Genomic DNA, 71,548 nt, shown 5'->3' on the forward strand with positions numbered 1-71,548 from the left:
TATGTGGCAAGCGATTGAATTCTAACTTCAAAAAGTAAATGAAACCAAGTGGTTGGGGCAGGTGTAGTACCAGTGAAGTCCTGGTACCATCATAAAGTTATGAAAAAACATGGCATTAAGTTTGGTCAGTTTGTACGAGCTGAAAATGGTATGGGAGTTTGAATAAGAACAGAAAATTTTGAAGAAAATAGTAGATGACCTAGGCTTTGCATGGCTGGATAATGACACGATGACATCGAACGGTTGACAGTAAAGTCAAACCTAACGGAAAGTCAATTGACTGTGAAATCTAACGGAAAGTCAAACGATTTCAATTCGATGACAAATGGTACATTCATTTATAACTTTATAAATCCATCAAATTCATTTATATATATGAGCTGATACAAATGAAAAATGTTTGTTTATTTGTTTTGCCTGGAAAGGCCGGACCTTCGAGGAATACTGATAGTGCACCGACCCGCCCTAGATGGGTGCTCGGACCTCAACCTGGATGCCAGTGGGGATCCGACATTTGTTTATTCGTGAGGCGGGCGGCGTAGGAGTCCGGGATGTTGTCCGATCCGATCTCGACCTAAACGCCTAGAAGAAAGCACACTTTCGAGATTTGAATATATTAAAATGTAACATAGGACGGAATGTTTGTGTATTACTATAATAGTTGAGAGCCGCAGTACAATAAAATTCTTGCATTGCACGAACGAGGAAGTGGTGGTTTTTTTTTTTTTTTTGAGTAAAAGACCCAGGGAATCTTGAAACTATCATTGTTGTAAAGTTTTTGGCCCCTAAATCTAAATTTTGTATCCAATTGACCCCTGAACAATTAAAAGTATATAGTTTAAGGATTTATGGTCATTTTAAACATAAGTCAAGCTGGAACCAAAGGGTATTTTTGTCCAACCATAATCGAAGCATACGTAATCATCTCTTGCTCTTGCCAGTTTCATCTTCTTCTATCTTAAATTTTAGGTTTTCTCTTGGGAACCGCAAGATAAGAGAAGCGAGAAAAGAGGAAATGATATTATTTTTCTACTTAGTTTTTCTTCTAGACTAAAACCCAACTTGGTAGTTGGGAACACAGGAAGAAAACGAAAAGAGAAGCTGTGTAGGATAAGCATCAGACTAGCACTACAGAGTTCAAAAACGTAGGATAAACCAACAATATAGTGCTGCAACTCTCATAATAGTACTCCTACTCCATCAATCTACCCATGGTTCACGTGTCATTTCGGTGCCAACCTCACTCTACACAAAAGATGCATTACTTTCGTTGTAATGTGGTATTGCAAAAACTAGATCTCTTTCTATTCTCATTTTGATATTTTTTTGCTTAGTTGGATTAGGCGGGATGAAGAAGATGATAGAGGCTGAGCAGTTTAGAACTAGTTGTTGCCAGCAGAAGAGGAGGAAAAGAGTGGTTAGTTTAGGAGTGAGAGTGGTCGTTTTGTCCATCATTTACTTGTGCGGGACTGATACTAGTAATTGTGTGTGTTTTATCTAACTATCTTGCGTTGCTAGATTGATTGATGTTTCCTCTTCTCCAGGTTTTTTATTCTGGTCCCAATGCTTCCATTATGATTGACCAAAAATACCCTTTAGTTTTGACTCAATTTATGTTTAAAATGATCAGAAGTTTTTAATCTTTACACTTTTAATTGTTTAGGGGCCAATCGAAGATAAAATTTAGATTAGGGACCAAAACTTGACAATAACGATAGTTTAGGAGCTCCTTAAGGTTTTTTTTTTAAACTTTTTTTTCCCTCGGTCCCATCAGAAAAGACCTGATTCTAAGGTCGTAACCGTATCATGAAAATGAGGAAAATGCAAAGTTCCTCGCTGGTTCCTCCCGTGTCCCCATCTTCAGTTTTTGTCCGATTGGATCCACAGCTTTAAAGCCTTGCCTTCAATCAAAAGTCCAAACAGTCAAACAGTCCTTTTCTAGCCATTGCTTCTTTCTTCCCGTTGATTTTGCCCTTCCAACTTGCTTATATAGTAGTACTTGAACTGCTACAATCCTCGGTACTGCGCACCCAAAAATCACCAAACATTTCCCCTCCAAAGTCTCCAATCGGGACCATTTTTCCTACGCCAAGCTATCTAAACGTCATTCTCTATCTACCCAATAAAACCCAACTGGAAAAAAAATTGGTTGAAAGAACCCATCCCAAGAAAAACTCCAAAAAATTCTCTCCTTTCTTGAATTTACATCTCTTTTAAAGTAAAAACCCAAGAGTTCTGATCAATAATGGCAGAGAACCCATTGGCCAATTCCAATACTTCAATCCAGATCCCATTGATGGCAGAGAACCCATTACTATCATCATCAGATGATCTAAAGGATACAGTTCTAGACAAGCACTTAGCCAAGCTGGAAACTTTCCTCAGAGTTTTTGGGTTCTGCCAAGACTCTCCTTTTGGTTCAATTTTGTCATGGCTGGCTTTTGCTATATTTGCTATTTTGCTTCCCCTTTGGTCTATTTACTATGCTTATTGCTCAAACTGTGAGCATTATCAGATCAGAACTTTTGAGCTTGAAATTTTCACCTCTCAAGCTGTGGTGGCTGCCATTTCTCTGCTCTGTATTTCCCATAATCTGAGAAAACATGGTGTCAGAAACCTCCTCTTTGTTGATCGATGCCATGGAAACACGGCCCAATTTAGACAGCAGTGCATCCAAAAAATCAAAGTATGCTTCTTTCGTACTCTTTTTTCTTTTTCTTTTCCATTATTTCTTCATTTCTAATCTAAGATTGTTGGGTTCCTTAAGAATTTATTCTTTAGTTTATATCGTAGCTTGGTGGGTAGAAAGGCATAAGTGTTGATAGGGAAGTGGACGAGGAAGACGGAACTTTAACTACTGAGCTACATGCCTTTTTCTTTTGTGTTTGTACTTTAACTTTACCTTTTCTTTTTAATGGAAACATCATAGATCTCGTTTCCTAAATTTTTCCTGATTAGTACTTTCTTTTTTAGGAAAAAAATTTTGGGTTATATTTATGGGGGGTTTTGGCTTTTGTTGTAGAGTTGGTCTTAGCTGAGTAATTAGGTTCCAAATTTATGAACAGGTCTTATTTGAGGAGGTTTTAGATATAGCAGCACTAAATTGTTTTTATTTTAATTCTCATTATTTGTGTAATTCTTGTTGTGATACTTTCTTTGACAGTTTTTTCGAACAAAAAGGAATTAACAAAATTCCGATATTCCTGATATATAGGTTAATCTTTTATTTCTTTCCTTTGGGTGTATTACTTAATTGTTTTCTAATTGTTCTAGTAGTGGGTTGGGGGAGGAGGAGGTGTGGAAGAAGCACAGAGAGGGATGGGGACTTGAAATCCATCCCTTTTTTAGAGATTGCAATTAAGGCCCTTAATTACTGGACTATAGTGGATCATTGTGTTGTTGAACATATAGACCTGAGGCAATTATGCTAATGTCCTTTATTTGCTTCCTTTGACTTTTTTATAAGTTATTTCTCTATCAATCTGTCCAATGTCAGTTTTGAGTTGCAAAATGGTCCTACGGGGTACGCATAAAGTACCTTTTTTCTCCATTTAGTATGATAAATTTATCCGTTCTCTGTGCGGGGTGTGCGGTGGCCTGGTGGGCTTGTGGGGTAGAACAATGTGATGTAGCCTACCAAGCTATTTGTACACCAGCAGTCCCAAGAGTTCTCATGGCCATAGAAACCTACAAATTCCAAAGGAAATTATAATAGTGGCATACTTACCGCTTTTGCAATTTTACAGTGTAATCCAGTTCAGTTACAAATATATGGACAACAGCTCTTGATAAGCAAGCAGAAATGAAGAAAACATAGGTTGATTAAAACTTAGTAATACTTTAGGATACATGTGTCTAACTAGCCAAAACTGTTTAAACATCGCTAAAATTCCACCTTCAAGTGACTTAAATTATGTGGGTGAAAAGAACTCTCATTGTAAGTTTGTGGTGTCCCACAAACACGTCTTTGAGTTTTTCTGTTATGAAAGTGACTGCTGAGAAACTTATGAGATTGCTTTGTCCTAGGTTGAGTAAATGCATTCTTGAAATTATCAGTCAATGCGAAAAAAAAAAAAGAAGGCTTTGTTATATCCATGGTCAAACACGGCTATTTTTGAAGATTTCTTGTCCCACTAAACTTAGTTATTAAATGTTAAGTTTGGAAACAATATATGGATCTGGTGATTTGTCTTAATGATGGTAAATTACCCTTCTTGATACTGCATCGAGTTTACCTTCATCTGAAGTTCGCATGAAGATAGTTCTTTTGGCTAGTATCAAAAACACACTTATAAGCAGTACATGTAATAGGGGTTGTCACTGTAGTTGAAATTGATGCACCAACTAATGCAGGAATATATTTATCTTTTTTCCTTTAAAACTCGAGAGCAGAGGTCTGTCTGCAGCTTTGCTAAAGATTGTGGCCTACTTGGTTTAGCCCTTCATCTTCTATGAAGATTCAGTAATGGACCATGTCCTTGTTGTGAAGCAGGCTGTTACTAATTCTCTCGTTGGAAAAGAATTTAGAATTTTGACCGGTGGTGTTAAAATCTATGCAGTTGATGGTTAAGAAAAGCAGTTATCTGATTTAACTTGGTAAAACTGTCAAATGAAACTGTACTCCAGTTGGTATAGATGGTAATTTTTTTTCAGGGTTTAATGTTGCTTGTATTTCCAGAACAGTGTAATTAATGGACATCGTTCATCGCAGGGGTCTGTGTTTAGGAAATAGAAGCATTTTATTCATTGCAGACATCTATTTTAGAAATTAAAGAGAGTCAAATGGGTTAACGTACATGACTTTGCTTCAGCACCTGCCATCATGTTCATAGCTGATGTTCATTTTCTGCTTAAGGTATAGTGTCAGAGTAAGAGAATGAAATAAAAGAAATAAAAAATGATATTTACTACCTACATAGCAAAAGGAAGTGGATGGGAAGATCTTTCCCCCCTCCAAACTTGATAACTTATGCATACAAAGCTTTACTTCTGATCTACAAATTTTATTGTAAACAGGAGAAACTATGAACTTGTGAAAGTAAAACATTGATATCTTGTGCGTACTAGGCCAATTCTACATAAATTTATGTGTATGAAGAAGTATTCTCTTGCTTCCAGGATACTAGTTTGCTAACCTGCTTTTGTGGACTTTTCTTATTAGATCTCGTTGTTCACTGCAATTTTTTGGTTGACCTTCTGAATTGAACTGCAAACTTTTGAACTAACTTTTACTTTTGGTGGTGATTGCCCAGGCCTTTTACCGTTCAGTGTTCACATGGGTCATCATTTGCTTTGTCTTAAAGACTGCTCGTGAGGTCACTCGTGCCGTATATCTGCGTGATAAACTTTGGTGGTGGCCTGTTGTGATTCTGGTTGCTTCACTTGTTTCTTGGACTTACTCAACTATACTCTTTCTGCTGGGGACGTCACTGTTCAATTTGGTAGGGAATTTCCAAGTGATACACTTCGAGAATTATGGAAAACTTTTAGAAAGGGATCTGGATCTTTCAGTTTACATTGAAGAGCACGTGCGTCTTAAATACAACTTATCTAAAATAAGTCACAGGTTTCGTGTTTTTCTTCTTATGGAATTCTTGGTTGTCACAGCCAGTCAATTTGTAGCTCTATTGCAGACAACGGGAAACAAAGGAATAATCAACTTCATCAATGGTGGTGATTTTGCAGTAAGCCATTGTAGCTAGATTATCTTATGCTATGGACATAGTTTCAGTTTTTAGGTTTGTGTGCACATTTGAGGATTATATATATGGAAACTCGTTTACTTGAGGAATAGTGAGGAATAGTCTTTGTCAACTTGATAATAATTGAGTGCTCAAAGGCATTTTTTTTCAACTTTTATTACGTGGATGATTTCTACATATTCTAAAATAAATGGAAAGGTTAACGACATATCACTAGATGATGTCCTTTTGCTACATATGAAATCCCAAAACTCTTGAGGTGACATCTCAAAGCAATGGTTGTTTGATTTTCCTGATGACCAACTTTTTTTTTGTGCATTCCGTTATATTGATCTTTTTCTTGAATTAGGAAATGGTTTGGACTCATAATTGTTGCTCTTTTATGACTGTAGGTATTATCCATTGTTCAGCTTGTTGGAATAGTGCTTTGTCTAACTGCAGCTGCAAAGATGTCACATAGAGCTCAAGCTCTTGGAGCAGTTGCTAGTAGATGGCATATGCTGGTTACATTTAGTTCTAATGATGCTTGTGCATCTGGCACTTCAACCAATGGTGGAAACTTGGAAGTTCCCAATCCCATGGGCGCATTGTCTGTTAACTATTCAGAAAGTGATTTGGAGTCCAGTGATTTTGTGTCTTTGCCTCCTCGACTACCACTTACTCAGATGACATCATATCACAAAAGACAAGCCTTTGGTATGTAAATATGTCAATGATGCTTAATTTTTCTAATTTTTTGGTGAAGGATTTTATTCTGCATGGTTCCCTAGCAGACTATTAATACTCTAGAACGGCTTGAGTTGGATATTGCTTTCTGAATATATAGCCTCGTTGATAGGCTTACTCATGTTAATAAGTAAAAGAACTGGAAGCTCTTGTGTATCATTTATCATGTTAACTTGTCACTAACGCTGTCAAACTGGTATATGCATTCTGGAACCGTGTTCTCTGTTGGCTGCATTCCTTCACATCATCTAAGTTTGGTTTAGTCATCTTTCATTACTATTATTATAATGCTTGAACTTCTTTATCTTGGCTGTTATGTTGGGAATGCATTCATTCACAAACTCATTCTTAATGTGGCATAATGAGCTGCCAAACACAGCTGGTGTCGAATTGAAAGTCAATTATCATTCCTTGACATTTTTTTTTATTTGTTATGAATGTCGATGTTATGTTTTGAATAAGATTTTTGAGTTTCTAGTCTATTTTCCTTGTGATTTTGAGGTTTAATAAACCTGGTCTTCCACAGGAATTTCTACACAGTAATGTTCCTCTTTCATGCAGATCCAGTGGGACATCCGTTTCAGTTTTGCCTCCTTACAATCTGTAGGAACCCTAAAAATGTTTTGCATTTCTAGTTTTTTCGTCGCAAAGCATCTTAATCACTTTGCGAAAATGGGCTAGTATGAGTATTGTAGAATGTCTATTGAACCACACTAACAAATGCCAGTTGCATGTCCTGGAGACCCCTTAGCTGAGAACAATTGAGGATTATGAATATACGGTTTATGTTTTTTTGTTACTACATTTTGCATATATAGTTTACGCAGTCCGGGATACTACATTTTGTTTCTTAGCATCGGCGAAAATGCAGTTTAAGATTCCACTGTGATGTGCTAGGTATGTAAGGGACTCGTTTTAGGATTGCTTTTGAAATCCATATCTGGCTCTTATTATGGAGCCTAATAAGTTGGTCCAATTTTGTCCTTGGCTTCTTAAATCCCTGTTACCTTAGGATCTCCAATAAGGTTTTAAAAGACCCTTCCTTTGCTTCCGAATTGTATTTCCCACTGATTCCTTTCAACTATATGCTTTTTTGCAGTATCATATGTGCAGTCTAGTACTGGTGGGTTTACCATTTTTGGTTGGATAATCGATCGGCATCTCTGCAACACAATTTTCTTCATCGAGCTCTCGCTCGCCTTCTTTGTACTGGGTAAGACCATCACCATTACCACCAGATGATGCAAATGCCTCGAAAATTCATCGATGAGAACTCGGCCCCCAAATTTTTTTTCATAGTTGGGGCATCTGATCAAGATCACATTAACAGGGGTGAAACTTTTCTCTAAGAAGGAGACTTATCTTTATTGTACCTGAGAATTTGGTCCTGCTTTAGCTTTGGATCATTATATTGATGAAGAACTTTGGTGTAATCAGACACGGCGATTGTTTTGGTTGAAACTCGCTAAATTGTGTATTACTAACTTTTTGTCTGATATGCCAATTTTCAGTCATGTATCAAACTCTTCTGTTCCCTGATTCAAAGAATGGCATTTATGCTTTGACAAGCCCCTTTTGTTCATTTCTTGTTAATATTTCTAGGTTCAAATATATTGGGTACAATTCAACATTTATTCCGGCAAGAGCAAGTTCAGTCATCGACATTTCTGTCGTCACATCTTTTGACTGCCGTTAGACCTTTAATGCAAGTATTTGAAAAAAAAAAGGGTAAAAAACAAAAAAGTCTCCTGTGATAAACATAATATACAGAAAAGCCTTTTATAGTTTTAAAATGTACAACACGACACCTCATACTTTGAACTAAATTGTAAAGTTGATAGAATTCATTAAACTTAACGGAAATGGAAGAAATTATCAAAATGCCTTGATATAATTAAGCAAAGACAACTCAAAAAAATCATTTATTTTATTCTCTAGATAGAGGGAATTGAGATATAAAAAGTAGGTATAAAAAATTTTTTTTAGGTTCCAATAAGTTATTTCGGTTAAGTTTAACGGATTTCATTACCTTTATAATTTAGTTCAAAATATGAGATGTCATGTCGTACATTTTGAAATCACGGGGGGTTTTTCTGTGTATTAGGTTTTCCACAGAGGACTTTTTTGTTTTGTACCAAAAAAAAAAAGGATCTTTAATGCAAGTTTTGCTTTCACATTAATCTCCGAATAAGTTCAGTTAATTTTTTTTAAGTGGAACGTGTTGAATTCAAAGTCTCGTACTTGTTATTTCTCGTATCTGATCATTCTATTCAATCCTTTTATTAGGTCCAGTTAAATTGACATCGTAGATATATTAATTAAATGTGCCTTAGCTCTAAAATTTTGGTTGATGTAGTTCTCCAATTTGTCTGCTTATCGTGTGTAAATTTGACGATTAGTGCGTCATACATGCTTAAATATTAACTTATGGATATCAACTTGTTCAGTTTTTGGTTTAGCATATATTAATAGGACGAGTTTTACCTAAACCCTTGAGTATCATTCTTGTTATTTTTTTCAATAAAAAAACCATAATCTCATTGTAATAAACCTACTTTAATGACAGAAAATACACCAAACGTGTAACAGACAAATATTCTTGTTATTTGTAATTCACTCATTTAAGAAAATAATGTTTGTGGTATGTTGAATATGTGTACTATGTATACCTGGCAGTTGGGCGGATTAATATTGGGTTTTCATTTAAATGGGTTACACCCAACCTGCCTAACTTTAGATTGGGTTAATTTTGGATTGGGTCATATTGGGTCATTTCAAATCCATGACCCAATATATTAATTAATAGATTTTGATACATAAACTCTCTCAAATATATTTTCACATACAAAAAAAAATTCACACACACAAACACATTTTTGCATAGATAAACATATTTTCACACACTAAAACACTCACAGATATAAACGCACACTCACTTTTTAAGTTCTTTTGAAATAATTTACTTTTACACATATAAACACACTAAAATACACATGTATGATATGGGAGGAGATGGGGGTTTTGGCGTGGGTTAGTGGTGTCAGAAATGGATTTAGCGTAGTGTGTATTTTGCAGTAAAATGAAGAAGGAATCGTGTTATGAAAGCAAGGGTAGTTGCCTTGATCAATTAAGATCTCTTTAATGTCCAACTTTGCTCTAGTCTATCAAAACTGAGAATGGGAATGGCGTACCAGTACAACAAGAAGTGGGAAAGACACACATATGATATGTGTCTGCAAATTTTCTCCGATTGTTATTTTTTCCAAAAAAATTTTTTTATGCTTTATTGAATGCATTTTTTTAATTATTTTGTTATTATATATATTAAATTGTTATAGTATTTTTTTTTTATAAAATTTTCAAAAAATAACAATTCAAATGGGCTTATATTTGATTGCATGACAAAAGAAGAAGTGGCGAAAAATATTATGGAAGTAAAAGGAGTGAAATGCTCTGAATATAGGAAAGGGATAATTTCAGAAACCTCCCCTGAGGTTTCTGACATTTACACTCACCTCCCCTGTGGTTTGAACAATTACACTAACCTCCCCTGAGGTTACTAATCCTTTACAAATTCAGTCCAAATGATTAAAATATTATTTTAGAGAGTGAAATTAGAATTTTGTACCTGATTTGCCCTTTGTGCTACATGTCCAATGAATGACAAAGTATTACAAATTAATTAATAATTAATAAATTTTAAGGAGCGTAGTTTATAGGCAAATCCGTATTACTTATTTAAAGTACCAGCTCTTTACGGGTATTTTACTTTCAAACATTTACTTTATTACAAATATTTATTCTCAAATACAGATTTGTATTTACTCTCAAATATTTAATTTTTGTTAAATAAAAAACCTACCAGTTTTTCTTCCGTAGAAATATTAATATAACACTTTTTCAATTTTAGTTATAAATATTTATGTATTTAGCATAAATAAAATGATTCAGGATAAAATACTCATAAAGAGCTAATACTTTACTCATGTAATGGATGAAAATCATAAAAAATTAATACTTTATGGGCCATTTCTTTTTTAAAAAAATATTTAATTTATATTAAATAGATAACCTACTGATTTTCTTTTTACGAGAATATTACTGTAACACTTTTTAATTTTTAATCACAAACGTTAATATATTTATCATAAATTAAATATTTGAAAATAAAATATCTGTAAAGGGCGGGTACTTTAAATAGGTTATGTGTATTTGTCTATAAACTACACTCCTTACTTAAATCAATAAACTATACTCCTTAACTTAAATCAATAAACCAATAAAGTTAAGGAGTGTAGTTTATTGATTTAAGTAAGGAGTGTAGTTTATAGGCAAATACACATAACCTATTTAAAGTACCCGTCCTTTACAGATATTATAGCTAAGTAATATTATAGCTAGTTTATAGGGAGGTTTCTGAAATTATCCCTTTAAGAAAATAATAAAACGTCGACGCATGCAAGTAAGTATTATAACTAAGTAGCTCTTATAATTTTGTTAAGTATCCATACATGGAGGCCCTGCTTTGGCTCATGTCTTATGCTGTTTCATGAACAATGAAATATTTCTGTATCCCATATCCCATCCCTTGTAATTTGTTTATTTTTTTTTAACTTAAACTGGGTAATGGGTGCACAGCACAAATACCAAAATCGCCCAAAATATATGTGAATTTTTATTATCCAATCCAAAATTGACCCAATATCCAACTTACCCAACCCAACCTCTCAAATTAGTGGGTGAGTTGTTGGATTTTGGGTATAATTGCGAGGTTTAGTACTATGTTATTGAAGATATGTTGTTTGTCCTTCATAAAAAAAAAAAAATTTATGTTGTTTGACGCATAATGCAAGTGATTAGTGACTAAGATCCACAATTAATAACTTTTACACAAATTAACAAACGGGTCAAGGATAATGGGGAAAGCCACTGTAATGGCACGCATAAAATACTCCCTGAGAATAAAGGGAGAGCTATTGCAGATAAGTATTTGGCATTTGCAGATAAGTATTGCAGACTATTTGGCATTTGCAGATAAGTATTGCAGACATGGATGACATCAAAGCTCCAAATTTGCTGCCCATGATTGACCCCAGTAATCCGCCAAAGCACGGCTTCCAAAGTAGGCAGTAGGCACAAGCATCAAAACTCATATCCCATATCCTTGAATTTATCAAGAACACTGCCTGCTGAATCATCCTTTATGGCTTTATCATCAGCTGACGCGCACAATTCCATGAATTCTCCTGTATTTGGCCATAAAGATGACACCCCTTGTAGCTATCCTTTGCTTCCCCGAAACCCAATTCGTCAACCACCATTATTTAAAGGTGACGTGCCGTTTCTTGAATTCTGCTACAGTAGTTCACTCTTTAAAACTAATTGTACACGAGGGGTTTGAGGAAAGGTCTGTGAGAGAAAAATGCTGGGATTTGGGACTTTCAGCCACTCTATTTCCGCCGGAAGAAAGACTGGAATGGGCTATGATGTACCAGAGGGTGTGGATATTCGGGGTAGATATGATCCTGAGTTTGCCAGAATTCTTACCAGGGATGCTTTGCAATTTGTTGCTGATTTGCAAAGGGAGTTTAGGAACCATATTAAGTATGCCATGGAGTGCAGGAAAGAGGCAAAGATGAGGTATAACAACGGGGCAATGCCAGGATTTGATCCAGCTACCAAGTCTGTGAGGGATGCTGAGTGGGTTTGTGCACCAGTGCCCCCAGCTGTTGCTGATAGGAGGGTTGAGATAACAGGGCCAGTTGAGAGGAAAATGATCATCAATGCACTCAACTCTGGGGCCAAGGTTTTCATGGTAAGTTTAGAAATTTCGAACTTGGGATTTTCATATCTCTGACATTGCTTAATGATGGACACTGAAATTATTTGTTCAAAATTTGGAAACTCAGCTTTTGGCCGTAGTACTTATCTTTTCACGTTAATATGGTCTCTGTATTCTAGAAGAATGAAAGTGTGCAAATTAGAATTGATTGGACTATAGTTGTAAAATCAGACTTACGCATTTATCAATCTCAGTTATCAATCCATCCTTGATTAATTCAACTATCTTCAAATCCTCAGGCTGATTTTGAGGATGCATTGTCACCAAGTTGGGAGAATCTTATGAGGGGACAAGTGAACTTGAAAGATGCTGTTAATGGAACTATAAGCTTTCATGACCAAGCTAGAAATAGAGTTTACAAGCTCAATGAGCATACTGCTAAGCTTTTTGTCCGCCCAAGAGGTTGGCATTTACCCGAGGATCATATATTAATTGATGGTGAACCTGCCACTGGTTGCCTAGTTGACTTCGGCCTCTATTTTTTCCACAATTATGCTGCATTTAGGCAGAACCAAGGTGAAGGATGTGGTCCTTTCCTTTATCTCCCAAAGATGGAGCATTCAAGGTACTTGTGTCTTCTTTCTCTATGCTTTCTTCAGCATTTGAGTATTGATGTTAGAAGTAGGACTTAAAAAATTGAGATTTTACGTCTTCTTGGACAGTTCCATGGTCATGCTTATTTCACTGCTCTACCAATAGCTTCAATATTACTGGCAATGCAATGCTCCAGATATTTTGAGCTTTAAGATTAATATTTGCTTCACCATATTTTGTTGTCCACCATAATAATCATATTCTGTCCTTTTTTTTTGAGGTTCTCCAATTGTTGACATTAATAGCTTGCGTTGTTATGGCTGTGAAAGCTTCATACCCCATGCCAAATTAGTGGTTTAATGTTTTTTTGTTGCAAGTGTCATGATCTTGAATCAACTTGTCAACTTTTAAAGGATGCATTTGTAAAGCATGCATCTAATATCAGCGAGTATGTCCAACTCTTACAAGTAGTTAATTTGCCAACAGAGAAGCTAGGATATGGAACAATGTATTTGAGAAGGCAGAGAAAATGGCTGGTATTCAAAGAGGAAGCATTAGAGCTACTGTTCTAATTGAGACACTTCCTGCTGTCTTTCAAATGGATGAAATCCTGTATGAACTGAGAGATCACTCTGTTGGCTTGAACTGTGGAAGATGGGATTATATATTCAGTTATGTCAAGACCTTCCAGGCTCATCCCGATAGACTGCTGCCAGATAGGGTCCTAGTAGGAATGGCTCAGCACTTCATGGAAAGTTACTGTGATCTACTGATCAGGACCTGTCACAGGCGCAGTGTGCATGCCATGGGAGGAATGGTAAGTGACAGCATTCTTGGAATAGGTGCAATAAGCAAATTTGAATTAAAAGAAAAAAAACTATGGAACGTATTCTAAATTAAGACTATTGAGTTCTGAAACGTGGAATAGAAGTTAGAATTTGTAATATGTAGCAGAAGCCTGCCTTTCTTTTCTGTCTTAATAATTGAAACAGTTACATTATACTACCTCATAAAATTCATATATTTTGAACAGGCAGCTCAAATTCCAATTAGAGATGACCCAGCGGCAAATGAAGCAGCATTGGAGCTAGTAAGGAAGGACAAACTGAGAGAGGTGAAGGCAGGGCATGATGGTACTTGGGCCGCACACCCAGGGCTGATCCCCACATGTATGGAAGTTTTTACCAACTACATGGGCAATGCTCCAAACCAAATTGAAACTATGAAGCGAGGAGATGCTGCTGTCATAACTGAGGAAGACCTCTTACAGATACCAAGAGGAGTTCGAACCATGGAAGGCCTTCGTCTCAATACCCGAGTTGGCATCCAGTATTTGGCTGCATGGCTAACTGGAACTGGCTCAGTCCCTCTTTACAATCTTATGGAGGATGCTGCAACCGCTGAGATAAGCAGAGTCCAGAACTGGCAATGGTTGAAGTATGGAGTTGAATTGGATGGTGACGGCATAGGTGTGAAGGTGACCGTGGACCTCTTTGGGAGGGTTGTCGAGGAAGAAATGGCTAGGATCGAGAGAGAAGTTGGAAAAGATAAATTCAAGACAGGCAAGTACAAAGAGGCTTGCAGGATATTCACACAGCAATGCACAGCTCCAGCATTGGATGACTTTCTGACTCTAAATGCCTACAGCCACATTGTCATGCATCATCCTGATGGATCTTCCAGGCTCTAAATGGTTCCTTCCTTCGTTCCCCTAATACCTGGAATATCATGTATTGTCTAAAAATTTCCTTGTTTCTTATGTTTCGATTGGAAAGTGTTCTGCTGCTACTTTTGAGTTCATATTATCTGCAATATAATAAATTTGAGTCTGTTTGGGTGTGGATTTAATCTCCAAACACTATTTAGCTTGCATTATAAGCACATTTTTCAATTAGCTTTTAACATTCTCGGCCATCTTTTTGTCTCAAATACATCATATCACAAAAAATGCTTAAGTGTTATTCAAGTTATTTTTCTAAAAGTATCTCCTGTCCAAACATACCCCGACAACTGGGGTTGAATGATATGTCCATGTGGACAACTGAATTAGTTTCTTTTGTAGCTAGAACTTCTGTGAATGGTCATTATCGAAGCCTAACTAATATTGTAGAAGCTAATTAACGCATTCGAGGATATCATAGTTTAATGCTCTCGACATGGCTGGAACCAGAAATATCACGTTTCATGCAGAACACCTGGCAGGCAAAGGAAATCTGAAATCACCAATTAATCATTTTCTGCAATTGATACAACCTAACTTGATAGGTGTTGACAGGCAATAACATACACTTTTTCTTCCCAAACAGGTTCATTATTAATAATCAAATAGTCTGTATTTGTAGTACTTGAGACTTGTACATAGCTGGGATTCAAGATGGGTAAACGCCAATTTAGTCACTTTGCCATATGATGAAAGTTCTGCAATTGGAATTCTGAAGCTTCATGAAAGGAAGAAAGAATTTTTATATAGATAAATGCTTCAGTTTTGAGTAACAAGCGTTTCGTCTTGAATGGGCACCGGAAAGCAAGCACGAGTGAAGTCAGAGATCATTGAGAAGTTTTTGTGGTGGTTAATGATTGCATAACTCCAAATGATAGCATGTCTAGTTGATAGTATGTATTCATATGCATCCATATGTAAGACAAAGTGGCAGCATCAAACTGAAATTTTGATGTCGATGGTTTCCTTTAAAACTGCAATGCTGGAGCAAGAGCTATTGACGATGGAGTGGAATGTTGCTGGAATTTAATTGTTGCTATGAACAGGCTGCAAACGAATCTCGCAAGCGCTCCCGAGTGAGTCGGTTGGGTCAAAACTCGACTTGATCTCAGTTAACATTAAACTCGAATCGAGTTTGAGTTGATCAAGTCGAGCTTAAACTTGAGCCGTTTGTTTGTATATATATATATGTGTGTGTGTATATTATTTATCAAGAAAATATTACTATTTTATTTATTTTTTAAAAAATAAAATAATTTATTTTATATTTTTCAAACTTGAACTCGAGTTTGATTTGGCTCAAATTTGAAGTCGAACTCGAGTTTAGTAAAATTGTGACTCGATTAGATTAGGTCATATTTTGATCCAATTCGACTAATTTACAGCTTTAACTATATAAACATTCAAACGTGATTTTCTCTAAAAACATTCAAACTTCTGATCTGGCAACTTAAGTTTGATGCCGTTGAAAAAAAAAATATTTAAAACTTTCTTTGTTTGGTTTGATAATCTTTGCAGCTGAACAAGAGATTTTCCTGAATTTTAAATTTTTACTTCCTCCAACTAACTATGAATTTCCCAGTAAATTGAGGAGGGCCATTTGGTGCCCAGCCCCCTCCTCAGTCACATCATGGCTCCGCCCATTCAATCATTCAGGCATCTAACGGGGCCAGTAAAATGGTAGTTGGTCTTGTAGAAAGGTGGGACCGACCTTTGCCATTGCAGGCGCAATCACAGAGGCAATAAACACTAGCCCATGGTTGATGTCTTCCAAGTGTGCGCTAGTGATTGTACATTTGTGAACATTTTTTCTTTTGGAGTGACAGTTTGAGTAAAGCATTATTGGACCACATCAATTGTTGCTCAATCAAAGTTTTCAGGTAACAATTGTAGAGGTTCCCAATCCTCATTTTAGCATGACAGCAAATTTATGGTACTTTTTTTTTTTTCTCTTTGGGATAATTTCAGAAACTTTCCTAGAAGGTTTTTGACAATTGCTGCCACCTCTCTTGAGGTTTGAAAAGTTACGAAACCTCTCCTGAAAGGTATGTCTCAATAACAATTGATGATGTAAGAATAAAAAAGTAATTCAATAAATATTCAATATTAACCCTCTTTGATATGTAAAACAAATTAAATACTAAAAAGTCACCTATCACCATTGTTTGTTGGATGAAAATTTCAAGTTAGATTTTTACAAGAAAAATTAAGTCATGTTTTGAAAGTTTTCTTTTCTGGTACTTCGGACATTTTTTTGGTTAATTAATTTTTAAAAATACTTGTTTTAACAAATGCCTCCCCAATCGGTTGGTCGACTTTTAAATCGATAAATCCAGTCAAAAAATTTGAAAATGAAGTATAATGCACTAGATTATATGACGTTAGAGTTTTAGAATAAAGAAGTATCACCAAAAAAAGAATTTTCATTTTTCTCTTTTAAACTCATTTTCACTTAAAATTTGTATAGTTTATGAAAGCTATCTCAGTTCTTTCATAGCACCAAGGGAGGTAACTATAATTTTTCAAACCTTGGGGAAAGTGGCCATGATTATCAGAAACTTCAAGGGAGGTTTTTGACATCATCCCTTGTTTTTTGTTTTTTTTTTTTTTGTTGGGGGTCCTAAAAAGATTAAGAGGAGGGAACCCTACTGAACTGAATCCTCATTTTAATGTAAACTATTTTTTTTGGGGTCCCAAAAGGTGAAATAGGAGGAGAAGGTTACACCATTTCAAGGTCAGAGCAGACTACTAACTAACACATTTTTTTAATAATTTATGGTAATTCTTTCAATCACCTATCAATGAAATTAAGAATAAGCCGAATCAATCCGGTTAGCAATGCAGGCGAATAGAAACAATGATGTTGTGAACAAGAAAATTCACATCCCACGTTATTTACTGAGTCATTAATTGGATATCGAAATTTACAAGTTTGAATCCAATTTCTAATATACCCCGAGACAATAAAAAGACAATTAGGGAGTTTTATTCTTTTTATCTCCGCATCGAGTATTTATTTTTTTTATGAAAAATAAATAGGAGTTATGCCCTCCCCTCCCGTGTGATAGATTGGATTGGGGGAAAAAAAAAAGTGAACCTATATGTTTGTGATGCGACGAAGTAAGAGATTGGAAAAGATGGTAGTTTCATAGGGACTACCATAGAGCATGGCAAGGGTAAAAGTCAAGTACAAGCTGACACATTGCATGATTCTAGCCCATTCCTTCCAACTTCTTTTGTAGCACGAAACGGCTAAGGTCTAACTTTTCCCATCCTCACTTGAGTCAATTCAACTAGAAAATTTTACCAAGTCAATTCGTTACCCCTTTTTTCCCTCCATCTGGGCACAGTCCATTTCATTCCACCTATGTTATATTATATGGTCCTTGTCACAGAAAGAATTTTGCAATCCTAACGACGGCTTAAATCTTCCTAATACACATTTCGTAAGTGTGACGAAAATGTTAATGACACTTCATCTCTTTTATAATTTTTTATAAAAGAATTTGAAGAAGTGCATAGTGGAAGGTCAATTTTTTTATCGTCAGCCTTTTAACAGTAACTTATAATTTACTATTCTTTAGAATTTACTAGTTGTTCCATTTTGATTGGTCCATCGGCTTCCATCTTTTGCATGTTGATAGCTTGTATTCTTTTATTATATGGTTTCAATTCCTATTTGTATCGATAAAAGAGAGAAAAAGATTTGCAGTTGCTACATGGGCTCATCAATTTTAAATTACCATAGACAAAATATGAACCACAGAGTTCAAGAGTTGACTCACATAAAAGCGTTGCACTTAATAAAAACAGACTACTACTGGGTTTGTTTGGATAAGAGGTTATTTAAAATATTTATTTGAAATAATTACTGTAATATTTTTTATGATGTGATGTATGTAAAATAAAAAATTATTTATATAATATAAGCAAAACAAAATTTAAAAAACTTTTTTTTTTAAATCTTGTAATCCAAACACGCCCAGATACGGTTAAGGAGGCAGAGAAAATTAGGAATATACCGGACCAGTATCAATAATGATCCCCAAAAGAAAACAATTTCATTGACCGACAATTAGCAGTTTCATTTTTCTTTTTCGAGTATAACATTTTATCTTTTCGAGTTAAACATTTTTACAAATGATCCTTAATAGAGGAATAGGGGATGGAAGATGAACCCAACTAAAGAATCCGAAAAAAAATATATTTTAAGAAATTCTGGACTCAAAATAAATTAAATCACTTTTAAAAATATTTTAAGAAATTCCGGACACGAAATATAGATACAAGAGGTTTCGAATCTCTTACCTACACGCTCTAGCTCAGTTGGCTAATTAGCAGTTTCTTGGTTCGATTGTGAAACCTCTTCTTTCTTTTCATTTCTTTTTCTCTTTGTTTGTTTAGCTTGAACCGGAAAAAAAAAAAAAGAAATTTAGTACATCGATGCATCATTTGAACAGCAAAAAGAGACACAATATAGTAATACAGACCAGATCTACCTATATTCCAGGGAAAAGACATCATGATGTGATAGTATTAATACTAGTTAAATAGGCAGATTAAGCAAAAAAAAAAAAATCTAAAATTGATCATCATCAAGAATCAGCTAAGTATCAATAATGAATCAAGTTTAGCTAGTGAGATCAAGATGAAAATCACTACTAGATCAATAGCAATAGTGTGTCAAAACTAGTGAGTAGCCATTCTTCTTGTTTATTATGTTCTTCTTGATGGAAAGTTTTACACACACCAAATCACACCATAAAAAACACACACAAAACAGGAAGAGTGTTCAAAATCAGTTCGTGGTAGCAGATCCCATTAAACACAAGAGAGTCAAGCCAAGAAGATCTTCTTGGACTTCTTTGTCGGGGACCAAACAGTTGATACAACCAGCTTTGATGTTGTTCCACAAAAAACCAAAAATAGTTCACTAAAACAAAACAAGGAACAAAAAACTATTAACAATTTCAACTGTTCGTATCGATCCTCGCATGTCCTCGTCTCTCTTTTTCTGCATTAAAAACTCAAAATATTACTGCATCTTAATTAGTTTTTTTTTTTCGGGCCTGATTTTCAGCGACCGAGTGAAAGAGCAGCCTTAGTATCCAATCTCCATGCAAAGCCATGGCCACCACCCAGTCTCCACACATCACACGGAAGAGTCAGGGAACTATTCCCCTTTCCGCACGTGACCACCCTCACCCTGCACGTGAACGCCGGCCAGTTCTTTGGTGGCAGCTCAAATCCTTCCTTCATTACCAGCCAGACCAGCACCTCCGACGACGACGACTCCGCCTCCTCCTGGCCCACAACCATCGCCCGGTACGCCCTGTTAACCCAAACTACCCTACTCATGCCCTCCGTTACAAACCCCGGACACGTGTCCCGATCTAGATTCATCAGCTTCTCCTGGTCCGTACACCCCAGTCCTCCACCGTACACATCATCCAACCCAACCCCAGCCCATGTTTCAGTTACGCATTCCACCCTCACCCACGTCCCCACCACCCTGACCGGCTGGCCCACCATCCCACCCGCCTTCCCATCCCGCTGGGACGACCCTCCACCCTCAAAATTCAACCACATAGGGACTTTTGCTTTCTCAACGCCGCGAGAAGAAGCCCCTCTTGCCGGACGCTCCTGGGACGAAGAGGAAGACCGTTGTTTCGTCTCAGGAGTCTCCGGCAACAAAGGTAGAGTGACAACTCCAACCCCAACACCGTCTCCACCGGATACCGATCCAGTGGAGACGGTGCTTCTACCGCCATTCATCGACTCGTTTTCTTCGGGAGAGGGGGATTTTCTCTTCCTTGCGCACTTACACTTCTTTGTCACCCCACCATTACTAAAACTAGCAATCTTCTTCTTACCACTATTTCTTACGTACCTTCTTTTTGCTCGGCCGGTTTTCACGTAAGCTCCACTGTTCTCCGCCGTAGAGCTCCCCGAACACGAGCTGTTTGTAGCCGGCTTCGGCGCGATCGGCCGATATCTCAGCATTATACGGTCCATCTTCGACATATCGTACGTATTTCCAGCATATCTAGCTATGCAACACCCTCCTCTTCCATCCATTTACTCACAAAAATTCTTTTTTTTTTGGGTGGTAAAAAAAAAAAACGAAAGTTGAAAGTTGAAACCCTTCACAAGGGTGAGAGCTGATAAAGGAAGGAGAAGGAGGATTGGATATATAAAGGCAAAGAGCAGGAGAGTCCGACGCGTGTGAGAACTGCTCCAACACGTGTGAGGGGAATGGTACGAACAGAAGAAGAGGTGATTGGTTGGAAGAGGAGACGTGGCGCTGGTACAAATGGGCCCCACGTGAAGAGGATGCATAAAGGGGTCCCACGTGAAGGTTGCCGTGATTGGGCCCCACGGGAGGACCAATCAGAAACAAGGGAGTGTCCTTAAGTACTAGGGGGCTAAAGGAGGGGGCCACGTAATGGGGTGTCTCATCGGTGCCTAGAGGATCGTGTAAGAAGGGATTGTGGAAGTTCCAGAAAAGGGACACGTGGGCGAATCGCAGTTTGGTAGGAAGGCTAAAAGTCGAAAGCCTTGGGGTTTCTTTGATTTGATTGCTCCACGTGGACGGTGGACGAGGACAAGATTTATGGACTCTAAATGGGTATCTTAACTGGATTTTATTCAACTTCTCCAGGACCATTAATTCCACTAATGTCCACTTTGCTCTTTTTCTTTTCTCTCTCTCTCTCTTTTTGTTTTTAAGTACCACATTTTACGGTTCCATTGAAAATCAAGAGTAGATTTATCCTATAATTGTTAGATGCCATAACATTAGGAATGTTTACTGTAGCAGTTAGATATTTCATTGTTTAGAATAATAGTATAACATTTTTTGTAACGAAATGTGCGAAAAAAATGATTTGAAAATATAAAAAATAACAAAATATATGTGTAATTAACTTATTGTAACTATTAAAGTAAACCTTTTATATAATTTTTAGATTTGTTTAACGAGTGCCCTTTTCGAATGTTAAATTTTTAGAAATATAAGATTAATTAAAAAAAAGCGTATAAATGCAAGAAAAAATAACAATTATTAGTATGTATATATACCTGGTAGATTGAGTAAAACATATGTGTGTTAGCGAGTATTCATTGAGCACCTATTAAAAAACTCCGTAATTTTTCAATAACATGGAGAAGAGTTTCCCTTTTTGGATTAATTGCAGTTTACACCCCTCAACAATTCAACTATTGGACTTTACACGTTAAACTTTCAATTTCAGCAATCTATTATCTTCAACTTTTAATCTATAGCACTATTAACAAATCAAGCTAAATCTCATCAAGAAAAGAATGATTGTACTAGTTTACCCTCAATTTCCCACTAAACATCCAAAAATACCCGTTTCATTTTCATATTAACAGAGTCAAATAAATCTTTAGGAGAGCCTTCAAATATACAACCAAAACAAAAACAAAACATAACCCATGTCAAATTTCACCATCAACAACAAGTGCACTACCACCATAACTTCTTCTCACACCACCATAACATTTTCACCAATTTACCACCATACCACCTTATCATATCAAACAATTAAATACCAAAAAATATACTAGACAAGAAAAAAGACCTTATTATCAGACCAAGCAAATTTAACACCCAAGAAAATCATTAGACAAGAAAACAAAAAATAGATAAAAAAAATTCCATATCCAAATCTTGTCACCGCAAACAGCCACACCACCACTACCATCACCTCTGAACTTTACCACCATCAAACCTCTTAAAACTTGTCCGACGAATTAATCCCAAAAAATCAATAGACTAAAAGAATCAATAGCAAAATATCCCACATAGGTGGACCTTTACACACCATTACCATAACCTTTTGACCTCTTGAATCTACTAGTATGGCCATCTTTCCCTCCAGAAAAAATAAAACCTTTTTTTTTTATCAACGCCATTTTCTTTAAATTCCAATCCTTAAACAACATATCTTGATTCTAACTCCTCCAAGATCCACTTTTTTGCTCCAAAATAAAAATAAAAAAATTCACACCACCCTCACTCTGCTCCTCGTCTCTAGGATGGGAGGTGCAAAACCCTTCCCTAGGACAAAAAGTCAGAAGCATGAAGGGAATGGAGGGGGGAAAGGTGGTGGTATTATTCCTTCTTCTATGGGATTAAAGGCAACTGGACAAAAAGTGGGGAGTTGAATTTTTTTTTTTTTTGTCTCAACGATAACATTTTTATAATCTACTCTAACCAATTCTAGGAGGAGAGGGAACCTAATCGACAGGAAACACCATCGGGGGAGTTGGGTTTTGCTACCATTGTTTTATGAGATAATTCTACAATAGGGTTTTGTGGGACTATGGTGGCTAATTCGCAAGGCAGGATTTTTTTTTTTTTTTTGAAATCCTTTACTAATTAGCTAATTATTGGTGCCAAATTTGTGTGTCTATTTTATGGATAAAAAGTTATTTTTGGTACAAAAGATGACGATGGCCCTTTAATTGCCAAAGTTTAGTTGATTGTAGTAGATTGCCAAAAATCACAAGTTCAAAGTTGTTGGTTTTAGCTGCAAAGTGCAACTGCTGAATAGTTCAGGGGTGCAAACTGCAATTAACCCTTTTTTGTGTCATGTTTTATTTATTTTTTATTTTTTCAGTGCGTGCTCAATAATGCCTCTCGGAGTCATATTAAAAAGGCACTACTATATTCTTTTCTTTATCCCATCCCCCAAGTTCGGTGAAACGACAAATTGGCTTTTCAAATTTTAGCTTCACATATGAGAAGCAAAATCATTAATGCAAACACAACTTTTAGACACTTGAAAAGTCCCATATTTGACGTAATACTTCTATGACAGGGCAGGGGTAAAGCCTTTGTGAAAGTTACTCAGCATTTACAACGTATTATTAGGCAGGGTCAGCTTTGAAAATATGCTCCTCATATACATTAAGTAGCTTGTTTTAATGCTTATACTTGCACAAAAAAAAAAAAAAAATAGCTCCCTTGATAGTAATTTATCTTTCTTCTCGTGGCAAGTCATAATTAATGAGGAAACTGACGTTCACGGAAATGGAATCGACAGACAGAAAACTGCCAACCGTAGGAATGGAAGGACAACGAACGAGATAGGAACAAATTTGTGAAGCATCAAAACCGTAGGAGTTCTTTTCCTCCTTTTACATATACGTGTCGCGCATTCAAATATCGTGCATTCAATCATGATAATATATACATTGTTAGTGTACATAAAATGTACTACTATTGTTTTTTGACGATGTTTAAACAAAGAGGAAAATTTATTGATTAGGCCGTCATCGCAACATTGAATTTGGTGGGAAAAAAATGTGAGAAGATTGGCTGTGATGAAATTCATGATTCCCAAAAAAAAAATGATTTGTATCATTTTGCTGTTTGATAGCCTAGATAATCCATATTACAATGGTGTGGCTAAATCCACCCACACCCTTGTAACAAAATTGACCAAAGAGTTCATAGCATCATTTATGGGGCTGGGTAGAAACTTTTTCAGTAAAAAAAAAAAAATTAGCCTTTTTTTTTAATGAAAATAGAAGGTGTTGGATTTAAAATTTACATCATTATGAATTGTTTTAAAATTTCTCACATTGGTCATTCACTTAGATGGCATTTATTTTTCCCTCTTATTTATTAGAGAGAATTTTTTTAGGAAAATGTTAATGACATTCTCATATTTCTAATAGTTTTTTCACCTTTGATCTTTTTATCACTTGAATTGAGCAAGAATACCCCTATCTTTTATTGAATTTACAATCACCCCTTTTTATATAATTGGAAGATAAACAGTAGTAAAGGCATTTTTATTCTTGTACATGAATTTAAAAAAAATGAAGAAGATTGTCATTTAAAAAAAAAAAAAGAGATGTCATCAACGTTTCTCTAAATACAATATATATATATATATATATATATATATATTTCTTCTTTTAATCTTTTTTTCTTGTATCTCACCTCCAAGCCAAACACACTCACAAAAGATTCAAGGAATAGCTAGAATGTCTTTTAGTTTTCTTTAATTTTTGGAGCATGCTTGCAATCTTGCATCATGTAAATCTTTAGGGGCACAAAATTGCCCTTTTGTTCGTTTCTTTTAGGACAGTGACATTTACCTAAGAAGGACCAAATATTGCTGGCTCCAAGGGTGCGTACCATACTACAAATATGAACGAGAATGCATTACATCATTGGTCAAAAGCAACTTCCTCCCAATTCTTCCTGCTAAAGTGATTTAAGAATACCACAAAACAAAACACAAATGTCACCAGATTAGCGAAGCAACGACGGGGCTAGATTTTTGTTATTCCTTTTTATACCACAAAAATTCGATGGAGTCGCGGCCACGATTTCGAGGGCTTTTTTTTTTTTTTTTTTGGAAGAACTGCCAAGATTTATAGGTCGATGTAAATTTATCTCAGAAAGGCAGCCTTGTCTTGTGCTGAGACATTTATTTAGGCTGGTAAATTCTCATAACTAAAATTCTTATTTTGTTTTAAATAAAAGGAAAGTTGAGTTGAGATATTTGCAAATCCCATTTACTCTTGCGTCATGAATAGTCATGCAGGTCCCATGGGATAATAATTATATGTCACTTATATGGCTATGTAGCAAAAAGCAACCTAGTTTACGTAGGATAGCTGATTCATGCCATTCCAACAAATGATCAATGACTCTCTCTCCTTCATTAATCTAAATTCCTATGGGTCATATTATATTGCCACATCACCCCCGAGGTTGGCTCGGCTGGTGCTGGGGAAGCCCCTTCAGGTCCTGACACCGAGTGGTGGCGGTTCGATCCCTGTTATCGTCGTGTGTCTTTTTGGGGGTGGAGGCACAAGTGCAATGGGAATAGTCGGATCCGGAAATATAATCCTGGAATTCTGGATACCCATTGTGTCAGCAAAAAAAAAAAAAATTATATTGCCACATCTCTATTCACGAAGTCAATTGGAGTTTGTCACGCAAGCAATTTATTCGATAGGAGATATCAATTTTGCCTCTTTGAGTACTTGTTTCGCACGGGAAATATTATTTGCACTCAATTTTTTTTTATTATTTACGCTCTTACTATTTATTTTATTATATAGTTTAATAAATGAAAATTATGTGATTACAATGATAATCGAAGTGTGGTTAACAAAAATAAGAGTGCAGATAATATCTCTCTTCTGAGAGTTCTAAAAGATTTTTCTGGGCTTACAAATTTTTTTTCAATTCATATTAGGCAATTATCAAGAAGGATGATATTTCTAAGAAAATGAAGAACCCAACACTTTTATATGTCAAAATAATATTTGTCATCTTGTCCTCAACCGATAGTTTCAAAGGTTGATCCGTACTTGGTTTTTTTCTTCTCTTTGTTAGGTAATAGTTTGTTAATTCTCCAATTGAAAGACTTAAAATTATTTATATACATATTTTTTTTTCTGAGGTAGAAAAGAATTTCAAACTTGCTAAGTATCCACATACATGAATGGACCTTGATTTGCCCATTCATTTATTTGTTTAATCCAAATACCCTCAATTTCATCTCATCTTGGTCGGCTTAAGCTCAGAAGGCCAAACTTTTTTTTTTTTTTTTTAAAAGAAAAAATTTCCGAATTATCCCTAAAGTGCCATATATATATATATATATATATATATATATATATATATATATATATATATATATATATATATATATATATATGCTAACATGCGTCTTATCAAAATCTTTTACCTAATAAGTAGAAACGTAACATCTTGTCCATCTCTCAAATGGAAAAAATTGTAACATTTTATCTCCACACCTTTTTTTTTTTTTTTTGTGTGGGAGACTTTTCTGCAACTTTATCAGAGGGATGCTGACGAATTAAAGTACGTTGACCCTTTTCAGCTCATTTTTTCCATTTTACTCGTATATAAATTATTGAAGTTAATTATAAAGTACTACTTAGACACATAGCATTTAACTGTAGTAATTGATTAATGAATCTTTTAAGAAAGAAAACTAGAAGAAAAAAGGTGTTTTAACGTCGAGATGGAATCCCTCGATCATCAGTAGAATTATTGTATTCAACAGTTGGAAAGCATGAAAATCTTATAGCAAGAGATGGAAAAAAGGGGAAAAAAAAAAGATTCGTATGAAGGAAATGGAGAAAGGTTTTTTCATTTTTAGTTATGTGGTATTAGCGATTAAGTTTGAGTGATGAGCAGAACGTACTTCAACTTCAAGTGGTTGTGTGATTTTAGCGGTCGAGTTGAAGTCTTAAATATGGCTATTGGTGAGGGGTTACGTAAAAGGACAGAAAAGAAATTGTCAAAAGCAGATTATTTGTACCAAAATATTCACCAGCTCTCCTTCTATTATTGTTAAGATATTTGTGACCCAAAATTTTGCTATTATTAGAATGTCCTGCTACGTAGATATACATCTTTACTTTCTTAATTTAGTAGCAAAGACGTGTCACTCTAATCAACTAAGTGGAGAAATGGCACTATGGCAGTACCTTAGAAGATCCAGCAAAACATATATACACTATCAAATATATGGTGATTTAAAGAATTGGCTGAACAGGTTTCCTTGTGAGTCCCCTTAGATTGCTCTTTGAGCCGATTTGCCGATACCTCCTGCATCAGTCTAATTAGTTGGGTGTGTGTGTTCTTTATCGATTTCGGGAAAAAAAAATATGGTGATTTAATAGATGTTGGGACAGAAAATGGTACAGAATAGAAGTTCGTTCGTGTCCTTTTTTTTTTTTTTTTTTTTGGCTATAACGACTCGCTTAATCTTCTCAATCTATTCAAGTGTAACAAATTTCTACTCAAGTCTCAAGGTGCTTAATTAAGTCCATTTCCAGTAATTGATTCTCCTTTGTAGCATCAATATTGGTCTGCTATGATGTATATACTACATACTTTATTTGCCTAGGATGCAGATGTTCCTTGTCTGAATGCCTGGATAAAGGGATCAAAAAAAAAAAAATGTTCCTACTCTAATAGGGTAACAAATAACTTAATGATGTTAAATGAGATAATAGGTTTAAAGGGTCAAGGATCTTTTTTAATTTCATTGTGATTAACAATTCAAGCGTTTAAGGTGATTTGGAGCATTTTAATAAGTTTGGTGCAAAATATCCAAAGTGAAAAAATTCAGAATCCCAAGTGGGAATTGCAAACTACGTACATTTTTAGTGCAAGTAGAATTAGTACTGTTTTTCACTTCAGACTTTATCAAAATTAGTGATCCCACCAAATCAACTGCTCCCACTTTATTATTGTATTAAGATATTTTGTTTTTCACTTGAAGCTAAATCATACAACATTTTGACCCGATTTGTTTGCCAATCACTAAGTTTACATCTGATTTCTTTCTGACATTTTCTTACGAAAGTAAGAATTTTTGACAAATAAACCTAACTCCCCACAGTAACTCCAAAAGCCGGTAACTTTGGGAGTCCTGTGAGAGACTTATAAACCTAAACCCCAACCCCCCATTACCGATGTGGGATAGAAAACCCCACAGGGGTGCCCCGCTGCTAAGAGATAAAGACCCCCCAGACCCCCTGAGAATGAGTTTTCTTTCTGACATTTTCTTACGAAAGTAAGAATTTTTGACAAATAAACCTAACTCCCCACAGTAACTCCAAAAGCCGGTAACTTTGGGAGTCCTGTGAGGGACTTATAAACCTAAACCCCAACCCCCCATTACCGATGTGGGATAGAAAACCCCACAGGGGTGCCCCGCTGCTAAGAGATAAAGACCCCCCAGACCCCCTGAGAATGAGTTTTCTTTCTGACATTTTCTTACGAAAGTAAGAATTTTTGACAAATAAACCTAACTCCCCACAGTAACTCCAAAAGCCACAGTTTACATCTGATTGGGTACATTTGATCTATATATGTTTTGCTTGATTGGTTAAATTATGGCAAGAAAGAAGACAAGCCCTTAATAGCATTCTTCTTGACAACCTTTTTGAATTGTTCAACCTGTAAAACTACCAAGGGAGCAAGGTGAATTTAGTCCTAATTATTTTTAAACACAACTGAGAAAGACCAAAGTAACCATTTCTTTCTTGGTCTAATTTTCATGCTAAGCACTCCATTGGACGGCCAGAAAGGATCCTAGCAAAGAATAAATGTCCACTTTGTACATTTTTACTTTAAATGTAGTTGCACCTTTAGTTTTGTGACTACCTTAAAATAATAAATACAGGAATTATGACTCCTCCCTTGCTGTAATCACGGTATTGGAGCACAATTAAAATAAGTACCATGTTCTCATTGTCCTTCTTGTGCGGACATGGCATAATAATTAGACTGGTTCGTAATGCATCAGATTCCTGAGGTTGCTGAGGACATCGCCGGAAGGACAATGGTTGGATTGGAGGAAACGAAAGGAAGGAATAGAGAAAGCAAGAAAAGCAAAAGGTGGTCGGCCAAGCCAAAAATGTTGTTTAGGTACTAGATACTGAGACCTGGAATGTATATATATATATATATATGGAAATCACAGTGGTTAAGAATTTCTACAGCGAATATATATATATATATATATATGTATATGTCTTACTACAGCACATTTACAAGCTAAAAGTTAGTCCATGTCTCTAAGAATTGTAGGTTGATCCTCCTCTCATCTCGACTACATGACCAATAGCCTACCAATGAACCACTTAGATTTTGCAAATGATCTTTCCTTTTTGTAGCATAGCATGTCATGGTTTTGGTCATAGATAAACTTATTGATAATTAGGTATTAAGAATACAGTTTTGACAAAGGTTAAGAGTAATCAACTTCTTGTTGAACTCGCATCTTAACTTTTACTAATCCGTTTGGATTAGCTATTTTTTTGGGATGTTTTTTAAAAATTTTACTGTAGCAGTGTATATGAAAATTTTTTATTATAAATTTTTTTTGAAATATTTGATATATTATATGGATGAGATGTTTTTTGAGTTGTTATATATTACTGTAATATTATATTTGAAAACTTATTTTTGAAAAAATGACCAATCCAAACGGATTATCTAGAGCCTCACCCGTTGTCACTCACTACTATACGAGATAACGTTATGTATTAACAATACAGGAGGTGGAGGTTATGTTAAAATTGACAGCAAATGCAGACGCTAAGAGAATAACGTGTAAAAAAAATGCGACAAACTTATACCTCAACTCAACTCAAGAGGTTTTCTTTTTCATGCCATTCAAAAGATTAGGTGCAATCTATCTGATATCAAATCAATCATTATATGTATACTAAACTCACAAGTGTATGACCAGTTAAAAACTTCAAGTAGTAGTTCATCTGATCAGGTAATGTATGTGCTCTCAAAATGTACAAAATGGAGCCAGGTGAGAGGGTGCCCAAACTTTTGATGCACGCTATATGGTCGGCTGTTTGGCACTATAATTGGATTTCAATACCAACTTAAAAAGAGACTCTAATTTATTTCACGTCGCAGCCAAAAGTAGGATCCATATAATTCCTTGTAAGACCAGATGGACGAATGGCCAACTTCCAGGTACAGCATCCATCAGCCATCACCTGTTATCTTCTTTTTTCTGAGAAAAGCCCAGAAGGAAAAAACCTACTGCACTAAAGGCCGAGCCAGATAACCCTAGCAAAATTGACCTAAGTTGTTGCGATTCAATCAGGGGGGGACTAGTAGTAGTAGCAGTAGGTGAACATGCATCCAATTTTCAGTGAAAATCATGTGATATAGCTTATTTATTCACGTCAATTTTCAATCGTGCTCCAGTGAAAAGGGATGAAAAGACTAAGAAATGACTTGAGAAAAAACCCCAGATGGAAATTTACCAATTATTTCATCATGCTAGCGTTGAATTGGGAATTAATTTCCTTCTAAAGAGTAATCTCGGATATTAAATGCTTGCACTTCCACCTTATTTTTCCTTTCTGCAAAGATTCTAGGTCATGATCCACCGGACGAATTATATGTTTCTATCAGCAGTGCGCAAGCACAAAATTCAGAATTAGAATCTCTCACTTATACTCTCTTTCTCCAAACCGTTCAGCCCATCTCTTCCCTGAAATGTTTGTCCTTACGTTCCATTTGTTCGAGATCTTTTTCTATCTGTTTCGCAAGCAACTGGAGCAGCCCAAAATGGATTTGTTTGTTTAGGTACTAATAATATATAGCCTAAATTTATGCATAATAAGAAAGACCAACATATATATTTTTTTTGGCCAAAACACCTGATCCTAGTTAAGCTTGCCCACGGCACAGCACAGCCGCATGCTTCAACATTGTCAAACATTTAGATAGCTTATGTTTCCAACTTTCAGTACCTGTCACATGGCAGGCCACTTTACCTCAAATAGATAACAAAGTGTCCTAGTCAAATTAGCATTTTAATACTAGTATGTCAACACCCCGGATCAGGTTAAAGATGTTGTGTAAAGGAGACGTAATTATGGAAAATTGACAGATATGGAATCATCAATATTCCTGGTTTCTTCTTGAGATCGTTAGGGAGGATTCTTGAAAGCTACTTCAAGGGATTTACCACTTTGGTGTAGTGCTCTTAGGAAAATGTTTGGTCATTTATGGATGCACACTTTCAAATGTTTCACGTTACTTTACTTAAGTAGTAGTATGCCTTTAGCAGCACCAACCAAAACCCTGCATCTGTGCAGATAATAGTCTGTGTCAATACTTGCCTCAGAATCTTCTCACATGGATCTCTAGTCATTCGCCAAGAACTTGTCAATAAAGTATTCTCTGCAGATTAACATTTGCCCACCTATGTATATTAGCCTAAATTGATGTTGCGAAGAAAAATCCAAAGAATGGATGGATTCAACCCGTCAATAATGTTGCTGCATGAACAACCAAAATTTTTTTTTTCACAACCCCTCAATAATGTTTCCTATCATTCTCCAACCATATTGTTCTGCATGAACAACCAAAATTCTTTAACAACATTGGAGTAACGGAATAGTTTGATTCCATATTTGGCTACTAAGACAACATTATTCTTTTTTCCCATTACGAAAAAGCTAAAATCTAACACAAAAAGTTGTCATTGTTTTGCACTTGTTAAATAAGTACCTACATTATGCTCACTAAACATATCTACAAAGAAAAAGAATTTTTGCAGGATTCTGATCGACAAAACATTTATGGTGTCTCCCTATGTCATATATAGAAGAATATATACGGTTACCATTTTTCTCCCAATTACCTTTTTACCTCATATATATTAAATCGTTATAATGCATTTTTTTTTTTTACAAAAACTCCAAAAAATAGCAATCGAAACGGTAGATTTTACCAAAAAAAAAGAAAAAAAGAAAAAAAACTTCCTCCGCATGGTAAGATTTTCAATTTGATGTTAGCTTGTGCAGACAACTTCCTATGCCAGAAGCCAATTAAATCTAGCTTGCGCAGCCAAGGCTACGGTCTTTGTTTTTCTGTTTTCATTTGGTTTTTCTGAGGCCATCTTCCCGAGCATTCCTATAGGGAACATCATAAGACCATTGACAATGCACATTAAACCGGTATACGTCGCTTTTATAGGTTGCAGAAGGGCAAGAAGAGAAAAAAATACACAAGACTTTAAATTATAATTTTTAAAATGGAACAAGAATTCTTCAGCAATCATTAATCAGCTGTCCACGTACTCGTCCAGTGTCCCATATTTTTTTGACTTGGGACCAAAGTTTCTTGCTCCTCTATATATTAGTCTATATTGGACAACAATGACATGCAAACCTAGCCAATGACATGCGTACGCGTAGTCCATCACTAAGTCTCTATACACATCATCTCATATTACATAGTATTAGAAAAAAAATTTTATGGTCAAATTATACACATACAAATGACGCGAAATAAATATTGTTATGTTATGATAGATAAGAAATTTTCATGTACTTAGTTTAGAAAATTAAATCAAACATCACAAAAGCATAGTTGCATGCAAGGTTTTTGGTATATATATATATTTGATTTTTCAATGGTACGTAGTTCTCAAACCATATTTGCTTTTAGGCAAATCGATCGTAGTTCTTAAAACCTTATTATATCTCAATCTTCTTAAAATTATTAAAACCATCGTTGCATATGTCCTTCCATAAACATCCCATTTTGAGTGTGATTTATGCATCTTTTATCTAGCAACTCATTACTTAGTTTAGTGATGTGAAATCCGATAAGGAATTTGACTCATTACTAAGGTTCCGTTTGATAAAACTGAATCTGAATTCTGAAGTCTGAATTCTGAAATCTGAATACTGAAACAATTAATTTGCTGAATTTTAAGCACTGAAAAAAATATATGAATGTCTGAATTTTAATGCTAAATCTATTTATACTGTTTGATAAATATTTATAGTTGAATGCTTAATAAGTTTAATTTGATAATTTTGCCCTTATATCCTTTCATTCAAAAAAGAAATAGAATCTATGATTTAATTAGTTTAAATTTGTTAGGTATGAAAATGACAATATTTATTTTTAAATCAAATTAATATAAAAGATGAAATATATTATATGAGGAGTATGGAGAAGATGTGAAAGTCATTAAAAAGGGAGAAAAAAGAAACAAAAAATCGTTAGATAGAGAATATTAGGTTGTTTAATTAGATAAGAATTTTGAACATAATTAACAAACAAGGGTAAATTTGGTAGATAAGATAAGGTAGTTGAAGTAATTCTATTGATTCTTATCAGAATTAAGTATTCAGTTAGGATGCTTGTGCTGAAAAAAATACACACAGGTTCAGCACTGCTTAACAAGTTCAGCAAATAGATTTTCATTTATCAAACACTCAAAACATCTGAATGTCTGAAACAATTCAGATTCAGCACTTTTTTATATTATCAAACAGACCCTAAGTCTATAAGCCACGTACTTTGAAGTTCTCCCGACATTACGCTTGCCGCTATTTCTTACTTACCCAAAAAAATATTGGGCTTACTATAAGTCTCATGCTAGGTGGCACGAAATGTCATCCATACAATCATATTCCGGCTTTTCTGGTAGACATCATGTGATGGAGACTTCCAAGACCCTTTTTTATACAAGACATGAAACCATACATACTCACGAGAGATTGTTGAAATGGGAGTGCATACCAGAATATTATAGCTATGCTTGGAAGGGAAGTTTTTTGTCTAATTTTTCTCAACAAAATTTTTAACAACTTTATCTAGAGTAATTTTAAAAAAAAAATAATATTTTTTTAAATACACACCTCAAATACCCGAACACATACAAAAAATTTACCCTTCTTTCTTCTTGTACCCCCTCACACCTCAATCTACCACCACCTCCACCGTCAGCAGCCATCGGCTGCTCCTTTTTTTTTCCTTCTTTCTTCCCTCCTTTCTCTCATCCTCCCTCTTCCTCCTCTTTGCTCCCCCTCCTCCTTCCCCCTTCCTCAGAAAAAAAGAGGAAGAGAAAGGGACAAAGGAGGAGGAAAGATGGAGGAAGGGAAGAAAGAAAGAAAAAAAGAGCCTCCAGCACCAGTCGCTGGTGGAGTGGGGTGGTGATAGTGGGAAAGGAGGAAGAAGAAAGAAAAAAAGAAAAAAAAATTTATAATACATTATAGTAAAATTTTATACAAACACTCAAAAATACACCTTCCAACGACCTGTATTATTGTTGGTCTATTAAACAGGGACAACATGCAAAAGTACAAATACAAATTCTTCTCGATTATTGTGGTCTTTGCTTCTTAAATTCAGCTAAGTTGGGCCCAAGTCTCCATAATTTGACGAGAGATAACCACTCAGATTAAGCCACATTAGACCAAATGTTGAGCCTTGAATGATTAAAAAAATTACAAGTACAAAGAAGGACGCTCGAACTGCTTTTCTCAAAGGTCTCCAATAATTTTTCCCTGTTTCCTCAAATAGGAACCTAGCTAGCTTCGGTTCGGACACGTGGTAACGTGGGTACCGAACGGACTTGGAATTTTTTCAGAACGGAAAGCGGTCAAGCTTTGAACTCCTATTTGGCTAGCTGCCCGAAAATGGTTTAGATTCTGAGTTTTCAATGCCCACGAAACCAGAAGCAGAAATGTAATCAAATCCCTTTCCCCTTCAGGATCTAAGCTAGATTTGAGGCAAAGTTAGAACAGTGTTCAACTGAATTTGCCATTTCAGACGATGAACATAAAATGGTACTATAATAAACTTGCTAAAAAGGCAAAGTGAAATACTTAAACTCAATTAGTCACTTGCCTCGATAAAAGCTCCTTTAAACTTGGGTTGAGTAGTAAATAAAAGAGCCAAACGTTTGCAGAATTTCCAACTTCAAAAAAAATTAATAAAAAAAATTGAATTGATAGTGCTTTAAGTCAAGTCAAGGGCTCAATCATTTGGATGAATAATACCTAGTCTTCTAACTAAAAATACTCCCCCGTTTCATAAAAATAGGTCTATTTATTTTTTATACAGATTAAAAAATTTAGTAAGGGGTATTAATTACTATTAGATCAATCATTTAGAGTAAGAGGCACAGATTACTATGTTTTAGAAAAATGGTAAATTTAGTTATTAAGTGCTGTGTTTAGTGTTCGAAGTAGAATAATTAACCAATACGGAGCAGTGCATTTGCTGATAATTTATGTGCATTAACTATGCATATGTTAATAAAATAACAAACCAACTACTCTTTAGAAAAAAAAAAAAAAAAGGCCTATAATTTGTGACAAATACAAAAGGAAAGTAAATCTATTTTTGTGGGACGGAGTGGATGATAGTTATCTTTGGGAATCTGATCATTTTTTTTTTTCACAAACACGTATAATCATTATATTTAGATGAGTCGGATTGGGGTAAATTGACAAATGTGATCCCTCAATCCGACAAATTCACTCATTCGTAAGTGTATTAGAATGCATGAAAGGTTAATGTTTTAATGGGCGAAAATTGGTATGCAATTAAAATCTTTTGTTAAGTTTGGAGGAGATGCTCAAGTTTTGACACAGAGAAAAAAAAATTACTAAAAGATGACATTTTAATAATGGACAAAAGAGAAGATAATTATTGTCCAATTAAAGTGGACTTAACTTGTAACAAAGCTGAAGACACGAAATCTTTGGAATGTGTCCATCTAATTAGCATTGTCATCGTTTCGAGAATCGAGATGCAGGCTGCCCAGCTGATCATCAACCACCGAGATATTCGATCGCGTCAATTTCAATTTCGTTTCGTCTTTCGAAAGGAAGTGTTACTAATTATGGAGGGGAACGTGGCACTTCTTTTTTCTTTTTTAGGACTTCTCCCAAATCAGAATTCCACCGTACTTTTTAATTTTTATTTAACGTCCGTGCGTGGGTTCCTCGCCTTGCTTTCTCCGGTCATATCCTCTTTCCATCGATCAGTCTTGTTTGGAGATACGTAAGCCCTCCTCCATGATTAATGTGTTTTCCCTAGAGCCGCAAACGAATCAAGTCGCTCGCGAACCGTTCTCGAGCGGCTCGAGTAAGATCGAATTCGAGCTGGCTTGAGTCGAAATCGAGTTCGAATTCGAACTCAAAATATTAAACTCGTTAGAGTATATATATATATATATATATTTTTTTTTTTTTTTAAGTATATATATAATTAATTTTTATTTTTTTCGAGCTCAAACTCGAGTTTGAAATTGTCAGTTCGTCGAGCTCGAGCTCGAGTTCGAATTCAATGAAATTATGTCGAAATTCGATTCGACTCGATTCGTTTGCAACCCTAGCTTTTCCCTGTACGCCTTACCCAAAAAAAAAAACCATATTCAAAGAAATTATGCTGTCCATACTTATCCGTAGGGGTGTACAAATTGACCTAGGTATTTGAAAATTTGCGATACACAAAATCATATCCAATCCAACCCCGTTAAATTAAATACCTGTCTCGTTAGATCTCTCGGAAAATCAAATATGAGTTTTGTTTTTATACGAAGTTGAATATATTAAGTAGATTTTAGTATTTTTTTTTTAAAGACTATCGATATCTAACCGTACCCGTATATGAGACTTTAGCGTAATTTTTAAAGTTTTGGGATTCTTTGTATAATATTAAATTAGTTGGATATATACGGTATGCTATTTTTACTCGCCAAAATATTGGAGTCTTGCTATTGTTGCTTACTTAATTCTTCCTTCTTTTTTTTTTTTAAGAATTTGGTTAATACATCTGGTTACCCAATTTGTGAAATGTGTAATTTGTTTGGAATTATGTTTTTTAAGTGATACTCCTTATTGTTTAAGTGGTTTTGTTAAATTAATTTTATTTAAGCTAATTATTAAATTTTGGATATGGATCAAATATCCGCTTTCTTGGCTCGGTATCCGACCCGCTTGCACCCTTACTTATTAGTGTAACTTGCGACTACACATGAATAACATGCATTTTTCTCGGGCTAATTGATTAGAATATAGGTGGAAAAAAAATATTCAGACACTTACGGGTCTGACAGGGGTTCTGTATATATCTATGGGTGCCGGGCTGACACAGCCCGGCACCTGACACAAAAAAAAATTTTTTTTTTTATAAAAGACACACAGCCCGACACCTGACAAAGACTGCAAAAGCTGGCTGCCGGGCAAAGAGTGCCCGGCAGCCAATCAAATTGTTAAAAAAAAAAATCGGCAGGCTTCAATGCAATTCAGACAAAGTAGCTCTCGTGAATTTTTCACACTTTTTTGCTTCAGATTTGCCCCTTTTGGCAGGCTTGTGGACAAAACAAAAAATGTCTGGCAGCTCCCGTGAAGCAAAAAAGCTGAACCAAAAGAAAAATTTACGTACGATTGGGCAAAAAAACTATGCTCCATTAGACTTTAGCAGGTCGTGAAACAATAACGGCTTACATATTATTCAATCGACTTAACGTTATATAGTTACTTATAATATAATAGAATATTTAATTAATTATTTTAATATACCAAATAAAGTATTGAACATTAAATAATGAATAAATTTTTAAAAGGACTTTTATTATAATTTTAATATATATAATATTTTTCATCCATGCATAATTCGTTTTTTCGAGTGTCCAATATACTTCTTTATGCATCTCCACATTTGCATTGCTTCTGCTTATTGTGCGCAGAAAAGTGAACTTTCCACCATAGAAATGTAACCAATGTTTAATTCTTACCTCCACTTTAATTCCGTGGATGGAAGAATATTGTCAGAAATGCATTCTTCTGTGGCTAATTGATTAGAATATAGGTGTAAAAAAAAAAAATCAGACAGGTTTAAAAACAACAGATATGTTCCTTTTTTAAAAAAAAGATATCAGCCTGGCACCTGACAGATTCCCTATTTTTAAAAAAGATATCAGGTGCCTTTTTTTTAAAAAAAAAAAGATGTCAGGTGCCGGACTGGGTCAGCCCAGCACCTTAATTAAATACATTTAATCAAATCTCTTTAAATTAATTCATTCAATTAATTAAACTAATTAATCCACTAAAATAATTAAAATAATTGTATACTAAAAAACGTAAACTAATTATCAACTATCTTAACAAATAAAGTGAATCGCATTAAACTAATATCACTAGTTTCGAAATTAAGCTATGCGAATTACATTAATTTTATGTATTTATTTTATTAGCATGGATATTATTTCAAATACTTAAATTGCCCCGACTAAATGGCTATCTTAATCAAAACTCAATTGCACAAATTCGTTCAATTAATCCATTCAATTAATTAACCTCGCCAAATACATCTAAATTCATTTAATCAGACCTCTTAAAATTAATTCATTCAATTAATTAAACTAATTAATCCACTAAACTAATTAAAATAATTGTATACTACATAACGTAAACTAATTATCAACTATCTTAACAAAAAATGAATTGCATTAAACTAATATCACTAGTTTCGAAATTAAGCTATGCTAATTACATTAATTTTATATATTTATTTTATTAGCATAGGTATTATTTCAAATATTTAAATTACCCGGACTAAATGGCTAACAGTTATCGTACGTAAATTTTTCTTTTGGTTCAGCTTTTTTGCTTCACAGGAGTTGCCTTCTTTTCACTTAACAAATTGCTGAGCTTCTTTTCACTTAACAGGAGCTTTCTTTCCTCCGCAATTTAGCTTCCATTCCCAACTCCCTACCGCCTCTACGTATATCCAACAGTGCCCCTGTAACCCCTCCTCTTTCTTCCCCAACAAAAAGAAGGCTCTATAGTTTAGTACCTTGTTTCGCATTTTTTTTTTCTAAACAATTTCACTGGCAGCCAGCTTTTTTTTCCAGCCTGCCGAATTTTTTTTTTTAACAATTTGACTGGCTGTCGGGCAGAGAGTGCCCGGCAGCCAGCTTTTGCAGACTTTATCAGGTGCCGGGCTGACAGTCAGGCACCCATGTGTCAACTAAAAAAAAAAAAAATTTTTTTTTGGTGTTAGGTGCCGGGCTGACATAGATTTATACCACGCCCCTGTCAGACCCGCAAGTGTCTGACTTTTCTTTTATACACCAATATTCTAATCAATTAGCCTTTTTCTCGTTATAAGTTGAATTAGAAGTTAAGGTTTGGGGGCAGGATTAGTTAAAGATATATTTAAGAGCATACTTTTTAATTTTTTAAACAAACTTTTGGGAATCAAAATCTAGTACTGAAAAAGGAATATTTTTAATGTTTTAAGAGGATATTAAAGGATTTATAAAAATCTTGAGAGGGTAAAGTCTAATTTTTACTAAGATATAGGCGAAAATTTTCATTATTTTAAAAGGATTTTTAAGGTATAGGTGAAAATTTTCATTATTTCAAAGGAATTTAAAAGGATTTCTGAAATCTTGAGGCCACCAGCCTTTACATCCGCCAGCGTTCTTGTAGCAAAATTGACTCAACAATATGCATCCTTGACTCAAATGAATCAAGAGAATGAACATTCAACCATGGCTCAAAAGAATCAACAGCCACAGCAAATCGAAATCAAATGTTTCCCAAAAAAAGAAAAAAGCATAGGTGTAAGGGTAGCAATATGGAGAATTTCTCACTTTAACCTCTTTCATGTCTAGAATATATTTAAAATGGTGTGTTTGGATTGAATAGGTGTAAAGGTGACAAAATTGCTACGTTTTCTGTGGACATATTTTTCAATCATCGTTTTATCTCACATATATCAAATCGCTACAATAATTTTTCTACAAAAATCCAGAAAAATGCAATCCAAACAAAAGCTGACTTGTAAGTGTTTTATTTTTCACCCATTAAAACAGCTAATGCTAGATTGAAGATACTAAAAAGAAAATCTTTGTGAGGAATTAACATGCATATGATTGGGTTTTTTTTTTTTTTTTTGGGTGGGCCGTCAGAGGGAGAAATAGTGCGTATATCAGTCAGGAAGTAATCAATCTCGTCTTAATAAGATGTCATAAGATTTAATGGGCCGACCTTGAGAATTTCAAAATGAAAATTGGGCTACAATTTTTTTGTCCATCATGTTAGATAAATCTAGCCCATTCTAGTAGTGACAATTGGGCCAACTTATAACACCATTTGGTGGACTCCGGACCTCATTGTTTGTTCACCCTTCATACAGAGGCATGAACCTTCGGAATAGCAGAAGAATGCAAGTAACAAATGGCCACTTAAGGAAATAACTCTTTCATTACCTTTGCCAAGGTTGATATAAGTAAAATAAGATATGGGTTTTGGGGTATTTTCAAAAAGTATTATTGCAGGTTTTTTTTTTGATAAATATGTAATTTAACAAGGAAAGATAGTGAGGGTGTTTGCTGTTTCCAAAAACAAGATTTGGGAAAAACGCTTCCATCCAAATAAAGCATAAAGTCATTAGAAAAAACTCGCCATTTAAATTGGGAAAAGCGTTTCTCAAAAAACCTCAAACACTTCTTCCCCCTTTTTTTTTTTTTTTTGCATTAGATGAAGTTTGAGAAGTGTTTAAGATTTTTTGAGGAGTGCTAATATAATTTCTCTTTAAAATTTGATGATTTTATACAATGTTAAAATATTGACTTTAATACTTCCTTTAATTCTTAAGAAATGAATCCACACACAGCATTCCTTACAAAAAAAAAAAAGCAAAAAGAATTCACGCCTATATATTACTTGTTCATGCATATTTCAACCATGAGGATTTATTTATAACTCTCATATGCATATGCATGTGCATTTGGTTATTCATGTATTTTTTTTTGTCGATACAATAATTTTTATTCTATACCTACTCCTATTTAGGAAGAATCCGAAAAAGACCGAACCACCATCGGATTAAATATGTACCTTTGCAAGTGCTGGGGAAACTTTCACAAAATTTCAGGGATGAATGCAAGTTAAGGGATTCGAACCCCTTGACCTGTACCTAAAAAGAGTTTTAAGACTCTATGTGGTGATCGACTACTCTAAAAGTAGTTGGTTGGTTATTCATGCATTTTCTCAACAGGAATATTCATTTCCTAGTTAAGTGCATTTCATGTAAATGACCGCTATGCATGCACCTACCTTCCCAGAAGTGATGAGAAACGTGCATGCGAAGAAACGCGTATCTTTTCCTAATTTTAGCAAGTTACTACATATGACAATCATAAACAAGTCACTTTTCCATTTTTTTTGTTTTTCAGAAGAGTTTCTACATTTGTGTTTGGGAGAGGATGCTCTGCACCTACTTCTCTTGATCACTCAAACTTGTAGTTTATAAATTACAGGTGACGCGTCGTATCATCATCTAAGTTAATTTTATTTGTCAAAACAATTTTTTCTCTTTAATAATATTTTGTCGCTTCACCTATGAGTTCTAAAAACATAAAATTAGCAAATGGCACGTTTGCAATTTTAAGCCTTAATCACTCGTATTTCTTTCTCTAATTACTTATCATGCATTTGAATCTTTGACTTAAAAATTAATTACACTCTTCCACCCCAAAAAGAAAAAAAAAAAAAGGTTACACGCTTATTTATTTATTTTCTAGTATCACTCACGAAACCTGCACGTGACCAAGTGGGACAAATTTTTCCTACTCGACTTCCAAAAGCAAACAATTTAATATTTTCCATAATATCCCAGATCTGGAATTTCCTTCCTCAAACAAACCCCTACCGTCCGATCTAAATTCTTTACTCTCCAGCAGAAACAAATCTCAACCACACGATCAAATATCAGCAACGGTCACGATTCACCCAACTGGGGCGGGCATTGAGGCAAATCTGGCCTTTATATATAGACCAGAAATAGCCTATGAGCATCGGCCATTTCACCTCTTACTCGTAAGTCCTCTCTTTCTCTCTCCTATTTTTTTCTTTTTCTCTTTCTTCGTCTTGCCATTTTTCCCATTCGGATTTTTCTTTTTTCTTTTCTTATTTTTTTGATATACATATATATTTAATTTTTTTTTAGTGTTTGATGAAGAAAGAGGGGTTTCAATTTAGGGTTTCTTTGTTTCGTAAACCTAATACGGGGCCGGTTTGAGATCCATTTGGATATTGCTGGTGGGAAGCTTTTGCTAGGGTTTCTGTTTCGGCGGTCCTTTTTTTTTTTTTCTGGTATTTCGCATTTGTCTGCTCTTACGGTCTCTGGGCTTTTAATTTTGTTATAGACTTTGGGTTGGATTATGATTGAATTGGATTAAATTGAGCTCCGGAGAAGGACGGAAATTTTTTAAATTAGGGTTTTATTGAATTGGGCATATGCATTTCCTGTTAGGGTTTATTTGTATTTCCTGGGAATTCTTTAATTTTTTGCTAGGAAAGAAACGAGAAAAAGAAAAGATTTTGGGCTCAATGTTACTGGGCTGAACAGAATATTTGGAAGATCAGACTTTTATGTGATTTTTTTGCTGAATTTTGGAAGGGGCGAATTTTGAATAAAGAAAAAGTTGCTATGTGCAGAATTTGTGGGTTGATAAGCTTATGGCACCTACTGTTCCCATAGAGTACAGTGGACAGAGGGAATTGAACTTGATTTCGACAAAGGGTGGAATAGGCAAAATGATGGGGAAGTCCCGGAAAGTTTCAAAAGGATTTTCATCCGGTTTTGTGCCAGATTATCGCCATGCGGTCGAGACCATGGCTGAATCGGAAGGGTTTGGAAGTTCAGGGAGAGTGGATACAGAAATGACTGCATCTGAGGATTCATGTGCTCCGAAGAGGAAGTGCGTGAATTTGAATGACCGAGAAGGTTGTGATAGATTCAGTGTGCCTATTCACGTTTTGCCACTGTCTAAGATGTCTCGCTCACAGAGGAAAGATATGGAGCTGAGGTTGAGAAATGAACTTGAGCAAGTCAGGATTTTGCAGAGAAGAATTACGGCTATGAGCTCGTTAAGTTTGAATGCAGTTGTCCATTCACCTGCTAGTGATATACACAGTTGCACTGATGGCCAGAGGAGACCTCCTGTGGAGAGTTTTCGGAGGCCTGTGAAGGAAGTGCCTACTCCACCTGGAAAGAAAAAAGGTCCTCCTGGAAGAAATGGGCCCCGTACCAAAGGAGCAGGTGCTAAACGCAGTGAGCCTGCAAAGCAGACTTTGCCTTCTGATCCAAGCAACTTAATGTTGATGAAACAGTGTGAGGCGCTTCTAAATCGATTGATGGGGCATGAATTCAGTTGGGTATTCAATAAACCAGTTGACGTTGTGGAGTTAAATATTCCTGATTATGTCAATGTTATCAAGCATCCGATGGATTTTGGGACAATAAAGGCCAAGTTGCTATCTGGTCAGTATTCAGATCCATTGGGTTTTGCTTCTGATGTGAGACTTACTTTGACAAATGCAATGACTTACAATCCACCAGGAAATGATGTCCATTTCATGGCTAAGACACTCGGTAAATTCTTTGAAATGAGATGGAAGTCTATTGAGAAGAAGATTCCTGCAGCGGTTGAAGAAATTTTGCCTCCAAATTCTGGTGCTATGATAGAAAGGGGGACTGCTATTGCGATGCCTCCTTCTAAGAAGGCAAAAAGTACTCCTGTAGAGAACATAAAGAAGCCAGAAAACAAAGTTAAGCAAGAAAATATCAAGAGGGTTATGAGTGATGTTGAGAAGCAGAAGCTTAGTGCAGATCTGGAGCCCTTATTAACAGATTTACCGGATCATATAGTTGACTTCTTGAAGGAGAGTAGTTTCAATGCAAGTCAAGCGAGTGAGGACGAGATTGAGATTGATTTGGATGCCCTAGGCGATGATACCTTGTTCACGTTACGGAAGCTTTTAGATGAGTATTTAATGGATAAACAGAAAAACCAGGGAAAAGATCCACAGGCTGTAGAGGTTAGTTCGTACTAGATACTCATATATGCGGATTTTTCTTTTTGCTATGCATTTACAATGGGAAAATAAATTTGGTGTCTTTTTTCCTTTGTGCAGGTTCACAATGAGTCAGGCTTTAGCAATTCGTTTCTTCAACCTCAAAAAGGTAACTTGAGGTTTTACATATTGGTTTTGGCCACTTAAGTTTTGTTATTATCCTGTTTAAGTGCACTTTTTTGTATAAGTTGAAGTTTTAGTTGATCCCCTTTTGAAATTAGGAGATGAGCCAGCTGATGAAGACATAGATATTGGCGGTAATGATCCGCCCTCATCTAGCTTCCCTCCTTTAGAGATTGAGAAGGAAACTATCCATAGGAACAGCAAATGCAGTGGTTCGAGTAGCTCCAGTAGTGATTCAGGTTCTTCATTATCTGTCTTTATTGTTCTAAACTATGATGCATGTTTGCTTTATGAAATGTGCTATTTTGCATCGTTTTTGTGAAGCTTGTAATTTTTCAATTCTGCCTCACTGGTTAACATGTCTATATTATTACACCATGAGTTGTTGTGTGGTATAAATTGACAAAAAATTGACCACAGTGAGTTAAAAATATTGGAATTGGATTCATTGCATTACTTTCAGTAGGTTTTTAGTTGCATCTAGAAAACCAAGTCACTTGTGTTTAGATGAGTTTGTGATGGACAATGAATTTAATTGGAAAAACTTAATCCACAACTAAAACAATGATTTAGATTTTGTAATTAAATAATCTTAACGAAAATCTACTACTGATAATTGTTTGTATAGCTGATCTTGTCTTGAAAGGAGGCATATTATTTTCCGGTTGTAAGTAGTTCATGGAAATCTCATGCCAATTACCTTCTTTAATGTTCATTTTTGTTGTGTTTATTTATTTATTTTTTCCCTTCTCAGACTTCTTCACGGTTATTCTACCAATATGTATATGCTAGGATCATGATCTTTGTGATCACAATGCTGATTGGTAACTTTTTGTCCTCGAGAAGTCAAAAACTGAGGTTGATAGGCGAGTTATTCATTGAGAATACTATAGGTGCTTTGCCACTACTGCCAGATTTTTATGCCTAGCTGTTTTTGGATCAATTTTGTGCTTTGCAGAAATGCAATGCTAAAGAAAATGCTAAAAAACAAAGTTGTAAATTTGCATATTATTGTTACGATCTTTTTATGAAGGTTTTGATTTAAATTCTGCTCAATCTCCAAGATATCACTATGTACCATTTGAACTGATAATATAGTATTTTCCAGATTCAGACACTGGAAGTTCTTCTAGTGGTGAGTCGGATGCTGCGAAAGATCTTGCTGTTCTGGAACCCTCCAAGGCATGTCTTGCTTCCCTTAGTTGAAGTGGAATTTTATCGGTTGATTTAGATTTCTGGGCATGCTTATCATCTTTAAGATCTCCAGCAGCTCATGTTAGTGCTCTTAATTGTTTATTTCTCTCATCAATTTTTCGTGAATGACAGGACAACTTAGGTCATGGGGAAAATTTAGAGCAAAAGACAGGTGATCCAGAAACTGCAGGTACATTTTCTCAGGCTTTGGTGGATGCTTCTTGATTTATATATTTATCTTCTTAGGTTTCTTCTGTCTTTTTTTGCTTTGTACAGAAACTATAAGTGGGCTTGCCAGGCAGAATCCAGAGTCAATTTTGGATCCTGTTGAGTCTGGATGCCATCAAGAGGGTAAGCAATGAAAATAAATGAAGATACTGTGTGCTATTACTTTAGCAGCACTATCTCACGAATCATGCTGGTACGTTTTAGCTGAGAGTGCTCCACAAGAGAGGCAGGTCTCGCCTGAAAAGCAATATCGTGCAGCTTTATTAAGAAGCCGTTTTGCAGATACTATTATAAAGGCTCAAGAGAAGGCTCTTGAGAAGGTGAGGTTCTTCATATGCTGACTCTGGATAAGATATAAGGTTCATGGTGCAATGCTCTCAGTATTCCTATTCTGATGTTCAGGGTGAAAAGTTGGATCCTGAGAAATTACGGAGGGAAAGAGAGGATCTTGAAAGACGGAGGAAAGAAGGTTAGAGTGTTACTAATTCCTTGGAATATCTGAAGATTTGGTTCAACTGTGCATGTTAAGTTGGAAGTGCTTTCAGTTTTAAACCATTCTATAATATATTTTGGCCATCCACTGTTTTCAGAAAAAGCTCGTCTGCAAGCAGAAGCTAAAGCTGCAGAAGATGCAAGAAGAAAAGCAGAAGAAGAAGCAGCTGCAGAAGTGAGACGGAAAAGAGAACTTGAAAGGGAAGCAGCCCGTCAAGCTTTGCAGCAGGTAAATTATTCATGTTTCATCATTCTATTTTGGATATAAAATTTTACTTATATTTTTGCTGTTCGCAGATGGAAAAGACAGTTGACATCAATGAGAACAGTCAGTTTATGGAAGATCTGGAGATGTTCAGATCTGCTCCAGATGAACAATTAGTGAATTTCATAGAGGAGACTAGTCCAGAACACTCCCAAACTGGTCTTGGTAGTTTCAAATTTCAGGGAAGCAGTAATCCATTGGAGCAACTTGGTTTATACATGAAGAAGGATGATGAAGAAGAAGAAGAAACTGATGTCCATAGCGTTCCAGATGCATCAGATGATCCAGAGGAAGGAGAGATTGATTAAATGAGATATTTGGTGTTGTATTTGCAACTGCACTATGATGCTTGAGTCATGGGACTAAGGCTGTTCATTCCTTTTTGAAGACTCAAGGAGTAATCTTTGTTATGGCCTGTCAGGGGGTGAGAGATCCTGGAAAAGTAAAATGGATTTTTCGAGGGCAGAACTCCCCTTGCTGCTCTTGGCCGTGTTGTTGATTTCTCTGATTGTACAGTGATGATTTGGGGAAAATGATTATCTGCACTTGTCTAAATCACCCCCAGCCCCAAGAGGTCTTGCGGAGTGCAACCTTCGGATGTTTTGTTTTTTCGTTTTCTAGTTTTTTTTTTTTTAATCTTTCTTTTCTATTATTTCATTTCATCGGTTTTGTGTATTTGCCTTAGACGGGAATGGAATGGTAGCTAGTAGTCACCTGTCTTCAGCATTTGCACGTAGGAATGAACGTGGTGCTGAGCCGGGAGCAGTTTTGTTACATGCTATACGTGTCAGCTTTAGGATGATTAGGAACATTTGTAATACGAGATCAGTGCCTAACATTCTAACATTCGTAATCCCTCTCATCTTTTCTCCTTGGTTTCTTGTCTGGCCAGCCTTGTTGCACTTCCCTGTTAGGCTGGGGGGTTATGACCATGGTTCAAAGGTGGATTCGGCCGAATCGTCACTGGAACGGCCCCTCTTGTCTCTTGATATGATATTGATAAAAGACGATTGTGAGTCACTTGTCTCGTTGAGTTCAACTCGATGGCCGAGAAGTCATAACGAGGGTTGACTCGATTGAGTCATGTCGGGTCACGTCGAGTCCAACAAAAAAACCTTTAAAAAAAAGTAACAGAAAAAAAAAGGATAAAATTGTTGGGTGGTCTTGATTTTGTTGTTTTTATCTTTGTTCAGCCTAACATCCCAGCGGAATATCTCACTCTTACGATGGTATATAGAGGTACAACAGTTGAATCACTCCCACTGTAGAAGAAGAATATTGGTCCAACAGTTGAAGGTCCATTGTAAGACTTTGAAGGAACAAGATATACAGTCCAAGGGTTACGTGAACAATTTTATCAATCTCCGACTTGTGTTGGGAGAATACTGCATTTGATTAGTGAACATTTTATCAATGGCTGACTTGAATTGTAAGAATACTGATTTGATTACGTGACTATTCTAAAAGGAATATTCTTGTATAGCAGAGTGGTAGTAGTAACAAAACAGAATTTATTCATCTTGACAGTATTTTGACACATTAAAGCAACATTGCTGATGCCAAAAAAAAATTGGTCTTCATTTCTGACAAAACTCCTCTTTACAACCGTTAACACTCCTCTTTCTTTGGTAGTCAACCAAGGCATCTTGTGTAGTAGATAAGGCCTGCAATTATCACAGTTTCAGCTTTCACTTCCCAGTTTTTCCCGGTTTCCATCCATTGCAAGCAAAAACAATCATTTCTTGACATCCAGGCAAAATAGAAACAAAATTTGCCAGTTTAAGATTTTCTACCCCACCGATGTCTTCAGCAATCAAATCCGGATCATCAATCCAATCCACCAATTCTTTACTGCAAAATTCCTCCTACACACACTCCTGTGCACTAATTTTTTCCACAGAGCTTCAATCCATTTACAATCCCGGATGGCATGCAGAGTGGAATCCGATTCAGCTCTGCAGACTTCAGTTCTAAAGATTGCTTTTTCTTCATTGGGGTAAACAGTTTGTTATGTCTTACTAGCCATGAGAAGAACTGCCACCTACCTACCTAGTCCTCGTTGCTCTCCCATTTTCTACTCTCTTCCTCTTCTGCAAGTTCCAACAAATATGTTATGTTGGGCTAACTGAATATGCGCCATTAGCTTCATGGGGTTTGGATTGTCGGCTACCAACAAAAGCTGTAATTTATTGAGAATGTCCTCTGTTAAGTACTCCGTCCGACAAAGAATCCCATGGTTCCAGTACACATTAACTTTCTTCTTCTTCTTCTCACAATCTTGGTAGTATATCTTAAGTAATTGATTGCTTCCTCCCCAAGAGGCCATTTCCAGCAGCATCCTTTGTCAATTAATGCAATACTTCTCTCCAAGTATGTGATGCCCCTGGCTTCTTTTGGAACACCCCACTTTGTCTTCTTCTTCAATACTTCCGCCTACAGATAATATTAAGTGCTACAAACTGATGCCTCTGGACTAAGGTCTTCAATTTTTCATGCCTCTGGATTTTTTTTTTTTTTGCCATGATATCAAATGCTACAAACTGAGAATATATGATAAGAAAGAAAGACAATAAAGAAAAATTTCCTATAATGCATCTGCTAAAGTAAATTGGAAATTTTAGTCAAAAATTTTTTTTTTATTGATTCCGCCCAAAGCATAATCTACAAATATATAAAGGGGTAGCACCACTGCACTACACGGTGTTGACACACATTTGTTGATTTTTTGAACTTCGTATTACATTTTCTCACATATAAAATTAATGGTTTCTAATATAATTTGGTGACCACACTCTCCTATTTTTAAGCAGTTCATGTAAAAATATCAAATTATGTTAGTATTTATCCAAAATCAAAATTAACTAGCAGATAAATAACTAAATACCATACAAAAAAATTTATTCACCACAGATTTTTTTTTTTTATTTTCTTAAATTTCTTTTTAAAAAAAAATACTTTCAAAGGGTAAAGACCTTACTAACCAATAGATTTTGTCCAATGAACAGAAATTACTACAAACTGTCTTTCCAGCACTTGTTTCAACTAGTTTATTGGGGACCTCATGCTTCATGTGAGATTTGTCCAAATTTCTGCACAATTTGTGGAAACAGGAATGGTATGATAACTAGCTTGCAAACTAGTGTTTCTCTTGGGAATAACATATAGTCCTACAATTTGGATAATAACATTTTTTTCTTGGAACTCTTTCAGCCTCGACTCAATCATGTACTCAATACAATAATCCCAAAAAGTTTTTCAAGAAGAAAAAAAAAAGGACATGCACAGCCACAAAATATAAAACAAAGTGTGTGTTTGTGTGTGTGTGTGTGTATATATATATCTCCACATGATAGTAATATATTAGAAGAAAAGAAGAAAAGTAACGTCATTCACAAACTCAGGATCAGCACCGGCAGAGTCTGTAATAACGGTCGAATTTGTGTTCTTGCTAGCTTAGTGCTACTAGAGATGCATATATGCCATTTTGTGACTTTAGCAGAGATTCATGAGTTCCAAGTTCTGCAATGACTCCATGTCTCATAACTGCTATAATGTCTGCATGCTTAATTGTTGATAATCGATGGGCTGCCACTATTGTCGTTCGATTCACCATCACCTCATTAAGTGCCTCTTGAACAACTTGTTCAGATGAGAGATCAAGTGCACTGGTTGGCTCATCCAGCAGCAAGATTTTTGGTCTCCTCACTATTGCTCGTGCTATTGCAATCCTTTGCTTTTGTCCGCCAGATAATTTCACCCCGCGTTGTCCAACTTCAGTGTCATAACCCTACAGAAATTTGGTGCAAATTCACAAAGTTGAGCAATCAAATCAGAGTACAAAGTAGTCGAAAATTTAAGAAAATAGCAAGTCCATCCTGCAGGTTTTTACTCATAACTAGCTCCAAGAAATTACCTGTGGCAGGTTACTTATGAAGTGATGAGCATTTGCTAGGCTAGCTGCAGATATAATCTCAGCTTCAGACACATCACGGTCCAATCCAAAAGTGATGTTGGCCTTGATTGTGTCATCAAATAAAGCTGGTTCCTGAGACACCAAAGCCATTTGCTTCCGTAACCAATTAATGTTCAGCTTCTGAATCTCAATATCATCAATCAGAATTAGGCCACTGTTAAAGTTGTAAAATCTGTGAAGCAAAGAAATTATAGTTGATTTTCCGGAACCACTTTCTCCCACGAGTGCTGCAGTCTAAGACATGAGACATGGTGCAAAAAATTTCAAGTCAGTAACATAAATAGGGACTGCATGCATCTTATTTATTTACCACACTAAGATCTTGCCTTCTAGTTTTTATTCAGTTTGTGAATCTATAATAATAACAGTCACTTTGACTATTCTCTTACCTTGCCTGCAGGAATAGACAAGCAAAAATCCTTAAGCACTTGAATGTGTGGCCTTGATGAATAACTGAAGTTTACATGCTGGAATTCTATACTTCCTTTTAGGCTCTCAATGGTCAAGCCTGTATCCAATGATGAATCTAACTTTGATTCAAGATTGAGAATGGAAGAGACAGATCTCAAACAGGGCTTGACAACGTTGAACTCTTTTAAGAGTCCTAGCCAGTTGGTGACATTTAGTACTTCATCTGTCAGTGCAAAAAGTGCCTGCAAAGGGACAAAATTCAAAGGTCAGGCAGGCACAATGTGGATGAAACTTCGAGCAGGGAAATAAAACCCATGGAATCAAACCTCTAGCTGTAAGCTTTTCCCGCTAAGATTCATAGCATTATTTCTTTTTCTCTTACTAACATTCCTTTCACATGCATATCAATTTTTTTTCTATGTCAGAAAGCTAAATTATTCTGAAACTAATTGCTGTTGTTAGACTCTGACATTCTCAAAACATATGTTATGTCCATAATATGGGATACATACAAGGTAAAAAGTAGTACTAGTTGCTCTTCCATCCCTTATAAGATTGGCCCCAACATAAAAAGTTGCTCCATAGATGAAATACAAAAGGAAGGATGATAACCCATATGAAGCTCCTTCAGCATAAGCACATTTGATTCTCTTCTTCAAGGGGCCTTCACATTTGAGCTTGAATAGTTGCAGCACCTGTTTGTCAGCACTAAATGATGCAACAGTCCTGATATGCTCAACTGCATCTTTTGTAACTTGTCCTGCTTCCTCATAGAGAACCTGCCACCAAGAAAAGCATAGCAATTAGGTGAGACATCAAAGTTAAAAATGGACATCTTCTCTAAATGATATAGCAAATGAAGCAAAATCGAGGAGTGGATCATTAGATAATCAAATGTCAGTAAAGAAAAATAATCAGGGTCTTTCAAATATGCAATAGAAGATCTTTTCACAAATAATCTAGCAATAATCCGAGACATTTTTAAGAGAAGAACTCTATATTGTGATGAAAATGTCCATATGAGTCATCTCTATTGGTACCTTCATTTCTAAGGATTTAATTGATTAAAATTATGAGACATACCTTGATTATTTTACTGGAGTTTCCATTGAATTTAAGTTCTAACCATCCGTTGAAAAGAACTAGGAGACGTTCACCGTGCTTGCGCACGGTGGTACGGTGTAAATATGCCCAGATTGAAGGGAACTACTGCGGTCGAAAGTTTTTTTGGATTCCTAGCATGGTTATAGAAATGTCTAAGAAGGCATGTGTTGTGGGTAATTTTTTCGGCAGGAGAGTTTTTCATTTGTTAAGTAGAAGCTGGCAAAGAAAAAGAAGCTGCAGAGAATGGAATAATATATAAGCGAAAGGAATCCTTATTATAAACGCTTGAAAAAAAGAAACATGATGCAGGGAAGCTGCTATTTTTGATTGATCTAAATTGATTCATTCTTCATGATGGAGTAAACATGGAAACTGTGATACCATGAGAATTGCTTTTCTACACCATATTTGTCAAAGATTAGAACAGTGTAGGTGTAGCTTGATTCAGGAAGAAAAGCTAAAATTTCACCCAGTTCAAGTTGGTGCTCAGCAGCAAATATGTCCCAGTTATCTATAAACTGCCTTCCATGCATGGTAACAGTTATTGTTTTGTTTCCAGTCCTCAGAGTAACAGAAGGTGTCTTGTCACCAGGTAAGCAGTGAAGCGTAAATCTGGGAATTTTCTGGTGGCACACTCAACATCGTTAACATTGCTGCAGAATAATCAGGGGAAGATGCATTTAAAAGAAAAAAAAAAAAAAGCTTACAAATTTATGTCGAGTGTTCCTTGTAACAATCTGATAGAAACACGCTCCTTCAATTAAGTTATTTGCAAAGTCTGGTTTCATTGATGATAGAACTCGCTGTCGTACAATTCGTAGCTTTCCATTTACTGCGAAGAAGATTATATACATATGAGGCAAGCAAGCAGAATCGTCTGAAAAAAAAACAAATTACGAGTGAAATCAGACAAAAAAGAGCAAGGTTAACTTTCTGATCCAAAGGACGGCTTTAGATGTAGAATATTAGGTAATGGATCTGTCCATGGCATGCGTGCCTGCTGACGGTCCTCTGAGAAATGAATCACATCAAAAACTAAACTTCCAGAATGACGGAGCAAGAAAGAATCACTCTGCCTGAGGATGTTGCTGCGACAAAATTCTTGCCATCCATCTCCAAACCACTGTCTGTTGAGTTTAATGATCCATGTTTTGTAACCCTCACGCAGAGTAATTTGATTGCACCGGTGCTTAATGAGGATTGCTTGGAACTGAGGAGGAAATATCTAAAATTTGCAGAGACATTCAAGCATTACGAAAGCTGAGATAAGACGTATTTGCAATAAGGACAGCCAATACAGACAGTGAGGATATACCTGGTCAGGCACGTTCAATCTGAAAAAGAAACAGCACGAATGAAATGTGGTATTTCTTGCTGGCGAATCGGACGAGGCAACACTCTCAGGGGACTGCATTTTTTTTTATTCTTAGCTAAAAGTGAATTGCAATTTGTGCCTCTTTACTCTATGTTGCAGTAGGTGTTTTGTTGTTTGGGTATATATAGGAGAAGCACGTAAGACCGAATAAGTTTGTTGTGATGGCGTCGGGTGAACAGTGAGATGAAATTAAGTGATTGAGTTAATACTTGAAGTAGTCCTATTGGTTATAGAGACAGCATGCTTAAAATTCTTGGGACTCATTAACTATTTAATGAAAACAGTTGAACCATTACTGGTCATTGGAAAACGAAACATGTAAAAATCACAACAGGCACACTAATGGTGCTTTCGTTTTTTTTGGAGAGGATAGATGAGGTAAGTTGGAATAAGATTGTGATATAACAAAAATGCAAGGAGAGTTTTGCTAATTGTAAAGTAACAGAAGTATTGAGTTATGCTGGAAATATAGACGAAGGCAAGCGCTGCATTGAATAGCAGATCAATGCGAAACTATACTTGCAGACGCGGCACAACAGAAGACATTGCGAAGGAGCTAACAATTGAAGCATTCAATACTGCAAAACGATAAGCAAGAACAACTAATGGATATAGTCATTCTGAGGTTGGCAGAGCGTCAAAATTACTGTCTAGGCCAATACAAAGCATGAACCGATGCAAAATGAGTGACAAAATCAGATTTCATAGACCTATCAGTAAACATTCACTATGAGACATTTGAAAAAGAGGGGTTTGAGCTACACCATGGATAGGCGCTTTAATTCAACTTAGGTTTTTTGAGTGCATTGGCCTCGACAGTACGCAGGTCAGTTTCCTGAGTATCATCAGATTCACTGAATCTCTGAATGAGAGAAGTTTTAGCTCTCGAAGAGGAGCATTCGGCGGGCGTTTTTCCTGGAGGAGAGTCTATGTTGGAATACTCTTTATAGTGCTGCATTGTATAGCGGCGTTTTCCATCGGCCAGTGGGGTCTGGACAGGCTTGATGTGAGCTATAAATATTTTTGATTTGAGCTCCTGATGTAGCTTCTCCAATGGAACCTCTATATTCTGCAGAATGTTAAAAAAGACCAAACATTGGGCACGGCTAAACTGTATGCATATTTTGTTGGTAGATATGATAGAAAGTTGACCTGATTAAAATGTTCCATTACTTCAACTGCTGTAAATGACAAAAGCTGTTCAGCTAAGTCACCAAAGAGTGTAGCTGTAATGGTTCCAGTGGCATCAGTTAAGTCAACATCAAGTCGACATCTGTTTGGGGAAGTGTCCAAATCAGTGATAGATATAAATAAGTTGCAAAAGATGCATCTGAAAATGGAAGTAATAAGCTGCACCACGTAAAAGACCTTGGTTGTGCTTTATATTTTTTCTTGCAAGTATTACACATAAAGGTAACTCCATGATCAGCAGTTGTCGAGCGAAAGCATTTTTCACAACCCATATACCAGAATTTTTGAAAGATATTCTCAAACGAGAACAACGCTTTCACCCAAACAGCCTGAAAAATAAGAGCCAAATGAGTAAAACAGCTGTTCAGTTGCACTGGTTGCAGCAAATTGTTTGACAGAAACGAATGCATTACCCTTTGGCTCGGCGTGATATTTATTATATCGGTGATCTTCTGATCCGCTTGGAAAGAGATATCAGGGTTGTAACGGTTATATGTCTCTTGGTTAACAATATCTGTAAGCATTTTGTAATTTCTCATTGCCCTGCAAAATAAGCAACATTATGAGCAAGAAGGCAAGCTAACTGATAAAGCGTCAGCAAGCAAATCACTAAAAAAATAACAGACTAACCAATTCTTCATCGCTCTGGCTTCTTGTACTGGGGGGTCAACAAGAACAGCTGAGTCAAACCAAGTCGTCAGAGCAACGCCTACAGGCAAAACAAAGATATTATTATACATCTCATGCATCTTGCAAGCACGTATAGTAAAAAAAAGGATGCATTTCAGTCACCATTGTAATTGGATACTTTGAGCCTCCTTCCAATGATAACTGGATAGTTTCGAAGCTCAGCTATAATTCGTGCACCCTCATTTTCAATGAAAGCATCCCACATCGACAACATGATTGGCTGCAGGCTGTTGAAAACGAAAGGTTATTGATATTTGCCAAAAGACTAAATTTCGAAGCTTGTATAGAATGTAGAATGAAGCAACAGAATTAGAAAGCCTACTCTTCATTGACAATCACAAACTTTTGGACATATGATTCCTCTGATTTTCGAACGACAAGCTTCTTCTCCAGTGCAGTAACAACGATTCCAAGAACATCTAATAATTTACAAAAAAAACACCATGGCCATGTAATGCATAGATAGCTGAAGTAAATGTGCATAACAAAAAAAAAATCTCACCAACAGATTTATCTTTTCGATCCATATATTGAGATAGATCTTTGAACTCTGTATAGCTAAATTTGCAGGCCATGAGATCCTCTTCCTGCATAACCTCCTCAACAACAGTTCGAGCAGAAATAATCCATTGTGCACTTATTTCTGGAGTTTTGAATTCAGCAGGGATTCTTTTAACCTCAGCATTGGAAATGAGATAACTCTTATAAACTTCAATCCTTGGGCTCATGACAGGAATATCTGTGTTAAATATAATCCCTTCAACTTTTGATCCCTTCAAAAGAAACACATAAATGGTATTTGTGTCAATGGCACAGTTAAACAAATAAGCGAAGAGGCCACATGTGCCGATAAAGGAAAACACGATTACTACCTGTGAATCAATGAAAATAAATTTTTGTTTCTTTGTTGGCGTGTTTCTTGCTGAAGTCACCTGCTGCTTCTCTTGGACAACAATCTTTGATGTCCATTTATGCATTCCAAATGGAACATCTTTGATAGGTACGACATTATCCATCTTAGAATGGATAGCAAAGGAAAAAGTAAGGATAAACATTAATAAAAGAGTAAAGGTATAAATAGACGGAAACAAACTAAGCTTAAATTAATTATCAAAGAAAGTTCATTGAAGCATGCACAATCAGCCAGACAATTCTAAAATTTCAGTAAAGACAACATTTCTTGTCTTGCAATCCAGTTTCACGTCATCAAAAGTTCCAGGCAGTATTAGAACTTTCACTGCAGCAGCAGACTTGGCTCTTGACAGGGCAACGTATAACTGGCCATGCGAAAAGACTGGTTCTCGTAAGTAGATACCAACATAGTCTAAGGTTTGACCCTGAGCTTTGTTGATGGTCATTGCAAAACACAGACGAACTGGAAACTGTGTTCTTATGAAAGGGATACCATTTTTTTCAGTATCTGATGTCTGCAATGGGATCTTTGGTATGAAAATTGTTTTTCCTCTGTGCTGACCAAAGGCAATTTCGGCGCAAATAGTGTGTCGTAGCAGCTGCCGACAAATAAGTCTCGTACCATTACACAGCCCTTCAAGCGGATTTAAATTTCTGAGTAGAATCAGCGGACAGTTCTCCTTTAGCAGAAGCTTATGTGGAGGCAAGCCCTTTGGATTCTGAGAATTTAAAAAATCTTCGTAATCACTCTGATGTCGCTGATCCAAAGTCCTATCTGAGCTAGTGTAAACATGAAGGTGTCCAGGGAATCTGTTGATCAGCACCCCATTGAGATCGTCAACAGAAGCATTTTTGGGGGTCAAAATACATCTATTGATCAATTTGTAAGGATCATTCCAGCAGGCGTTCAAATCTGGAAAAACACAGTGTAGCAACCTGACAGAGAAAGATCATTTGAACAATATGACCAAACAAGCTGCTAGACCACCAACATGGAAAAAAAATATAAGAAGCAGGATAATGTAAAACAGAAGTAACCTGTTGAGAGACGTTTCTGCGTTAACAAATGGAACCACGATATTGCTTGGAAGACATATCTGGTTGTCCTCATCCATAAGCTCCAATCCTTCACCAACTCTCAATAAGAATTGAGAGAAAGAAGGGTCCGAGAGAGCGCGCATGTTTTCCGTCAATCTCAACCGTAGCATTTTAGACCATAGTGCCGAACTAACAAGACTGGAGCCAACTAACTGGTCTCTGGTGGCTCCTTGAATAACAGGCAAAGTTTGTCGATAATCACCACCAAATACAACGACTTTACCTCCGAAAGGCTCATTGGATTCCATTATATCTCTGAGCAATTCATCAAAAGCTTCGATGGTCTCTTTTCATGCCATTGAAGCTTCGTCCCAAAGAACCAGTTTACATTCAGCAATTAGCTTGCCAGTGCTCGACTGCTTACTTAGCTGGCAAGTCCTGTGTCTTGAACAGTCCAGTGGAATTTTGAACCTGGAATGTGCCGTTCTCCCACCAGGTAGAATGGAAGCTGCAACACCGGAAGTTGCAACAGCAATTGCAATATATCCCTGTGATCTCAAGGTAGCGAGGAGAGAACGATACAAGAATGTTTTACCGGTCCCTCCGGGGCCATCGACAAAGTATGCCTTCCCCTCTGAAGAGTAAACTGACTGGAGGATCAAATCATATGCATACCTCTGCTCTGCATTCAACTTCGAAGATATAAGTAAATCTTCTGGCGTAACTTCGATATTCCTTTCATTGTCAACCTCTTTGGTTACGCGGTCTTGACATTTAAGGCTAAAACAATCTGAATGTAAATGATAATCAGTAATGTGTCGGCCCATCTGCTCAAGAGTCTTATTAATATCCAGCAATACTTTTCTTCTGATTTCATCAGAACAATATTCATGAGAGGGATGAGATCGCAGAAAATCTCTGGACATCTCAGCTTCAAATTTTTCCCAAAGAAAGCGTGGATTGGCTGGAGAACAACACAACAAAAGAGTGGCAAAGAGAAACCTGAGGGACGAAGGCATTTGAAAGCCAGCGGCTTCTTCAAGTGTATCCTCTATGTACGAATCAGAATTTAACAACCCAAGCTTTAACGCCGCCTCTCTAAATGAGCTCATCGTTTGGCCATCAACAGCTAATAAATCATCAAAAGACGTAGGACAACGAACATGTGATAACAGCAATCGTAGATAATATCTATCACCTTCACTCGGGCTAACGGTAACCAATCTGCCAATAACTTTTCTTCTGCTCCTCTCGGACCATGCTCTCTTTGCTGGCGCCCAGACAAAATACTGAGGAAAATCTCGATATAGGCACTTTAAGTCCTGAGCCTTTTTATTAGTCTTGTTCATTTCAAAAAATTCTGTTAACATAGTCTTTGACAAATCTATTTGGCTCAAAAGGTTTAAAAGATCAGCATTTCTATCAAAAGAGACGTACTGCTCATCAGGAAGGTGCACCTGAAGAGTGTAAACAGCAGGAGTCATTTCATTTAAGCGGAAGCCATAGATACGCCACAAAGCCTCTGGAGGTGAAACCCATCTACCCTGCTGGAATTCTCGAATCTCATCAACATCATCAGAGGTATTCTGAGCTATAATGTGAAAGTTAACAAGATCATGCCCTTTGAATATATATTTGTAGAGATACTTAACTAATTTGATTGTAGAGCAGATCTCGACATTCATGTGACAGTCAAATAAAGCAAGAAGATATGGATTATAGGGTACAACCCATCTATTATCCAAATCATAACGCCTCACTTTAACCCTTTTGCCATCATTTCGTCGACGATAAGAAGGATAACAATCTTCAGCATGCGACGTTTGTTGGCAGAATTCTTTCGGATAATGATTTCTGCACAGACCATCTCTCATACAAGGGTTGTGAGCATTCATTTTTCCACAAGGGCCGTGGATCATATGTTTGACCACAAGGGAATGCAAGTGAGGAAATTTAGTGGAGTCTGGCAATTCAGCACATACGATCCTATCATAAGCCTCAGGATTGAGTGGCTTAAATCTGTGCTTTAAAATCAGCAGCATATGAGCATGTGGATAACCCCGTTTTTGAAATTCGATGACATAAACACAAGCCGCAACGTCCCCAAAAATTTTTTTGTTCAAGATTTCAGCTTTTAGCAACTCAAACTTTGCTCTGAATACTCGGGAAAGTAAATCGGGTCGATCATGCGCCTTTTCTTTATACATCAGATTGTCCTGAATTTCTCTCCACATTGGATTGCATGTCATGGTTAAAAAGATGTCAGGCTTACCATATCTCTGTACCAAAGACATTGCATCGAGGTACCGACGTCTCATATCTCGTGGACCACCAATAAAAGAGGCAGGCAAAAGAATTCTCCGGCCAACTCTGGAACCTGATGTTTCACCAGCTGAAACACTATCCATTATACCTTTTAATGCCTCTGTTCGGATTTCATTTTGTTTCTTTCTGTGGAAAGCAAGTCTTGATGTTTCTATCTTGACATAGACATCAACAGAGTACTGTTGCAGCAGTCTCAGTGCATGCAACAGCATGCTATCATCATTCGGCCGCATCTGTAGTTTATAGCAGTAGTATTCCCTTGCAGTGACATTGCTTTTCTGCCGCTTGCCACGTTCAGCAGCTAAAAGCATGTAAAAGATACGATATGAGGCATTAGTAACGAGAAGCACAAAAGATAAGCAGCTAAATAGGAGAAAACCTGCCTCTTTCTTCTGAGTCAATCAACTGCGAAGCATTGGCAAGAGATGCCGGGTCAACAATGGTTTGGTCTTCACACGTACGCGAGCTGCGTTTTTTGCTGTGCTCTTGAACCCGCTGGATACCAGGATGCCATCCACATTCCCCGCGAGGAAACAACAAAGGATACTGCAGAGAGTCATAGCAAGAGTAAAAATGCTTGATCTTATGGCTTGTATCTGAGTGACTATAGACCTGAATATGAGCGGAAGCATTTGTGGATTCATCACCATCCCCAGTCCATATCGCTGCAACCTGTGAAGCGGTTGGGAGATTATATACACGCTGATCCAGGGACACATTGCAGTTGAGAACAATCCTGTGATCATCAAGATTCGGCACGCTGCGTAGATCTTTAAAGAACTTGGCATAAGGGTTGTCTGCAAGGATACGCAGAAGCAGCCTGAGAGTAGTTTCTCTTAACTTAGAAGATCCATCAACTCTTCTGGCAAGCTCTTCATCGGTATCAAAGAAGTACAACTGAATACCAGAAGCCTTAGCATCGCGCGCCTGTAATCCTTCGAGGAAATGATAGACCTGGCCCTGGACGCGAAATGTATAAAGGCCATTTTTGTTCTTAGTTAATTCCTTATCATACTTTGCACCCAATGATGTAAAAGCAACGTTATTGTTGTAAGTGCGAGCATTTCTCCTAAAGTGGTCACACTCCTCATCCTCGCCAGTAAACAATCGGCGAAGGTCATAAGGCATCGACGAGCTTACAAGGCTGACTCCTCCTCCGGAACAGCAGAAGTTAGGAGGCTCCATATGGAATCGCTGAGCACCACAATACTGACAGGGCGGAGCATAAGGCAGGGCCAAAACTTTTTCTACAATCTTGTCCAGCCTAGGAACACTTCTTTTGGTAACCCTTTTACGTTTACCTTGTAGAAAAGTGAAGCTCCGAAAATTAGCGATAGCAGAAACAAAGGACAAGAAAGTAAAAAGGAGCAAGCTACAAAAGAGTAATTAGAGCACAACCGACAGTGAGGAACTTGACAAGGGCAAAGGAGCCATAACGTAAATGGCAGCAGACATACTTGTATTAGCAGTTTGCGTTGGAACAGCAGGCATTCCAGAGAGAGACGGAATAGCTATTTCAGAAGCGTTTGGCGTACTTGATATAGAATCGGCTAAAGATGGTAGTCCATGAGCATGTATAGCAACTCTGTCCTGCTCGACAAAGTCACGTTGTCCAGGAGCTGGATACTGGCTGGCCGAAGCATCAGAACAGACGACTGTTCCTACGGCAATAGAAGTTGTTTGCTGAACACCAGTTGCGCGCCTTCTCTTTAAGAGGCGAGTTCCAGATCCAGGAACAGGAGGAGGAAGGGTTACATTCTTTTTGCGTGCAGCATTAGCTTCCCTGCGGCGCCGCAAGAGATCTTCCTTCTTTTCTTGTGGCATTTCGGCATAGCGCTTGCGACGCTTGGCATTTCTATCCATTAAGCTGGCACCACTGAAGTAAAGAATTCATGCACTCCCAGACAGAAGGCATCTAGCAGCCATAAAACAGTAGAACACCGGCAGGGCAGGGACTACATGTTTTACTTTGAAGCCACACAACGGCCGTAGCAGACAAGCCATGCAATCGACTCGATAAAAATAATAGCAACAAGAAAGAAACAGGAAATGGCAGAAGAAGAAAGCAGGAAAACTGGGAAAGGGAAAACAGAAGTGGGTAAAAAATGCTACAAAAGATGGAATGAGCATGAAGGCTAACCAGCAACAAAAAGTCTGGATGATGACGAAGACTAAGCAGCAAAGTTCACACAGTGGAAGAGCAGAGAGTATCTATAACCGTAGGAGTTGGAACGCACAACCTGCATGCAAGAAACAGAAGAAACGGAGCGAACGTAAATGACACATGCACTGAGATAAACAGTAGCAGTTCATGCATAAAGGAAAAAAAAAATAGTTCGACGAACAAGGACACATGCAATGAGGAAAAAATAAGTAAACAAAACCAAACACATGCAGATAAGAGGAATAGCAGCAGCTTTTAAAAACCAGCACGGAAAAGCAAGCACGGTACTATTTTTTTTTTTTTTTTATCAAACGATAAAATGGAAGTACGGAACGAAGTTATTGCTAAAAAAATCGAATAGATGACGTGCCAGTTGACGTATGCAGTTCTGGAACTAAACAGCATGGAAAAACAAGTACGGAGCTAACAAAGCCAACGCACACAACATAACGAGGCTAAGCGCAGATTGATAGAAGCACATACTGAGTAAGCGTAGAAACTGGATAGGTAGGAAGAAAGAAACATTTTTAAAAAAGAAGCGTAAAGCAGAAAAAAAACGAGGACCTCTTCCAGCTAGCAGAAGCAAGGAGTATATTAATGGCGATAGTAAGAGCGCAAAAGATGCAACAGAACCAGCGAAGGCCGAGGAACTGGTGCACAATAAAACGGAGAAGAGGAACACAGGGCCAGACGTTTGCATGTACAAGTACTAAAAAAGCTACTCTCCACCCCCGTTTATAAAAAGTCGGGCCGAAAAGGTCCATGAAAAGGCGTAAACAGCGAGCGTGTGTTTCAAATCCGAGAAACCAGTAAGAAGTGTGTTTGAATAGGAAGTTAATGATCATTTTTTCAATTTTAACAGCTCAATAAAAAGCACGATGCTTAGCAAAGTTGCTATAATAATGTATAGCCGTCCTGCATGCGCGAAAGTTATTTATTATTGTTTGACAGCGATATGCTACGGTTCTAAGGTCCTATTATCCGCTTTTAATAGAAAGGTAATCATTACCATCCCAATTTGAACAGCTCAATATAAAAAAGCACGCTACATAGCAAAGATGCTATAATTAGTGTTGGGTTCCAAGGACAAAAGACAGAACAAAAAGAAAAAGAAAAAGAAAATAGACGTTGAGTTCTGTTTAAATTTTAAAAAGTAAGAAGAAAAAAAAAATTTCCAATTGAAAGCAGCTCAATATAAAAAATACGCTGCTTAGCAAAGATGGTATAATTAGCGTTGGGTTCCAAGGACAAAAAAGACATTTGATGGAGGACGACGGCAACTTTCAGAACAAAGAAAAAGGACAAAAACAAAGACGTTGGGTTCTTCCAAGAAAGAGGACAAAAGAAAGAAGAAAGAAGAACACAAAAAAAAAAAAAAGATTTCCAGCTCAGTCCACTTTGACAACCCGCACGTGAGCAAGACATGGAGGACGACCATACTTTGGCACCCCCTTCCCGGTTTATATACATTCTTTAAATAAATAAACAAGAGGTATAAATGCTAAGCTAAGAACAGCTAGCTGCCACGATCCAGATAAAACCACAACAAGACCAGCAATTACTGTAACTGCATGCTGAACAACCTGTGGAGCTGCGTCCCTAATAAATTTGGTTAGTGTTTCCGCAATTGTGGACAATCTAGAGCTAAGTGCTCCACTTGAGTTATCCACATGATCAAACCAATCAACTTCCATGTGCACAATCTTGTTGAAACATAGGGGATTTACTACCCTCAATAACCAACAACTAGCCTGAATTAGGATATATTTCTGACTAACTGCTGCCACCGGTGATATTAGAGCAACTACTGCAATGATTATGCACCAAAATTTGATTTCCTTTTGAAGCCTTCCAGCTTCCAGATTGAATGCTCCAATCACGTAGGCAATAATAACACCAAAAATTATAGGTATCAAGGCCTTGGTTATAGTTGCAACGAGACCAAGAAATAGAAAAAAAACCTGTTTCAATCTTACAAATCTCCAAAACTTAATAATGGTCTTCTTTGATGGGTATGATATTTCCGATGATGGAAAAACATCTCCCGAAGATTTTCTCAAAGATGCCCTTTCGCTCATAGAGAAAGGACCAATTGAGTTTTCTTTATTGGATTCTTCTCTGATATTCTGCATCTGAATCAGTTGACAAAATGGACCATTTTGATCCATAAGTTCGGAGTATGTACCTAAGGCACAAACCAATAAGCAAAACATATTGAGCTGGTATAAAACGCAATGACGTGAACGAAAAATCACCAATTTTCTTAGTTTCTTGCCATATTTTAGTGAAAAATTTTCAACTACATTTAGTCAACCACATTTTATCTACTACCTAAAGCTTATCTATTCAGCTGTCCTCTAAGACTTACCTTCTTCAACAATGGACCCACGTTCAAGAACAAATATCTTATTTGCATTTGCTACGGTACTCATGCGATGAGTTATAAGCAAGGTTGTTCTGCCAACAGCAATCTTGTTTAATGAATCCACGACTATCTGTTGTGACTCTAAATCCAATGCACTAGTCGCTTCATCCAGGAGGATTATGCGCGGGTTCTTCAGAATAGCTCGAGCTATGGCGATTCTTTGTTTCTGTCCTCCTGAAAGCTGAACTCCATTTTCACCAACCATTGTGTCAAGTCCCTGCAAATTTAGGCTTGTGAATAGATAAAACATGGATTCTTGATGTGGTAGTTTCAACATCTACTAAGACATCAATATATTTGGTTGACTAGACATATAGGGAATTAGATCATGCATGCTTAATCCTTTCTTAACCAACAAAATGAGATGAAAAGCGGTGTTAGCATAAGCATTGTATTCTTATCATTGAAAATCAATCAAATGCAGAAATGTCTTACAAGTTAGAATTGAGAAAGAAAACCATGCTTTTTAGTTTGCACAAACTTTACGCTGGAGTCAAGGAGAGAAGTTCTATTATTTTTAAGCTGTAAGAAGGTTCTAATGTTAGAGTAAAACCAACCTGAGGCAACTCTTTGAGAAACTTTTCAGCATTGGCAAGTGCTATGGCAGCTCTTATTTCTTCTTCTGTCACATCGTCCCTTCCAAATGTAATGTTGTCCTTGATGGACAGAGTAAAAAGTACTGGTTCCTGGCTGACAAGTCCAATCTTCTTTCTTAAATGTTCTAGTCTTAATTCCTTCAAATCAAAGCCATCTATGAAAATGCCACCAGAATCAGGATCATAGTACCGTTGTATTAGACTAACCACTGTTGACTTCCCACATCCACTCTTTCCTACTAAAGCAGTTTTTGAGCCATGGGTTATGGTTAATGAGAAATTAGAAAGAACTTCAATATTCCTTCTTGATGGATATCTAAACGAAACATTTCTAAATTCAATTTCTCCTTCAACATGATCTAGAGTCTTCCCATGGGAATCGAATGCATCTATCCTGGACTCTCTATTGATTATACGGAAGATGTTTGATGCAGCAACCCGTCCTCGAGGGAATGCTGAAAAGTTCCCAAGTGCATTTACCAGACAACTGTTTCACAAGAAAATTTTAGTGAACAATATTCTCATCTGATTAAATAGAAGCATCATTTAGAGGAAATTTTGCTTAGTGGTTAACAAATATAATGCAAAGATCCACAAAAAGATTACTAACCTCGTTCCAGAATTTATGTATGTTGCTACTGTGATCAGATCACCTCTCGAGTAACGATCGTCCAGGACAAAACGTGAGCCATACCATATAATTAAAGAGAAACCGCAATACTCTATGAAATCTATCAAAGAAATAATACTCCCCCCTGCAGCAATGCCAGCTCGTGTCAGTGATCTTTGAACCTCTTCTAGAGTTTTCTCGTACTTGCTCATAGTTTGTCTCTCGCCATTCAGTGATATAACCTGGAAATGGACAGAACAATTTAGGCACCACATATCCACAGTCAAATACAATTCGACTGGAATCTAGTAGAAACGTGTGAGATACCGTTCTTATAGAAGCCAATGCCTCCAGAACAACCGAATCTCCTTTAGCATAAGCTACCCCTTCATTTACACACTCTCTAATCAAAATCTTAATGCCAAAATGGCCAAACAAAGTGATTGGCAGAATTGTCCAGCACATAACTGCAGCCAATTGCCATGCTTGGCTGAATGCCATGATCATCCCTCCTATGAATGTTGCCATGAGTTTTATGAACAAGCCCACCTGTTAAAGGCAACGGAGCATTTCCAGACTTAGTTTGATACATTTTTAGCAATCCTGAAAAATTATATTCTGAAGGTCGATTTAGAAGTCGTAAACAGGAACTTATAATAACAAGATGATAAAAAGTACTACAAGTTATTCAGTAGTGTTTTGCTTCTCAACCACCCATGAGGTTTTTATTAGTTTGGTACTTAATGTGGTTGATAGTTTTTTTCATTTAGCAATGCTAACTTCACGTGTTATAGAGCAAAGTAGAACCAAAGCACAGTCAGATTCAAGATTTCCAATTTACAGTCTTTATAAATACAACTAGGAAAAATTAAATAATTGGAAATTTACAGTCTTTACATTTATGAATTCCAAGCAATTACTGACATATCACATGCCTAACTTTTCTCTTGCTTCATTGCATTTAGAGTTGAGAAAAGTGTGCTGTCTTATATTGAACACCCAAAAAAAAAAAAGGCTACAGCTTAGCAGGAAAACCAGTTTTTGGCAAACGTTAGTAGACTAAAAACGAACCCGGTAACCTATGGCTGCATCAGTTCTGCCGATATCTCTTGACATATTACCAATAACTTGTCCTGTTTTTATTTCTTCATCAAAGAATGTAATATCTTGTCTGAGGAGGCTTCTTAAGTAGGAGTAACGCAGATTTGATACTTGTCTTTCTGCAGAGACAGCCCAGCAGATTCCTCCTATGAAAGACACATTAACGGATTATTATTTTAGGTATTATGTTCATAACACAATGATAATTAATCAACATAAAATTAGATAAAGCGCCAGTTGTGCATGATATACAGATTAAAGAAACAATAGGTAGTCCAATTACAATCCTAATTATCATCCTTCATAGCTTCACAAGGGCAAACTGAGAAGGAGCCTTGACAGTGCATTCTTTTGCTAGTTTTACTAACTGATCCTTAAACGTAAAAGATTTTGGCTCTATCGTCTTCCTAGGAGGCTATACTTTTATTCCCTAAGTTTTTGAGTCAGCCGATAAAAGGCTTTTCCAAAGTAATTAAAACGTACCCCATGTATAAAAATGTGTGCAAAAGTTTTTGAAGCTTTGCTTTGAACTAGTATGTTAGAGTAGAATGAAAACAAGGACAAGACTTACTGATGAAAGAAGCTACTGTGGTAGCAATTCCCATGTAGAGTAGCTTTTTTACAACCTAACAAAATACAGAAAAATGAGCATCAGTAACATCATTTAAGACCTGTTGAACTTAATTAGTGCATTGCTTTTTTCATGATTTGAAACAAAAATATTAGCTAGTTAAGAAACTCGAATTATTCACTCGTATTGGCACCAGAGCTTTAGATCACGTTTTTGGTGATAATACAGGAGAATACATCTCAAAGGATATATGGCCAATTTTGCAACTAATGGAAAGAAGAAACAAAACAAGCATTGGTGCATGATAGAAAGGTACTTTTCTCCACACCTCCCTACCTCGGAATAAAAAGGCCAAAGGATGAATACAAGAGAGTTGTCTGAGGAAGAAATTCAACATTAGTTGAAAAGTTAAAAATCCTTTTTACCTATCGAAATATATGTTGAGGGATTAAGAACAACTAAAATTCTGACTCTCAAACTTGCTCCTCCACTACCTATAAAGACGTTTTAGTATCGATGATTGGGATCCGAATCCAACCCTTAATAGTTTTTATCTGCTGCCATTAGTTCAATTCTCATCATCGTAATCCCATTTTCCAAAGTTGGTCACGGCACGAGCACAAACAAGCAAAACAGATTTGTGTTGTCTTTTCATATAGAAATTTTTGTGGAGTCTAGTATAAAATAATCAGGAACTATAATAATGGTATATGTATTATTACTCTAAGGTCTATACAAATTATTATATACTCAACAACGAAGCCATTATCTATTTCGGCCACATGAATATCAGGTTAAGCAGAAGATGAATAAAAATCAAGGAAACATATACAACCTCAATGACTTGATGAAACTTCTCAGGCTTTGCATGGAGGTCACTTATGAAATCAATGGTCTGGCCCCAGAAACGAATTCTGTATACCAGAAGAAGGCCATCAACAATTGCAGCAACTGTTCCAATGATGATGAGGATGATATCAATTGTCTCTGCACATGAATAGAGTTTATAGTAAGGAATGACTTTTGAAGGCAGAGTATTGGCCTTTTCTGATCCTTTTTGTGCTGACAATGGTTCAAACTTTGCGTCTAGAATGACTCTTGGTGAAGCCTCGGTAATTTCTTCACTGGCCTTTTCGTCTTTTCTTGGTCCTTCCTGAGCTGGCAATGCTTCAGGATTGGCTTCTAAATCATCATGATGGCTCATTGAGGTTTGTGCAGGTATCTCTTGTTTCTTTCTGATAATCTGATGTTAATAATCTCCTAGGAAGAAAATGGAAATTGAAGTGAAATACGGGAATATTTAGGAGAATGCACATACAGAGAAGAGAAGTGGGCTTTTGGAATTTGAAGGAATATGATACTTCAAACTTCAGCCTTCCATAAAACCTTAAACAGTGGGGAATATTGAGACTTTTTATTTAATTTCTTTTATTTTTTCTCCTGACATTAATAACAGAATCCCTTCTGTCTCCTCACCATTATTCATAAATTTATGCACCAATTATTAAAGATTTTTTCCCCTTTTCTTCATAAGATGGCAATGTCCTCGGTCCTCCTCATAGTTATTAAAAGAAATTTATGTGCCAGTTGTTTATCAGCTTGGCTAATGTGGAGGCATCGGTTAATAGTTTTAGTGGGACAGAAGATCTGTTGCGCAGTTTTCGCTAATTAGAAAAAATATCTAAATACAAGAGTACAATAATCTACATGATGAGTTGTAATTTAGGTGTGTTAGAAAAAATACGTTATTCTACCTGAGCAAATCATTTTTGCCCATTTATATGTATATTCAACATTAGTTTGATTATACTCGTATTCTCAGTCTTTCACGCTCATTCAACCTCACCTACCAAAACTCCTGAATTTTTGCATTCTATTCACTAGCATTTATATTCAACAAATAGTTTGATTATACTCGTAGTCCCTAATCTTCGATGCTCATTCAACCCCATCTATTAAAATTCCTTAACTTTTGCATTCTCTTCAGTGGCATGGCATGCTCTCTCATAGTTCGTATTAACTCTTCCAGTGCCTAAAAAAGAGTAGAGCTTTCCAACACAATCAAAAAAAAAAAAAAACCAACAAACCAAAACTATAACTCTTTATAAAATTCAAATACTGAGCTTTTCCTCACATAAACTGTTTTGTAACAGGGAAAACGAAGGAGTCCTCAAATTGTAAGCCACCATTTACTGTGAGTTCATTATCACAATCTGTATTCTTTACTGACTGCAGGTTAAAAAAGCTTTTCATTATAATTTAATTTATAGAATGAGTTTGAATTGCTTTAAATTTAATAAAGTAAGTCATCTTTTCCATGTAAAACATGTAGTAAAGAAACATGTCTTTGATTGTCCACATTGAGAAGCAGCATCACTTTTAGGCTTTCTCTATGAAAGCCCACAAATCATGTGTTCATGTTCATCAACATCTAATTCTAATTCCAAGAGTTGAAAGAATGTTTTGCGTCTAGTTGTACAGTATCACGACTTGTATGAGGACAAATTCTTTGATTATGTGCAACGCATGAAAATAAAATTGGGTAATAGAGGGTAAGAAAATGGGATATCTAGTGCTTTTTTCTTATAGTGTTATAGCTTAAAATTCGAGATGATTTTTTTTTTTAAGGATTTGGCTAACAGATGCCTCAGGGTATTTGTTTAGGAGTCAATTGTTTAGTAAGAGCAAAACTAACTAAGGAAAGTATCCAAATATAGAGGTGTATCAAATGCTTAGTGTGAATTGGAAAAAATAGGTCTGTTAGATGATAATAGCAGGTAGCAAATGAGGGGGAATACTCTCTATTAGTATTTAGTATTAGGGAGGGAGAATAAAGGAGGCAGAGAGGGAAATTAGGAGGATGAAAGTGACAAATGTGTTTGGTATATCTTTTCGGCCTATTTGGGCTTTTTCCCATTTAATTTTCATAACTTTTATCTTTTGACCGAAGAGTAATTATTTGAAATCAAATGTTGTCTAACAATAATGCACTGGAATTAGATTTTTTTTGGTTATTCATGCAATCATAGGTAGTTTAAAAATATACAAAATTCTTAGGGTACATTGTAATGAAAGAAAGAAATTATTCTAAAATGGGACAAATTTTTATAAGCAATTGTAAAGATATATGACAACTAAACACAATTTTTAGACAATAATCAAATGTTTTCTAATAATGCAACTGGAATTAGATTTTTTATTTTTTTTTGTTATTCATGCCATCGTATGTAGTTTAAAAATATACAAAATTCTCAGGGTGCAATATAAGAGAAGAAAGAAAATTGTTCTAAAATGGGACAAATTTTTATAAGCAATTGTAAAATTATATGACAATTAAACACAATTTTTAGGCAATTTTATAGTTTCTTTCAAGTCCATGAGTAGCGATTTTTTCTTTTGCTTTTATTCAAAAGAATATATTTTGACACTGAAATTGACACCATCTACTTTTCTTTTCCAAATGACATTTTTTAACAAAAATAAGTTTATTATTTCGATTTAAAATGTTAACCCTACTATAATCGAAATAGGTCATATTTTTTTCATAATAACAAAGGAGATTAAAGAAACACATTCAATCAGTAACCAAATAGAATGGAAACAACATATGATTAGCTTACTATTGAACTAAATATGATCTATATCAAATAACAAAAAATTTTATCTTTCTTGCATTTCCTCCAAAGGGGCTAAAATGTTAAAAAAAATGTCAATCCAAGGAATGTAGATGAGATTTTAAAAACCTAAGTTAAGTGATATTATATGAAACATCAAGAGAGGTCTCTGAAATTATCCCATATACATACATATATATATATATATATATGTGTGTGTGTGTGTGTGTGTGAATTTAATTAGACTCAATTAGATTTGATTAAACTCGAGTTCAAGTAATTGTTATTACGGGATGTTAGCAACGGCAATTTTAATCGATGGAAGGGCTTAGGTCAGGACTGAAGATGTTGATATTATGGGATAATTGCAGAAACCTCCCCTGAGATTTCTGACATTTGCACTGATCTCCCCTCTAGGTTTAGAAATTGCATTCACCTCCCCTGAACAGTAACAATTCGTTGCAGAAACCTCCTTGACAGCTTTTGTAGAAGTGAGATAAGAATTTTCTTCCAATTTTGGCCTTACTTGCTTGACAATTGCTTAACTAATTATCTAATTAGTTAATAGTTAATTAGAAATATGTGAGAAAATTCCATAACAATCGTCTTCATTGTCTGGGCCTACGTATTCGCCCAGGTTTATCTCAGGACTGGAGGCTTCTTCCTTTTTTGAAGCTTCTTTTGATTGATCTAGCTGTAAGAGTATATCCTTAAGTTGTTTGATATACTCTTGTTTGTCAGTGATTGATGCCAATTTTACTGCTGAGATAGACTTTTGTTGCAAAAACTGGCTTGTTTGGTTGTCCCCAGGTTTTATTGAGCGGGGATTCTTCTGAAACCATCCCTGGATGTTTGCTGGTTGAATGAAATTCTTGTTGAATGTTGACCACCATTTTGAATATCCTTGTCGGACTAATAATGGCGGGAGTTGTGTTTGCTGCACATATTCATATTTCCATTGGTAGACCTATGCTACCGAGAATATAGAAAAGAAATGCAGGCTGATTGGTATATAGTTGTTTGGGGTTTCAAATCTTTCTTTAAATAGTTTGTAACTTTGTTGGACATCTGGAGGAAGAATTTCCAGATTAGGTCCAAGTGCTTTCCACCATGCTGGAAAATCGTATCTGTTTGTTTTCAAAAAATAAAAAAGATAAGAATGCTGGTTCAATTCATTCTGGAAGGTAAATGTATAGAACCAGGCTGCCTTATAATCCCCTCGTCCCATCTGGCTCTGATACCAGACGGGACGAGGGGTTAGCCCCTTAAACCAGGAACTAGTAAAGAATAGAGGAGGAAAGCATAAAAATTAGGAAGTGGGTCGCAGCCGGACTGCCACTAGTTAGTATAGGCGGTTAGACCAGCCATGTAT

At 36.3% G+C, this 71,548-nt stretch overlaps 6 protein-coding genes across 7 annotated transcripts; 3 read left to right on the forward strand and 3 right to left on the reverse strand.

Moving 5' to 3' along the window:
* The first annotated feature begins 1,757 nt into the window (after window positions 1–1,757).
* On the forward strand, window positions 1,758–7,996 carry LOC140006009 (uncharacterized). 2 transcript variants are annotated; one of them, XM_072047509.1, is made up of 4 exons: window positions 1,758–2,686; window positions 5,253–5,441; window positions 6,095–6,398; window positions 7,528–7,996. In XM_072047509.1, exons 1-4 carry the CDS (start codon window positions 2,246–2,248, stop codon window positions 7,668–7,670), a joined length of 1,077 nt encoding a protein of 358 aa, XP_071903610.1. In that variant the 5' UTR covers window positions 1,758–2,245; the 3' UTR covers window positions 7,671–7,996. The 2 variants fall into 2 exon arrangements, with proteins under 2 accessions (XP_071903610.1, XP_071903609.1); XM_072047508.1 differs by having other exon boundaries at window positions 1,760–2,686; window positions 5,253–5,684.
* Window positions 7,997–11,726: 3,730 nt separating this feature from the next.
* On the forward strand, window positions 11,727–14,647 carry LOC113739812 (malate synthase, glyoxysomal). The gene is made up of 4 exons (XM_027267152.2): window positions 11,727–12,243; window positions 12,510–12,835; window positions 13,291–13,621; window positions 13,838–14,647. Exons 1-4 carry the CDS (start codon window positions 11,851–11,853, stop codon window positions 14,492–14,494), a joined length of 1,707 nt encoding a protein of 568 aa, XP_027122953.2. The 5' UTR covers window positions 11,727–11,850; the 3' UTR covers window positions 14,495–14,647.
* Window positions 14,648–19,313: 4,666 nt separating this feature from the next.
* Window positions 19,314–20,698, reverse strand: LOC113739403 (uncharacterized). The gene has a single exon (XM_027266612.2). It carries the CDS (start codon window positions 20,600–20,602, stop codon window positions 19,601–19,603), a length of 1,002 nt encoding a protein of 333 aa, XP_027122413.2. The 5' UTR covers window positions 20,603–20,698; the 3' UTR covers window positions 19,314–19,600.
* A 20,933-nt stretch (window positions 20,699–41,631) lies between these two features.
* LOC113739814 (transcription factor GTE10) lies at window positions 41,632–46,947 on the forward strand. Its single transcript, XM_027267154.2, has 11 exons — window positions 41,632–41,734; window positions 42,356–43,738; window positions 43,835–43,883; window positions 43,996–44,136; window positions 45,006–45,079; window positions 45,224–45,281; window positions 45,368–45,442; window positions 45,524–45,639; window positions 45,722–45,788; window positions 45,910–46,040; window positions 46,109–46,947. Exons 2-11 carry the CDS (start codon window positions 42,377–42,379, stop codon window positions 46,382–46,384), a joined length of 2,349 nt encoding a protein of 782 aa, XP_027122955.2. The 5' UTR covers window positions 41,632–41,734; window positions 42,356–42,376; the 3' UTR covers window positions 46,385–46,947.
* Window positions 46,948–55,959: 9,012 nt separating this feature from the next.
* LOC140005441 (uncharacterized) lies at window positions 55,960–57,078 on the reverse strand. The gene is made up of 2 exons (XM_072046430.1): window positions 56,771–57,078; window positions 55,960–56,668 (listed from the first exon to the last, which is right to left on the reverse strand). The coding sequence occupies exons 1-2, from the start codon at window positions 57,076–57,078 to the stop codon at window positions 55,960–55,962; spliced, it is 1,017 nt and encodes a 338-aa protein (XP_071902531.1).
* A 42-nt stretch (window positions 57,079–57,120) lies between these two features.
* LOC140005442 (uncharacterized) lies at window positions 57,121–59,406 on the reverse strand. Its single transcript, XM_072046431.1, has one exon. It carries the CDS (start codon window positions 59,404–59,406, stop codon window positions 57,121–57,123), a length of 2,286 nt encoding a protein of 761 aa, XP_071902532.1.
* Between the last annotated feature and the right edge of the window lie 12,142 nt (window positions 59,407–71,548).

This window comes from Coffea arabica, chromosome 4e, assembly GCF_036785885.1.
Source record: "Coffea arabica cultivar ET-39 chromosome 4e, Coffea Arabica ET-39 HiFi, whole genome shotgun sequence".
Taxonomy (NCBI): domain Eukaryota; kingdom Viridiplantae; phylum Streptophyta; class Magnoliopsida; order Gentianales; family Rubiaceae; genus Coffea; species Coffea arabica.

Excerpts from the sequence above, each read along its gene's own strand:
- LOC113739812 (XM_027267152.2), top strand. The coding sequence starts at position 11,851 with ATGCTGGGATTTGGGACTTTCAGCCACTCTATTTCCGCCGGAAGAAAG. Across the intron at positions 12,836-13,290 it reads CCAAAGATGGAGCATTCAAG|AGAAGCTAGGATATGGAACA; the intron begins GTACTTGTGTCT and ends ATTTGCCAACAG. Across the intron at positions 13,622-13,837 it reads TGCATGCCATGGGAGGAATG|GCAGCTCAAATTCCAATTAG; the intron begins GTAAGTGACAGC and ends TATTTTGAACAG.
- LOC113739814 (XM_027267154.2), top strand. The coding sequence starts at position 42,377 with ATGGCACCTACTGTTCCCATAGAGTACAGTGGACAGAGGGAATTGAAC. Across the intron at positions 44,137-45,005 it reads TAGCTCCAGTAGTGATTCAG|ATTCAGACACTGGAAGTTCT; the intron begins GTTCTTCATTAT and ends AGTATTTTCCAG. Across the intron at positions 45,443-45,523 it reads GTCTGGATGCCATCAAGAGG|CTGAGAGTGCTCCACAAGAG; the intron begins GTAAGCAATGAA and ends GGTACGTTTTAG.
- LOC113739403 (XM_027266612.2), bottom strand. The coding sequence starts at position 20,602 with ATGGATGGAAGAGGAGGGTGTTGCATAGCTAGATATGCTGGAAATACG.
- LOC140006009 (XM_072047508.1), top strand. The coding sequence starts at position 2,246 with ATGGCAGAGAACCCATTGGCCAATTCCAATACTTCAATCCAGATCCCA. Across the intron at positions 2,687-5,252 it reads AGTGCATCCAAAAAATCAAA|GCCTTTTACCGTTCAGTGTT; the intron begins GTATGCTTCTTT and ends GTGATTGCCCAG. Across the intron at positions 5,685-6,094 it reads TCAATGGTGGTGATTTTGCA|GTATTATCCATTGTTCAGCT; the intron begins GTAAGCCATTGT and ends TTATGACTGTAG.
- LOC140005441 (XM_072046430.1), bottom strand. The coding sequence starts at position 57,078 with ATGGAATCCAATGAGCCTTTCGGAGGTAAAGTCGTTGTATTTGGTGGT. Across the intron at positions 56,669-56,770 it reads GCAGAAACGTCTCTCAACAG|GTTGCTACACTGTGTTTTTC; the intron begins GTTACTTCTGTT and ends TTTCTCTGTCAG.
- LOC140005442 (XM_072046431.1), bottom strand. The coding sequence starts at position 59,406 with ATGCTTTTAGCTGCTGAACGTGGCAAGCGGCAGAAAAGCAATGTCACT.